Source organism: Oryctolagus cuniculus, chromosome 16 (assembly GCF_051225735.1).
Source record: "Oryctolagus cuniculus isolate XC-2025 breed Fujian yellow rabbit chromosome 16, ASM5122573v1, whole genome shotgun sequence".
Taxonomy (NCBI): domain Eukaryota; kingdom Metazoa; phylum Chordata; class Mammalia; order Lagomorpha; family Leporidae; genus Oryctolagus; species Oryctolagus cuniculus.
The window spans coordinates 20,858,464-20,928,632 of NC_142882.1; the positions used below are offsets into that span (position 1 = coordinate 20,858,464).

Below are 70,169 nucleotides of genomic sequence, written 5' to 3' on the forward strand. Positions count from 1 at the left end.
GGGTGGCAGCACCACAGGCGGAGGATTAGCCAAGAGAACCACGGCGCTGGCCTTTGTATATAAAATTTCAAAGCCCATGCATAGAGGTAATCTTCAAAAATTCATGAGAAAGGCCTATTATCGAAAAACTATGTATGAATTAAATTTTTTAAAACATTTTTATTTCTTTGCGAGGCAGAGAGAAAGAGAAAGCCCATTGCCTGGTTTAATCCCCAAATGCCTCCAACAACCAGGGTAGGGCTGAGACTGAAGCCAGGGGCCGGGAACTCCATCCGGGTCTCCCACGCGTGGACGGCGGGCACCTAGGCAGTTGAGTCCTCATTGCTGCCTCCCAGGCTGTGCACCAGCAGGGAGCCGGGGCCAGGGGCGGAGCCAGGGGTCAAAACCCCAGGCTCTTTGATTCCTCGGTTGCCTTAACCACCAGGCCAAACACCCATCCCTGAAAACATTTTTCAGCCCCAAAATAAACATCTTTCCATTCCATTGTCCCAGGGAACTTCCTGAGGTACCCTCCCCGTGGACAAGCCCTTCCCCCACTGCCCAGGAGGCGGGTGGTGCTCTCCCCACTTGCCAGCCGCTGCCAAGGTCAAGGTCAAGGCGCTCTCACCTCTCACTCTCATCCGCAGCCTTCTCCGCCTCTTCCAGTTTCTGCAGGGCGGTGGCCAGCCGCTCCTGAGCTCTGTCCAACTCCTCCTCCACGAGCTGGATGCGCCGATTTAGAGCTGCCACATCGCCCTCAGCCTGGGGGAGAGGACCCGGATGCAGTGTTAAGAAGGAAAATCCACCCCTCTACACCTCCTCAGCTAAGCCCGGCCCCTAAGGAATCCACTCTCTCGTCTGCAGAACAGGTGGCATACCCCACCCAGCAGAGGGTAAGAGACAAATTTGTTACAGTTAGTTTGTGTCAATTCAAAGAGTGATGCTAAAAAGAAGCAAGACAAGCCAAGTGTGCCCTTGGCTTCGAGACAACAGATCCGACCTCAGCATCGGATGGCATGTCCCGGGAAAATGGCAAGATAAGTCCAAGAACAGGCATGCTGGCCACAGGATGAGCTGGCTGGGCAGGGGCAGCCCAGCTGGGACATTTTGCGAGGTCTGGTTGAAGACGAGATGGGACAATGATAAGGTATCACGTGTGGGGCAGTGGGTTAAGCTGTCTGCGATCCCCGGCATCCTATTTGGGCACCAGTTCCAATCCTGGCTGCTCTGCTTCCAATCCAGCTCCCTGCTAATGTGCAAAGCAGCAGAAGATGACCCAAGTCCTTGGGCCCCTGCACCTGCGTGGGAGACCCAGATGGAGCTCCTGGCTCCCAGCCCCTCCCATCTCAGCCCTTTCGGGGGGACTGAACCAACCCTCAGAGTGGAAGATCTGTCACTCTGCCGTTTAAGTAAATGAAATCAATTTTCTCTACCATAATAACCAATAAGGTGTGAGGAAGGGAAGCAAACTTGCTGACAAAGAGTGCTCGGAGCTTTTTCCAGAGTGTTTTCCCCTATGAAGGAGGAAATCCAGGGCTGTGTGAAAAAGCAGGAAATCCAAAAGTCACAAAGTGCTGCGTCAGAATCCTGGCTTTGCCACTTTTGTGGCCACGTGACACTGATAGCCCACAGCCTGACTCCTCCCCCAAGGGCTGAGAGGGCTGCAAGGCATAGCTGGCCCCTGGCTGGGGGGAGAGAGGGGCAGTAAAGACCAGAGAAGGGCCGTTCTTGCTCTCAAAGTTTGACCTCATTTGAAACTTCATACCCATTTTATAGATGGGAACCCTCAAGGGCTCAGTGACTCACAGCTGGTGAGGAATGACTTCCTGAGCCCCAAGCCAGGTTCTTCCCTTATCTGCCCCTGTAGGGCCCTTAAGACCTAGTCAAATGGGACTGAATCCAGGGAGGCAGCAAAGGCACCAGGACAATAAAATAATCGGTGCAGCTGGTGGTGGCGTCGCTTGGGCCATCTGCACCCCATATTGGAGTCCTGGCTACTCCATACTTCTGATCCAGTTCCCTGCTAATGCGCCTGGGAAAGCAGCAGGTGATGACCCAAGTACTTGGGGCCCTGCCACCCACATGGGAGACCTGGATTGCATTCCGTTCCTAAGCGCCTGGCTTCTGCCTCACCCAGCTCCAGCTGTTGCAAGCATCTGCAGAATCAAGTAGCTGGTGGGAGCTCTCTCTCTCTGCCTCTCAAAAAATAAATTTATCTTGGCGCAAAAGAACTCTAAAAAAATTCACACCTAGAAGGGGATCTTCCAAACATTCATGGATGGATTTCCAATTTTTTTTCCCCTCCCAGAATACACTTAGATTTCGACCCCATTCTCCGCTAACTTTTGGAAGTGGCCGCGTCTGTGGCGGGCACACTGCACACCCAGATACTTGGTAGTCATCTGGGGACTCCACCCCTTCCTGCAATCAAAGCCTTCCACAGGCTACAAAGGATTTTCCTTATAAGGTAAAAGAGGCTTGCAGCATGCATGTGGCAAAGGAACAGGAAGATGTCGGTTAATCACACACAAAAATCTAACCGAAACCAGCTGTTGGGAGGCGGGCCCAGAACTCTGCCACCCGCCTGGCTTTCTCCACCAGACGGACACAGAGTGGATTTTTTTTTTTCCTTCTGGATTCTCCTGACCCACAGAGGGAAACAGGCTCTGTAGAAGAGCCCTTCACTTTCCCAAAAGATAAAATAAAATCGCTCGGCTCTCTTCCCCCTGCCTGTCCCAACTCCAGGAATCCTGGCTCCCCAAGGAGGGCCACTCTGAGGCCACAGTAATTGTCCCCCAGCGAGATGCCCCGATGAGCTCAGAGGGAGGGTCAGAACTACGAGAGCAGCCAGAGCAGCTACTGTTGGTGGCTCCCAGCCGGATTCTGCTGCGTCTTCCAGCCAAAGCGGCATTTATAGAATTAAACCCCGGCCACCCCGGCCACCCGGGCCAATGCTGAAGCGGCTCTGGCCAGGACACTGTGCAGACCTACACCCGGCCAGGGCCATGTGGCAGCTTCTCTCAACTCCCCGAGTCGCCCCCGACCCAGACTGCGACCCCAGGCGAGAGAAGGGGGGTCCCCCACAACTTTTCTTGCCTCTCTGTCTTTGCACCCAGGGTCTGTAGTCCCAGCCAAACTTCCTTTATCAGTCTGCTCTATCGGCCCCCTCTGGCCTCCTTTCCCATAGTGGAGGGCAGAGAGTAAGGCACAAAGTGAGCACCTACTGTATGCCGCACTGCACGCGGGGAGGCGCACTCCCCGAGGTTAAGCACCCGTAGGAGATGAGGTTAACACCCGCGGCTGTCCCAGCCCCCTCCCAGGAAGGGAGGGTCAGGGGATGGAGGTGGGGGGGGGGCTGGAGAGGTTCCCTCCTTTCAGACCTAGTTTTCCACGGCGCGCACCAGAGGTAAACAGTAGGCGCTCAAACGACCCCCGCACGAACCTCCCCGGAGAACGCTCTGCAGGAAGGTGGAGGTCCCGCGGGCCCCGTTCCCGCAGGGGCCAGCTGGAGGGAGTAGGGCCGGCTGGCAGGCGGCTGCGGGCAGGACTTCCGCGTTGCCGCCGCGCCCGGTGGAACCGGCTGGGTGGGCGAAGCCGGGAAGCCGAGAGAACGTGCGACGCCCCCGCCCCAAGTCGCCCCGGGCCGGGCCAACCCCAGACAATGGGAACCGCTCGCCGCGTCCAGCCTCGCTCCCCGCCTGCAGGTCCGGCGGCCGGGGCCTCCGCCATCCCCCAGGCCCGGGGTCCCCAGCCAAGCGCGCGCCCCGTGCGCCGCCTCCCCACACCCTTCCCGCCTCTCCACCCAGGGGGGATCGCGAACCCCCGGCGCCCCATCCCCCCCATTTCCCGCTCGGCCAGCCCCGCCCGACCCGGATGCGGCGCCCCCTCCCCCGTCCCAGGCCCCTGCGCGAGGATGGCGGCGCGGGAACGCAGGATCGGCCGTGGGTCTGGGGGATGGGGGGTGTGCAGATCTGCGATCCGGGACACTGCAGGGCGCCGGGGCGGGGGGAGGGGGCCACTACCAGGGGCGGGGGGTGCGGTGAGGTCGGCGGCAGCGGCGGGCGGGGAGCGCGCGCGCGCGCGGCGCCGGCACCGGGGGAAGAAAGGAGGGCGCGGGGCCGGGGCGCGCGGGGCCGGGAGGGGCTCTCACTTTCTCGCGCCGCTCGCGCTCGCCGTCCAGCTCCCGCTGTAGGCCCTGCGCGCGGTCCTCCGCCTCGTCCGCCTGCTGCTGCAGGGCCTGGATCTTGCGTTTCACCGCCTCCAGCGAGTTGAGGCCGGCCATGGCGCGGAGGCGCGGAGCGCACGCAGCGGGGCGCTCGGCTGGGCTGGGCTGGGCTCGGTCCGGCTCCGGCGAGAGCTGCAGCAGCCGCGCCCCGGCCCCGCGAGCCTTTGCCTGCGCCGCCGGGGCCGCCCCCGCCTCTCCCCGCCCCCCGGGCCGGGCCGCCGACTGGGGCGATGAGGTCACCGGGCCGGGCGGCCGACGTCAGCACCGCTGGGGGAGGGTCTGACGTGGGCACCGCTGGCCGCCGCCGCTGGAAAGGGCCCCTTTTCGGGACTTATTTGGAGAAAGCGCCGGGAGGCGCCGCCCCCCGCGCGCCGCTGCCTCCTCGCGTTCCCCACCCCGGGCGCTTCCCGCCTGGCCGGCCCTGCGGGCGCCGGGCTACCGCACACGCACGTCGGAGGCCTTCTTCTCGCTCAGGTCCAGTTTCTCCTGCGCGTCCCTGAGCTCCTCACAGTGCTTGTCCAGCTCGTCCTCCGCGCCTTTCAGCTTCTTCTGCAGATGCGCCAGCTCCTCTTCCACCTGGGGCACAGCGGGTGCGGGTGTGTGTGTGGGGGGTGCATCAGCCTAGTGACACCCCCCCCAACAGCCGCCCTTTCTCTCTCTGGGCCTCAGTTTCCCCGTCTGGATCACCGGGTCCTGAGGCTCCGGCTGTGTGGCCCTTCTTGGCGAATCTACGATCCCCCTTTTGCAGGAGACACACACAGCGGGGACGTCACCCCCACTCCCCAACTCCGCCCAGGTGGAGGGGGGTTCAGCGCAAAGACGGGGCTCATTTCTCGAGGCCTGGACACCCCAGCCTCTTCCCCATGCTCAGCCATTCTCGCTCATACAAGTGCCCAGGGACACTCTGCCCTCCCTCCTCCTACAACCTGCTGTGGCTCCCCATTGCGCGAGGCCAGGCCTCTCAGACTGGCCCACCAACTTCATACCTGCTGCCTCCCTCCTGCCCGACTTTTTTTTTTTTTTTTTGACAGGCAGAGTGGACAGTGAGAGAGAGAGACAGAGAGAAAGGTCTTCCTTTGCCTTTGGTTCACCCTCCAATGGCCGCCGCGGCCGGCGTGCTGGGGCCCACGCACCGCGCTGATCCGATGGCAGGAGCCAGGTACTTCTCCTGGTCTCCCATGGGGTGCAGGGCCCAAGCACTAGGGCCATCCTCCACTGCACTCCCTGGCCATAGCAGAGAGCTGGCCTGGAAGAGGGGCAACCGGGACAGAATCCGGCGCCCCTACCGGGACTAGAACCCGGTGTGCCTGCGCCGCTAGGTGGAGGATTAGCCTGTTGAGCCGCGGCGCTGGCCCCTGCCCGACTTCTAACAGAGACCTGGACTCCTCAGGGACTGCTTTCCTTGAAGACTGGGGGTACAGAGTTTCTGTACTTCTGGCTTGTGTGCAGCCCTGGTCTACGAAGCTCCTGTAACCTCTCCTTGGACCCCTCCTGCGGCCCCTGGCCCCCAGGCCCTGGGCTGGGGTGGTCTTGCTCTGGCCTGAGTTCTGGGTTGACCTCTGCTCCCTGGATGGGTAGGCAAAGCCCCCCTCCCCCCCCCCCCCAAGCACGGGACCCTGCCTTATTCTGCTTCCTCACAGCAGGCCGCCCAGAGAGGGACAGTGACTTGCCCCAGGTCACACAGGGCACTTAATCCCATTAGGGACTAAATGCTTGTAGCCAACACCCCCCACCCCCAATTGATGTGATGGGAATTGGAGTTGGGGTGGGACTTTGGGAGGTGGTTAGGGTTAGGCGAGGTCAGGGGGTGCAGCCCTCTGTCTTACAAGGAGAGGCAAGTCCAGCCCCCAGCTCCGGTTCCCAGTCCCCAGCTCCGCACTGCTGCACACCCTGGGAGGCAGCAGGTGCTGGCTCAAGTGCTTGGGCCCCCGCCACCCACGTGGGAGACCTGGGTGGAGCTCCTGGCTTCTGGCTTCAGCCTGGCCCAGCCCTGCCCCACCTGTCGTGGGCATTTGGGTGTTTGATTGTTCCTCTCTCTCTCTCTCTCTCTCTCTCTCTCCCTCCCTCTGTGTCATCTGACTTCTCTTTAGGGATTGCTGAACGTCCCATTGCTGAGTTGCAGGGTGGGGGCAGGGAGGGGCGCCACAGCTCATGCCAAGGTCAGGGTCTACAGGGGCTGACTGGGAAGCCTTGCCTCCCAGAGTCTGGGCTATGTGGTCCCAGTTCCTGTTCTGGCCTCAGCTTCTCTATCTGCAGAATGGAAGCCTGGAGGCGGCAGGGGTGAGCACCCTGGGGGCTGTGCTTCCGCCTTGACGGAGATAAATGAGTCTGTTTCTATAAAGATTTTTTGCAGGTCACCCTGACTCCCTTCCAGATCTGCAGAGTGCAGCATTTATGGAGCGCTGACTGTATCCCCTAGCTGGGGGCTCTCCTAACACAGAGTGGGAGCAAATCGGACTCTGTCGAGCTCATCGGGGCAGGGAGATGATTTGGAGTTTTGACAGCTTTGGGGGCAACGTTTGGACAAGAACAGGTGTGGACTGGAATAAGGCAGGGGGCTAGCAAATATGTAGGATGGGGGTGAGCATTTGGCTTAGCGGTTCTCTCCCTCTCTGTGTGTGTCTGCCTCTCCCTCTCTGTAACTCTACCTTTCAAATAAATAAATACATCTTTAAAAAAAATAACAATAGATGGTCCCAGGCATGCTCTAGACGTCCTCATTGAAGGTCCATGTCACAGAAGGGGAAACTGAGGCCCTTAAAGGGGAAGTGACTTTGCCAGGGTCACGCATCTGGGGAATTTGAATCCTTAAATCATACACGGATTGCAAAGCCAGTTGGTGTGGCCGCCGGCAGGTGGTACAACCTCCCACCCTCCCCCGACCTGCTGCGGGGAGGGGGCCAAGAGCCAGCGCCCACCCCCACTGCTGTGGGCCTGCCTCTGGTCCAGGCCCGGCCTCTGTCCCTCCTGTTGCTGCTTGCTCTGTTTCTGTCTCTCCTCTGGTCCAGGGCACTGCTGGGGCCCCCCAGGAAGCTGGGGTCAGCAGACGCCCCCGTGCTAACCCTTCTGGATGTTTGTGGAGTGAATCAAAAACCCCCTCCCAAATCCTGCAGAGGCGGGGAGGGGGGGAAGGGAGTTAAGTAAGACTGGCATAAATTGAGTTCTGGGCTGGTGAGTGAGCCACACAGTCCCGCTGGGGCCTCAGCCTCCCTGTGCCTACATTGGCCAGGCAGGGACAGGGCTGGGGCAGGATGTGGGATCAAAGGTCAACAGCAGCGGATGCTTCTGACCTGGGCGGGGAGTGGGCAGGAAGTGGCCAGGCTGGGCCTTGGTCCTGTTCCCACACGGCGCTGGTCATATGGGGACTTGGCTGCAGTATCTCCCAGGGTCAGGCTGGCCCCAGTCCCCACTATCTCCAGCCTCCTGTAGCACGAGGCACTTTAGGTAAGTTGAGTCCCAGACCACTGGAGAGAACAGAGCCCTATCAGTCACTCACCCTTTAGTGAGAATTAGAGCCGAAACTTTGCTTTCCACTGAATCTCTGGCTAAACGCCGTCAGGATGAGGGCACAGGGACGTGGGGAGGCTGGCAGGCCAGGGCCCCATCTGTGTTTGCCAGGGAAGGGAGGAGTTTGTGTGGGCAGTGCTGGGTGAGGCTGGCCGCTAGGGCAACCCTGGAACACTGGGGGATGGGCGGCCCCAGTCCAGTAGGGCGGGGCAGGAAGTCTTCCTCGATGACTCTGAGCTAGGCGCAGGGCCAAGGGCTCCACCTGCGCAGTCACCTGTCACACAGCTGCCACTTCCCCCAAGTCACACAGGCGGCCACCAAGAAGGCAGAGCGCCGAGGGCGTGGGTCCCAGGGTGCCTGGTGCCTGGGCTGGGCAGGGCAGGGGACTCCGTGTCGCGGTCCTGGGTGTCTCCCCGCGGTGGTGGGAGGGGGGCGCTTCCCGGAGCCCCTGTGGCTCCTAGGGCCTGGCGTTTGATCACTGACATCTGGCAGTGCCCCCAGCCTTGGCCCTGCTCAGCTCCAGACTCTGCTCACTGACCCTCTGGGGGCTCCTCCCTGTTCCCTCGAAGCCAGGGCCTCCTGGGTTAGCCCTGCCCTGCCGGGTGGCCCCCACCCACTGCCCCCTACCCCATCGGCAGAGGCACCCCAGACACGGGACCCATGAGATCTGAGGCTACCCCATAGCTTCCATCCCTGCCTCCAGACCTTGCCCCCCTCCCCAGCAGGCCCTGCAGGGGGTCCCAGCCGCCCCACCCTGCCCCCAGGTACAGCCACCCTCTCTGGGCAGTCGCTGGTGTGAGCTTGGTGGCGGCTCCTGTCACAGCTGGGGACGCCCTGTGCATGGGCACGCGGTCACCCCCCTGTCTACCCCGTGCACGTGCACACACACACACACACACACACAGGGTCCTGTGGGCTGTGTCCAGCCACCCCGCCCCGGCCTCCGGACGCCCTCTCAGGAAGCCAGCTGCCCCCTCATCTGGCTCGGCCACAGCCTCGGCCCCCTGCCCCCATGCCAGCCCTCACACTCCCAGATCTCTGTGACCTCACACCACCACCACCACCACCGCCGCCGCTTTCCCAGGCCAGGGAGAGCTAAACAGAGAGGGTGCCCGGCCTGCCTGGTGCAGCCCAGCACCGCCCAGCCGAGGCCACGGGCGCCTCACCTGCTTGCATCTGTCCTCGGCTGCCTTCCTGTCCGCCTCGGCCTGCTCGGCGCGGTCCACGGCGTTCTCCTTGTCCAGCTTCAACATCTGCATCTTCTTTCGGATGGCCTCCATGGCTGGGCGCTGCAGAGGCCGTGGCGCTGAGCGAGTGAGGCCGAGGGCAGGGGAGAGGCGCTTATAACCGGGCGGGCAGCTGGCGGTGCACCGCCCTCCTCCTGCCGCCGGGCCAGGCCGGGCGAGTCTCGGAGGAGGCGGCCCAAGCCCAGGCCACTGCCGGGCCAGCCGCCACTCGCTCCCGCGGGCCGACTCACTCACCGCCTCCCACAGCAGCCCTCGCCTTATTTGGGCCAGGGATTTTCTTCACGGCGTGGGTGGGGGCGGGGGAGGGAGAGGAGGCCTGTTACCTCTTCCATGTTTAAGCAGGTAACACACAGGTCCCTCGTGGGTGAGCGGCGGGGCCTGGGGTTGGGGTGGGGGGCTCAGTTTCCCCATTGTTGGGGGAGATAAGAAGGGCTGGTGTGGATCCTGCCTGTCAGTCAGGGTCAGGCCTTTGTCCCACCTCCTTCCCACCACCACCTCCAGGGAGCCTTCCTGGATTTCTCCCACCTTTTTCTAATGGGTCTCAGTCTCATCATGGTCTCCCCTCCGCCTTTCTTTCCCTGCCTGTCTGTGTCTCTCGGCAGCCTTCTTTGCCTCCGTCTGTCTCTGTCTCTGTCTGCCTTGCCTCCTGCGGCTTCACAACCAGCGGATCTGGGTTATCTTGCAGGAATTCTTGGGGTCCAGTGTCGTGGCTCAGCGGGTTAAGCCACCACCTGCAGCACCGGCATCCTCTTATGGACGCTGGTTCAAGTCCCGGCTGCTCCACTTCTCTTCCAGCTCCCTGCTAATGTGCCTGGGAGGCAGCAGAAGGTGGCCCAAGTGCTTGGGTCCCTGCACCCACATGGGAGACCTGGATGGAGCTCCTGGCTTCAGCCTGGCCAGCCTTGGCTGTTGCAGCCATCAGGGGAGTGAGCCAGCAGATGGAAGATCTCTCTCTCTCTCTCTCTCTCTCTCTCTCAGTAATTCTGCATTTCAAATAAATAACAAATAAATCTTAAAAATCTTAAAAAATAAAAGAATGAAATTCATGGAGCCCCAGGCAGTCCCAGGTTCCCTGCCTAGAACCTGCTGTGGCTCCCCAGTACCCACAAGAACAGGAAACAACCCAGGCTCCTGGACTCCCCCCTTGAGACTTCTGTTGCCCCAACTCTGCCCACACAGGGCCACCCCATCCCCATCCCAGGGCCTTTGCTTGTGCTGGCCCCCTGCCCCCCACAGTCTAAGGTGGGTTTCTCACAGCTGAGCCCTAGCATATCCCAAGGGATATGGGAGCTATTACTCTTTTTTTTTTTTTTTAAGATTTATTTATTTATCTGAGAGGTAGCGTTCCAGAGAGAAAGAGGTCTTCCATCCGCTGGTTCACTCCCCAGATGGCTGTAGCAGCTGATCCAAAGCCAGGAGCCAGGAGCTCAGTCCAGGTCTCCCACGCGGGTGCAGGGGCCCAAGCACTTGGGCCATAGCAGAGAAGAAGAGCAGCCGGGACTCGAACCAGCGCCCATATGGGAAGCTGACACTACAGGCAGGGGCATAGCCCACAACAACGCAGCGCTGGCCCTGGGAGCGATTACTCTTCTCATTATCATTTGCTCAGCGTTTTGGGATTGTCAGCTGCTTGGGGGTGGGGGCTGGGGGCTGGGCCTTGACCTTCTGAGTCCTTGTCCTCTGGAAATGGGAAAACCCTCCTTAAATAACCCCCTCCGTAACACACAGCTCTGCCTGTGAGGCTTCTACGCATCCTTCAAGGCTCACATCTGTGAACTCCTCCTGCAGGGAGCCTTCCTGGATTTCTAGACAGAGCCCTGGACCCCGCCCCCCCTGGGGCCAGCATCATGACTTGTCTGTGTGGGATGGGGATGGGGTGCTGCTAAGCGGCTTCATCTCCCTCTGCCCAGGGCTGCAGAGGGACGGGTGACCGGGGTGGGGGTGGGGTGGCGACCCGCCCTGGCCGGGAGTGTGGGGACCAAGCCGCGATCCGGAGTTCCCAGCTCCCCCCCCCCCCCCCCCGCCCCTGCCTGGCTACTTTGCTGTCTGTAAACCGGCTTTCTTCTTTCTGGCCATAGTAAGAACTCCACCTCCTGTTGGCACTGGGACTGCAAAGGTAGCAAATGGAATGTTCTAGACCCTTTTTTGCTCTCAGGACACTGGCTTCTCCCCTTGTTCCAAAGCAGCGCTCAGCCCCCTCCCCAACTCCCTCTGTCCCCCTCCCTCGCCTCAGCCCCTCCCCTTGTCCTGAGCGTGCAGGTTCTGGTTCCCTTGGTGCTGGAATCGCCCAATAATTGCGTTGTGCAGAGTACTCGGTAACAAGGACCCGTCAGCGTTGCTGAGCCCTGAGAGGCACGGGGGACTGTGTTATCCCCATTTCACAGAAGGGAAAGTCGAGGCCCTTCCTCAAAGTCACGCAGCTTGTCCCAGGCCCCCAGCGGGACAAGGTGGCTCACGCTGCGGTCCCTTTGTCTTGACAAAAAAACAAACAAAACCCAAGACATTGCTCCTGGATGCCTTCCAGTTCCCCGTTTCTCATTTGCTTTGCTGCCTGGGCCACAGTGGTCAGCTCCTTCCAACCCCTGTGGCCCCCGGGGACCCTGGGAACGGGTCCGCCCCCCACCCCCCAGGGGAGAATGTCCACCGTCTCCGTGGCCTTGGAGGGAGACCCTTGTCCCTGTCTCTTTCTCTGTCACTCTGCTCTTCCAATCAATCAATCAATCAATCTTCAATAAATAAACGGTGCGGTAGGAGACAGCGGCCGCCATGGGAAGAGTGCAGTCCCACCTTTCACCTCTGGGGGGCAGAAGAGAGCAAGCTCTTTGGCACTGTCTCAGATGCCGGAGAGGGAGCTGCGGTATTTAGCCACCAATTGCCAATGGTTGAATTTTTTTTTCTTTAAGATTTATTTATTTGAAAGACAGAGTTACAGAGAGAGGTAGAGACACAGAGAGAGGTCCTCTGGTTCATTCCCCAATTGGTCGCAATGGCCGGAGCTGCGCCGATCTGAAGCCAGGAGTCAGGAGCTCCATCCGGGTCTCCCACGTGGGTGCAGGGGCCCAAGCACGTGGGCCATCTTCTGCTGCCTCCCAGGTGCATCAGCAGGGAGCGGCATTGGAAGCGGAGGATGTTGGCTTTGCAGGCAGCTGCTTAACCTGCTGCGCCACATCAGCCCCCCCTGAAGTTTTTTATTTTTAAGAGTTAATTTGTTTGATGGGACCTGGAGCTGTGGCATAGCGGGTAAATTCACTGCCTGAAGTGCTGGCATCCCATATGGGTGCTGGTTCAAATTCAGGCTGCTCCACTTCTAATCTAGTTACCTGCTAATGACAGGGAAGGCAGTAGAAGAAGGCCCAAGTCCTTGGGCCCCTGCACCCACGTGGGAGACCTGGAAGAAGCTCCTGGCTCCTGGCTTTGGATTGATACAGCTCTGGCTGTTGCAGCCATCTGGGGAGTGAACCAGCAGATGGAAGACCTCTCTCTCTGTCTCTCTGTAGCTCTGCCTTTCAAATAAACAAATTTTTAAAAAGAGAGGTCGCTCTTCCATCTACTGGTTCACTCTCCAAATGGTCCCAATGGCTAGAGCTGCACAGATCTGAAGTCAGGAGCCAAGAGCTCCTTCCAGGTCCCCTATGTGGGTGCAGGGATCCAAGGACCAGGGCCATCTTCCACTGCTTTCCCAGGCCATAGCAGAGAGCTGGATGGGAAGTGGAGCAGCTGGGACTCAAACTGGCGTCCTTATGGGATGCCGGTGCTGCAGGTGGAGGCCTAGCTCACTACACCACAGCGCCGGCCCGGCGTGGAGTTTTTGAAATGCCCTGGTGTAGTCAGCAGCTGCTTAGTCTTGGGTGGAAGTGAGGGAAGGCTTCCCTGAGGAGGTGGCAAATGAGGGGAGCATTCAAAGGGGGTGGGGTTAGGGGCAGAACTTATGCAAATGAAGAGGAGGGTGTCCACTCAGTGCATACTGGAGGTGGGGCCGGGTGGGCGATGGAAGGGTCCCCTTGCCCCAACCCCACAAATGGGGTGACTCCTGGAGTTTGAGGCGTGCGTGGAGACCAAGGGTGCGAAGTGAGGGGACAGAGAACTGGTAGGAAAAGATGTGCTCGGCTCATGTCCTGGGGGCCTTGCTCACGGATGGTGATAAAAATGGTCATCCTAGGCCGGCGCCGCGGCTCACTAGGCTAATCCTCCGCCTTGCGGCGCCGGCACACCGGGTTCTAGTCCCGGTCGGGGCACCGGATTCTGTCCCGGTTGCCCCTCTTCCAGGCCAGCTCTCTGCTGTGGCCAGGGAGTGCAGTGGAGGATGGCCCAAGTGCTTGGGCCCTGCACCCCATGGGAGACCAGGATAAGTACCTGGCTCCTGCCATCGGATCAGCGCGGTGCGCCGGCCGCAGCGCTCTGGCCGCGGCGGCCATTGGAGGGTGAACCAACGGCAAAGGAAGACCTTTCTCTCTGTCTCTCTCTCTCTCACTGTCCACTCTGCCTGTCAAAAAAAAAAAAAAAATTGGTCATCCTGATTGAGAATTATTGACACCTTTGACCTTTGACCCATAGGGGGCTTCCAAGAGCTCACCAAAAGATGGAATTGAAACATGTGAATTTTCCTTCTTTTTTAAAAGTAATTATTTTTTCGAATTTGCTTGAATGGCAGAGTGACAGAGACAGAGACAGACAGACAGAGAGAACTTGTCCATTTACGTGTTCACTCTCCAAATGCCCACAGCAGCCAGAGTTGGGCCAGGCTGAAGCCAGGAGTCGGGATCGCCACCCGGGTCTCCCACATGGGTGACAGGGGCCCAAGCACTTGATCCCTCACCTGCTGCCTCCCAGGGTGTGCATGTGCAGGAAGCTGGACTGGGAGGACTCGAACCCACGACCTCTGATATGGGCGGTGGTTCCTTAACTATTGTGCCAAACCCGTGCCCCAGACATGTGAGTTCTCTGTGGAGTTTTGTAACATGGGCATACCCCAGCCACAAAAATTGCTCACCTGAGGTCACTCAGCTGGGGCGTGGCAAAGCCAGGATTTGAACCCGGGTCCATCTGATTCTTGGGGACCCTGGATCCACCATGGTGCCTGCCTTGCTGCCCTGGGTGTGGAGGATTCCCTGGGGAGGGAGCGAATCGGTGTAGAGCGCAGAGGAGAAAGCGCCCATGTCCCTCAAGTCTCTAAACCACACTTGGAGGGACCCGAGCCGGTTACACAGCTGCCCCCAGATGCCGAAAACCAGGCGGGACTGCCAGCCCAGTGTAAGAATTACAGTTCACACAGACGGGGCCTCAGTAGGACCATGCTGTCCTGGGTGCCCTGGGTGTGGCGACACCAACTCGCCTACCCTTCACCGCCTACCTGTGACATGGGTCTCACATCGGTGAGGTTCTCCATCTGGAAAACCCCAGGTATGGGCAGGTGGAAGCCACACAGCTGAGAAAGTGGCACAGCTGGGACTGGAACCCGGGCTCCATGGCCCCAGCCCCTGGGCTGCCCCTGCCACGTGCCCCCCAGCCTGAGTTACCCTCGTGGGCCACAGCCACCACCCCCAGTGGTGTGATTGGGATCTGGTGCTCCCCTGGGCTCCCTGTGTTTTCTGTGTTAAGGGGGTGTGGACACCTTTTGTTCACTATCTTTTCAAGGATGTTTGAATTGGGGAGATAGAGTTTTTTTCCTGGGCAGATTTGTTTGCTGTCCATAGAATCAAGATAACTGTCTCCCTCTGACCTAACAGAGGGACAGATTTGGTCACCGCCCACCGTTGGGAGCTGGGAGGAACCCACACAGCCCCGCAGTGCACGCTGCCTGCCAAGCCTCTGATAATAAAAGTCCTGTGGCTCTGACCCTGGAGTCCTGGGTCTTCCACCCGAATCTGTGAAGCTGCGACGGGTTGAGCCGGCAGCTGGCGAGTAGGGTAAGATCCCAGGCTGTATTTGTTCATGTTCATGTTATTATACTGAAGTAGCAGGGGCCGGCACGGTGACAAAGCGGGTAAAGCTGCCTGCCACCTGCAATGCCAGCATCCCACATGGACTCTGGTTCGAATCCCGGCTGCTCCACTTCCTATCCAGCTCTCTGCTGTGGCCTGGGAAAGCAGTGGAAGATGGCTCAAGTCCTTGAGCCCCTGCACCCACGTGGGAGACCTGGAAGAAGGTCCTGGCTCCTGGCTTCCGTCTGGACCCAGCCCTGGCTGTTGTGGCCATTTGGGGAGTGAATCAGCAGATGGAAGATTCTCTCTCTCTCTCTCTCTCTCTCTCTCTCTGTCACTGTGACTTTTTTTTTTGACAGGCAGAGTGGACAGTGAGAGAGAGAGACAGAGAGAAAGGTCTTCCTTTGCCATTGGTTCACTGGCCGCCGTGGCTGGTGCGCTGCGGCCGGCGCACCGCACTGATCCGATGGCAGGAGCCAGGTGCTTCTCCTGGTCTCCCATGGGGTGCAGGGCCCAAGCACTTGGGCCATCCTTCACTGCACTCCCTGGCCACAGCAGAGAGCTGGCCTGGAAGAGGGGCAACCGGGACAGAATCCGGCGCCCCGACTGGGACTAGAACCCGGTGTGCCGGCGCCACTAGGTGGAGGATTAGCCTATTGAGCTGCGGCGCTGGCCTGTCACTGTGACTTTTAAAGAAAGAAAGGAAGGAAGAGAGCAAGCAAGCCTGCACCTGCTGGAGGTTTTAGGCTGCGGGCTGGATGTCTCAGTGGGACAGGGAGGAGTCATAAGTGTCTCCTGCAGTGGGAAGAAGCTGTTTCCCCTGTATTTGGCGGCTAGAGAGCGCCACAGAAGTCCATCTCCTCCTCCTGTACTGGCAGAGCTGCAGCCAGGGCCACAGCTGTCCACCTGGGGTCACATCTTCAGGGGCTTCCTTTGCAAGTGAGCATGAGAAGGAGGCGGTGCTCCCTGAGAGCCAGCTTAGATCTGCTGTGTTCTTTGAGTATTGCTTTGAAATCAGAGTTCGCGGCCGGCACTGTAGTGGATAAAATTGCTGCCTGCAGTGCCGGCATCCCCTATGGGCGTCAGTTCGAGTCCCGGCTGTTCCACTTCCCATCCAACTCTCTGCTATGGCCTGGGACAGCAGTGGAAGATGGCCCAAGTCTTTGGGCCCCTGCACCTGCGTGGGAGACCTGGATGGAGCTCCTGGCTCTTGTATTCATATCGGTGCAGCTCCGGCTGTTGCAGCCAACTGGGAAGTGAACTAGCTGATGGAAGACCTCTCTCTCTCTCTCTCTCTCTCTCTCTCTCTCTGCCTCTCCTCTCTTTGTGTAACTCTTTCAATTAATTAAATGAATAAATCTTAAAAAATCAGAGTTCACAGCTTCAATATATCTTTAAAATTCTCGTTTATTATCTTCATGGTATAGTAAAGATAGAAAGAGAGGGAGAGGGGGAGAGGGAGAGGGGGAGGGGGAGAGGGGGAGAGGGGGAGAGGGGGAGAGGGGGAGGGAGAGGGAGAGGGAGAGGGGGAGGGGGAGAAGGAGAGGGAGGAGGAGTGGAACCAGGAGCTCAGAGCTCCATCCAGGTCTCCCATAGAGGTGGCATGGACCCCACTACTTGAGCCGTCACCTGTTACTTCCCAGGCTAAGACCCAAATTGAGGCACTCTGATATGGGATATGAGGTCTCAAGAGACATCTTATTTCTTTTTTTAAGATCTTAGTTTTTATTTGAGAGCTAGAGTTACAGACAGAGGGAGACACACACACACACACACACACACACACAGGTCTTCCATCTGCTGGTTCACTCCTCGAGTGTCCGCAGTGGCCAGAGCTGAGCTGATCCAAAGCCAGGAGCCAGGAGCTTCTTCCAGGTCTCCCATGCGGGGGCAGGGGCCAAAGCACTTGGGCCATCTTCCACTCCTTTCCCAGGCCATAGCAGGGAGCTAGATAAGAACTGGAGCAGCTGGGACTTGAACCGGTGCCCATAGGGGATGCTGGCGTTGCAGGTAGTGGCTGTACCCACTACGCCACAGAGCTGGCTCCCCCTTAACTGCTACACCAAATGCCTGCCTCCACGCCTTCAGTCTTATAGACCAGAATAACGTACTGAGAAATGGGTAGGAAGCAGCACATAGGAAACCTGGATCTCCAGTGTCTGAATCAGAGGGGCAGATCCACCCCGCAACCTTGGACTTGTACTATTACACAAGGTAGAAATTAATTTCTATTTGTTTGAGCTTCTACTCTGCTACAGTCTTTTGTACAAAAGATTTATTTATTGGAAAGGCGTTGCAGGGAGAGAGAGAGAGAGAGAGAGAGAGAGAATCTTCCATTCACTCTCTCATTCTTCCAATGCCCACAGTGGCCGGGGCTGGGTCACACCAAAGCCAGGAGCCTGGAGTTCCATCTGGGTCTCCTACGTGGGTTCAGGGGCCCAAGTCCTTCCGCTGCTTTCCCGGGTGCATTGGCAGGGAGCTGATTTAGAAGCAGAGCCACCAGAATGCAAAAACAGTGCCCGGAGATGAGACTGGCAGACTGCAAATGGCAGCTTAACCCTCTGCACCATGGGGCCAGCCCATGAGCCTGTGCGTATTTGACGCTTTCTGTTACAGCAGCTGAACTTGAACCTAAACTCAAAGCAGAACAGGAGTCCTGGTCTGGCTCCCAGAGGACTTTTTTGAACCCTTCTTTGTGCTTCAAGCTGGAGGGTAAGCCCTGTAAAGTCGAGAACTTTGCCTCCCCTTTATGTCCTCATCCTTAAAGGAGCGCCCAGAACACTACAGATGTGCCACTAACAGTTGTTGGAAGAATCTGGTGACAAACACAAGAACTGAAACAATACGAAAAAATATTTTTAAACGATTTATTTATTTATTTGAATGTCAGAGTTACACACAGAGAAGGAGGCAGAGAGAGAGAGAGAGAGAGAGAGAGAGAGAATCTTCCATCCGCTGGTTCACTCCCCAGTTGGCCACAACAGCCAGAGCTGCACCAATCCGAAGTCAGGAGCCAGGAGCTTCTTCTGGGTCTTCCATGCGGGTGCAGATGCCCAAGGACTTGGGCCATCTTACTGCTTTCCAAGGCCATAGCAAAGAACTGGATGGGAAATGGAGCAGCCAGGACTTGAACCAGTGCCCATATGGGATGCTGGTACTGCAGGTGGCGGCTTTACCCACTACGCCACAGTGCCAGCCCCGGAAAAAATATTTAAGGAGAGGGTGTTACAAGGACATTCAGGACAGGTGGATATTGTGTTTGGACACTCGGATCCCCGAACCCTGTGGTCACTGCATGAAAGCCGGCTTCCTGCTAACGAGAGCCCCCAGGGCGCCCTTCATGTCGCTGTTTCGAAGGCTGTAGATGAAGGGGTTCAGCATGGGGGTGACCACCGTGTACATCACTGCAGCAGCTGTGTCTCTCTGGGCCGTGTGAGAGGACGTGGGGCTGAAATAAACCCCAATGAGCGTCCCGTAGAACAGGGACACCACAGAGAGATGAGAACCGCAGGTGGAGAAGGCCTTCCACTTCCCTCCGGCGGACGGGATCTTCAGTACCGCAGCAAAGATGCGGGTATAGGAGACCAAGATGCCCAGGAATGGCGTGATGATGGGCAGGGCGCCCACAGTGTACACCAGCACATTGTTGAGGAAGACGTCCGAACAGGCCAGCTTCAGCAGAGGACTGAGATCACAGAAGAAGTGCGGGACTTGGTTGTGGGTGCAGAAAGAGAGGCGGGTCAGTAACACTGTGTGGGTCAGGGCATTGCCAAAGGCGGCCACCCAGGAGGCCACCACCAGGAGGCTGCAGAGATGCGGCGTCACGGACGTGGTGTAGTGCAGAGGGTGACAGATGGCTGCGTAGCGGTCGTAGGCCATGGCCGTCAGCAGGAAGCTGTCGATGCCTGCAAACCAGATGAAGAAGAACATCTGAGTCAGGCAGCCCGCGTAAGGGATCCCTTTGTGCCCTGACACGTGATTGGCCAGCATCTTGGGGATGGTGGTGGAGGTGAAGCAGATGTCCACAAAGGCCAAGTTGGCCAGGAAGAAGTACATGGGCGTGTGGAGCCGGGCGTCGGTGGCGATGGCCAGCATGATGAGCAGGTTGCCCAGCCCTGTGACCAGGTACATGGTCAAGAAGAGGAAAAACAGCAGCTGCTGGTGTTCAGGGTCCTCTGAGAGGCCTAGGAGCAGGAACTCGGAGATCCCTGTGAGATTTGTTTCTTCCATGGCCAACCTGGAGCAATCGGAATGGAGGCGGGGAGCTGTCCAAGGTGCTGGTCGAGGCACCTGTTGTACCCCTGAGCCCACCCCTCGTTTTTGCTTTATTTTTTTTGAGAGATAGATAGCTAGATGATAAACATTGATATATAGATGACATATATGATATATAGATAGGTGATAGATATATAGGTGATAGATATATAGATATAGATGATAGGTAGGTGGAGAGATATTGATAGATACAGATAGATCATATATATATATTTATTTATTTATTTATTTTTTTTGACAGGCAGAGTGGACAGTGAGAGAGAGACAGAGAGAAAGGTCTTCCTTTGCCGTTGGTTCACCCTCCAATGGCCGCCGCGGCCGGCGCGCTGCGGCCGGCGCACCGCGCTGATCTGATGGCAGGAGCCAGGAGCCAGATGCTTTTCCTGGTCTCCCATGGGGTGCAGGGCCCAAGCACCTGGGCCATCCTCCACTGCACTCCCTGGCCACAGCAGAGGGCTGGCCTGGAAGAGGGGCAACCGGGACAGAATCCGGCGCCCCAACCGGGACTAGAACCCGGTGTGCCGGCGCCGCTAGGCGGAGGATTAGCCTAGTGAGCCGCGGCGCCGGCCATATATATATATCTATAATATGTGGATAAATACGGACAGATGAGCTCCCATCTTCATATTCACTTCCCAAAACACCTGCCACAGCTGAGCAGAGCCACACTGAAGCCAGGACCCAGGAACACAGTCAAGGCCTCCCATGTGGGCGGAGGGGACCTGATCACTCGAGTCATCACCACTGCCTCCCAGGTGCCCATTAACAGGGAGCTGGACCTAGGGGTGGAGCCAGGACTCAAACCTGGGCACTCTCCTATTGGACACGGGCATCCCAGTCAATGGCTTAACTACTAAGCCAGATGGCTGCTCTTATACCCCCTTTCCATTTACGTTACTACTTGTTTTCAGTATTTACACATTTTTAATTGACAGAGAGAGGGCAAGCTTCCATTTGCTGGTTCACTCCACAAATGCCTGCAACAGGTACAGCTGGGGCAGGCCAGAGCCTGGAGCTAGGAACTCAATGCGTATCTCCCATGTGGGTGACAGAGATCCAACTACTTGAGTCACCACTGCTGTCTCTCAGGGTCTGCATTAGTAGGAAGGTGGAATCAGAGGTGAGAGACAGGTATCAAACCCAGCACTTGGGCCATCGCCCACTGCTTCCCAGGGTGCTGGATTGGAAGCGGAGTAGCTGGGTCTCAAACCAGCACTCTGATCTGGGACGTGGGTGTCCCAAGCAGTGGCTTAATCTGCTGCCCCACATTGCCCACCCCCCAAAAAAATTTGCAATGGTCAGTAAGAAAAATTAAACAAGAACCATTGCACAGTTTCACACTATACAGCACTTGAATAACAGAAAGCTATGAGAAGGAGCAGACAGCCTAGCGGTTAAGACTCCTGCATCCTATATCAGAGGGTCTGGGTTCTTTCCTTGACCCCAGCTCCCTGCTGATGCACGCCCCAGAGGCATCAGGATGGCTCCAATGGTTGGGTCCCTGACTCCCACGTGGGAGACCCGGGTTCCTGTCCAACTGTTGCAGGCATTTAGGAAGTGAACCAACAGATAGCAGATTCTCTCTATCTCTCTTTCTCTCTCTCTCCCCCCTCCCTCTTGCTCTCTCTCTTTCTCTCTCCCTCCCCCGCCTCTCTCTCCTCTCTCTCTATCTCTCTCACCCTCTCTCTTTAGAAAAATAAAATAAGAAATGACACATCAATGAAAAACATTCATGTGGAAAGCTTGGACTTCGTCTGGATGCGATGTATAGTCAGAGTTTCAGGCAATAGCCACAGAACTTTCTGGATGTTTTAGTTTGGTCTCACTCAAAGGCTCTTCAGTTAGTTTTGGCTAATTCCAGAAAGATGTTAGCTCACATGACTCATGCTAAAGTTTCTTGGGGGAAGCACCACGTGTGCCACCGTGCATGCAATAAACACACAGAAAACAAAGCAGAGGGGTCTGAAGAGCTGGGAGTTGAAATTATGCAACTTGGGACCTGGGTGCCAAGCCCAGGCGGCTCAACCTGCAGCAGGGGTTTGGAGCTCATACTGAGCCTTGCAAATTCTTCTCAGCAAAAATTCTGAGGAAGAAGTCAAGTAGTATGAAAATAAAGTGATTTTTTTTGAGATTTGGCTTTAATACATGCAATTCTATTAGGACTATCCATGTTTTATTTGGTCTTACAAGGAACAAATATTTCAGTTATTAAAGCAAGCAACAGGGGCCAGCGCTGTGGCTCAGTGGGTAAAGCTGCCGCCCGCGAATCTTGCATCCCATATGGGCAGTGGTTCGAGTCCTGCCTGCTCCACTTCTGATCCAGCTCTCTGCTAATGCACCTGGGAAAGCAGTGGAAGATGGCCTAAGTGCCTGGGCCCCTGCACATGCGTGGGAGACCTGGAAGAAGCTCCTGGCTCCTGGGTTAGAAACAGCCCCACCCTGGACATTGTGGCCATCTGGGGAGCAAGCCAGCAGATAGAAGACCTCTCTCTCTGTAATTCTGCCTTTCTTTTTTTTTTTTTTTTGACAGGCAGAGTGGACAGTGAGAGAGAGAGAGAGACAGAGAGAAAGGGCTTCCTTTTTGCCTTTGGTTCACCCTCCAATGGCCGCCATGGCTGGCGCGCTGCGGCCGGCGCACCGCGCTGATCCGATGGCAGGAGCCAGGTACTTCTCCTGGTCTCCCATGGGGTGCAGGGCCCAAGTACTTGGGCCATCCTCCACTGCACTCCTGGGCCACAGCAGAGAGCTGGCCTGGAAGAGGGGCAACCGGGACAGAATCCGGCGCCCCGACCGGGACTAGAACCCGGTGTGCCGGCGCCGCTAGGTGGAGGATTAGCCTAGTGAGCCACGGCGCCGGCCAATTCTGCCTTTCAAATAAATAAGTAAATCTTTAAAAAAGCAAGCAGCCATGTATAAAATAATACATTAAAAAGAGATAGGACATACAAAAGTAAGTCAAGAGCAAAGTGAAGCAGTAAGATATTGCAGAAATGAAGACATAGGAGAAGTCGCGTGAGAACCATCAGGTTAGGCACGGGCGGGGCGGTGCTGCCAGTTACGCTGTCATTTGCTGGTTCGAGTCCCGGCGGCTCCACTTTTGATCTAGCTCCCTTCTAACATAATGAGGGATTGGAGACAGGAGACCCGACGGCCCTCACCCTGAGCCCAGCTTTGCCGAAGCCAGCTCCGTCCTTCTGGGCACTCACACCCCAGATCTTGGAGTCACCCTCCTCTCAACTGTGCTTCTTCCACCCCTCCCCCCTGAGTCTGCCGCAAAGCCAGTGGCCTCCACCCTGAAAGTGCAGGCAGGACTTGGAACAGGTCTGGCCACCTTTCCTGCTCCTGTTCTGCTCCCAGGCACCGACTTCACCCCTGGGATCCTGGTGTTGTCGCCTGACTGGTTTGTCTGCTTCTACTCTGGCCCCTGAGCCTCATTTCCAACGCCCCCTGCTTGGGGACCTCTTTTGCCCACACAGATCCATCTCCATCTCCCTGCTGTTCAACAGAGCCAAGCCAGGGTCCTCCCCTTTGCCCACAACGTGGGTCCCTCCAGCCGCCCTCGGATCTCAGCTTCTACTCTGTCCCAGGTTCACTGTGACGTCTGTGGTGTTCCTTGACAGACAAGCCCCTGCCTCAGGGCCGTTCCACTTGGCTGCTTGAAATTCCTTTTCTCTTATGTCTCTGCTTCCTCTTCCCGTCCTCACATCTTCACCAGCATGAGGAGAAGCTTCAACAAAAACAAACTAGATCCTGTCCCTCCCCCCCTCCCCTCTGATGTTTAGAACAGAACTAAAAACCCAGTGAAATGTGTCCTCTGCTGGCGTCCCTGACCTCGGCTCCCAGCACTGACCCCGGCCACACAAGTCTCTCGGTCTAATTCTGATCCTACCCCAGGACTCTTGCATGTGTTGTCTTCTCTGCCTGGAATGCTTTTCCCTCCATTTTCTTTCTTTCTTTCTTTCTTTCTTTCTTTCTTTCTTTCTTTCTTTCTTTCTTTCTTTCTGACAGGCAGAGTGGACAGTGAGAGACAGAGACAGAGAGAAAGGTCTTCCTTTTTCCGTTGGTTCACCCTGCAATGGCCTCTGCGGCCGGCGCACCGCTCTGATCCGAAGCCAGGAGCCAGGTGCTTCTCCTGGTCTCCCATGGGGTGCAGGGCCCAAGCACTTGGGCCATCCTCCACTGCACTCCCGGGCCACAGCAGAGAGCTGGCCTGGAAGAGGGGCAACCGGGACAGAATCCGGCGCCCCGACCGGGACTAGAACCCGGTGTGCCGGCGCCGCAAGGCGGAGGATTAGCCTAGTGAGCCGCGGCGCCAGCCTTTTCCCTCCATTTTCAAGACTTCCCTGCTTTGCTTTTGTTGTCTCTGTCTCCCCTCCTTGCCCAGGAAGTCTGTACTCCTTGTCTTACTTCCTTGATAATTCATCAACTACTTAATGATTTTTTAAAAAAAATATTTATTTATTTATTTGAAAGGCAGAGTTACAGACAGAAGGTCACACACACACACACACACACACACATACACACTTTCTCTCTCTCTTCCATCCACTGCTTCACTCTCTACATGGTCCCAATATCCAGGGCTGGGTCAGGCTGAAGCCAGGAGCCAGGAGCTCCATCCGAGTCTCCCACATGGGTGCAGGGGCCCAAGCACTGGGGCCATCTTCTGCTGCTTTCCCAGGCCACAGCAGAGAGCTGGATCAGAAGTGGTGCAGCCAGGACTTGAACCGGTGCCCACATGGGATGCCGCATTTCAGGCAGTGGCTGAATCTGCTGTACCAAAACACCGGCCCCTACTTAATGGTCTTTGGTGAACTATTCCCCAACCTTTGGCTGGGAAATTCAGAGATGGTAACAAAGATAGGGTTCTGTCCCCCACCCCAGCAGCTGCTGATTCAGACGAAAACACCACTAACAGCCTTTCAATAAATCAAAACCTGAGGCGGCACTGTGCATAGTTGGTAAAGCCACTGCCTGCAGTGCCAGCATCCCATATGGGCACTGGTTTGAGTCCTGGCTGCTCCACTTCTGATCCAGCTCTCTGCTGTGGCCTGGGAAAGCAGTGGAAGATGGCCCAAGTCCTTGGGCCCCTGCAGCCACATGGGAGACCAAGAAGCTCCTGGCTCCTGGCTTCGGATCAGCTCAGCTCTGGCTGTTGCAGCCATCTGGGGAGTGAACCAATGGATGGATGACCTCTCTCTCTGTCTCTGTCTCTCTCTCTCTGTGTCTCTGCCTCTCTCTGTAACTCTTTCAAATAAATAAAATAAATCTTTTTAAAAAAATCAAAACCTGCTCAACTGCACCAAGCGACCAAGAACTGGACATCTCAACAGCCCACCAGAGCGGCCAGCATGAAAACATCCTACATCACCACGCCTTGGCTGGGTCATGGAGCCTCAGGCGTGCTCAGACCGATAGAGTTGGCCTGGTGATTAACCAAAGACTTCGGAGACCAATTGGGTAATAGCCAATAAAGCCGAAATCATGTGCGACCTATCACCCAGCAACACTAGGCACAGAGGAATTTGCTCAGGGAAAATTCAGGGATATCTGGAGGGGAGACGTGTCCGTCCACGTCCACGTCCATGTCCACCATAGGGCACATCCGCCAAAAGCCATGCTTCCCCTTGGTGGATGTCTGTGTAAGTCACAGAAATGGAGGAGGTGTGGGACACTTGCACACGCCTGGAGGAATCTCAACACCCGGATGCTGGGCAGAAGGAGCTTTGCAGAAGGAGGGGCCCATAGGGCATTGCTTATTTAAAGGAGAAAAATGTAGAGTGAGTCCTAGATGGTTCTTTGGCACATCCTATGTCGTAAGGCGAGAAAAATGTGCATGGGAACGAGAAGTGCAAAGTATGTCAGAGTGTTGGGAGCGTCAGAGAGAGGCAGAGATGGACTGATTACACACAGAGAGATGGCTGGATCAGAGATACGTGCATGGAACGCAGAGATGCACAGAGAAGATGATAGACAGACGGAAGGCTATGTGGCGATCCACAGAGATGATGGATGGCCGTTGGCTGGGAGGTACACGCACAAGGGTACTTCAGAAAGCTTGTGCAGAAAGTGGAGTTGAAAGTGTGACTTTATTTTGGTGTAAGAAATTTTGAAACACATGTCTAGTTTTGTTGTAATATCCATTTTTCATGAAGTTTTGGGAGATTCTTGGTATATAGAGATAGATAGGTGATAGATGAGAGAGAGGGAGGGAGAGAGAGAGAGGGGAGAGGGAGAGGGAGAGAGAAAGGGAGAAAGAGGGAGATGGAGAGAGGGAGAGAGGGATAGAGGGAGAGGGAGAGGGAGAGGGAGAGGGAGAGGGAGAGGGAGAGGGAGGGATGGAGAGAGGGAGAGGGAGACAGACAGACAGAAGTTGAGGGTGTGTGATCCTAACCCCCAGGTCCAGACACCCCCGGGGGTCCCTCCTGCCCTGGGTGGGCTTGCTCAGGACCCCAGGAGCTCAGCATCTACCCCCACTTCTGGTTTTTCTCCCTAGCCCAGCTTACCCGACTCGCTGGGTCACCTAGGCTGGTGACCTGGGCAGGGACCAGGCTTCCTGCTGCTCCACCACCACACCCTGATCTGATGGCTCCCGCCCCCCTCTTCTCCCCAGCCCCCTTCTTCTGCCCAGCCAGTGCGCCCCATTCTCAACCTCTCACAAGCTGCCCCCTTTGCTGGTCTCGCGGGCTCCCCTCGCACTGCTCGCCGCAATAATCCGCTCTCCACGGTGCTCAACACCACGGTGAAATGACCACCCTCTCTTTGGCTTTAAGGTCTTGTCCTGGCTCCCCATGGCCCTGCTGCCGAAGGGTAAGACGGATTCTGCACCGGACAGCACGTCGAGGAAGCCAAGACGCTTCTTCCTGCTGAACCCTGCAAGGCAGGGCTCTAACCTCTTCTCCCAAGATAATCACCCCTCCCGCAATCTTACCACCCCTCTGGATCCACAGGCTGGGCGCCCTTGGCACTGCGTCCCGCGTGGTGGTTACTTTCCTTATACAAGGTCACTGAGGTGCTCAGAGAGGCCCAACCGCTGTCCCCAGGATGCACAGCCGGAGACTTACCGGCCTCACTCACCTGCAGGCCAAGGAGGAGGTGGCCCAGGTCTTCCTGGGAGGGTCTCTGGGCACCGGGGTGGGCAAGGCAGAGGCGGGTTTGTGGCTGTGCGGGAGGTGGCACGAGGGCTCTGTAGTGCAGATTTACCCCTACCTGCTCCCCTGGGGGGCTCAGTCCCTTGTGTCTTATTAGGGCACCCGCTAATCGTCCGTTTCCCACTCTGTCCTTCTCTTAGGGGGATGGTGAAGGTTGCAGCTACCTCTGGGCTTGTCTCTGCCCTCCTGCTGAGCCAGGAGGCTTGGGGGAGTCTTTGGGGACCCTCGTGTGCCCGGTCTGCCCTGATACTGGGACAAGCCCCCGGCTCCATACTGCGGGAGCCACAACCTCTTAGAACACTTGTTTATCTTTTATTTCTTTTTGAAAGATTTATGTATTTATTTGAAAGTCAGAGTAGGGAGAGAGAGAAAGAGAGAGAGAGAGAGGTCTTCCTTCCACTGGTTCACTCCCCAGTTGGCCGCAATGGCCAGAGCTGAGCTGATCTGAAGCCAGGAGCCAGGAGCTTCTTCCGGGTCTCCCACATGGGTACAGGGGCCCAAGCACTTGGGTCATCTTCTACTGGTTTCCCAGGCCACAGCAGAGAGCTGGATTGGAAGTGGAGCAGCTGGGACTCGAACTGGCATCCATACGGGATGTTGACAGTTTTACCCCCTATACCACAGCGCTGGCCCCTTAACATGGACTTTTAAATTGAGATGTGAGTCGTGTAACACAAAATTAACCTTTTTTTTTTTTAAGTGAACAAGGCAGTAGTCTGATACATTCATGTTGTGAAACCATCAGCTCTATCTAGTTCCGGAACATTCTCAAGTCCCCCCCAAAAAGGAAACCCAGGCCCCATCGCCCCTCCCCCAGCCCCTGACAACCACGCGTCTGCTTCCGGCCTCTGTGGATGTGCCTGTCCTGGGTATTTCTAAAAATGGAGGGGACCCTAATGTAGCTTCTTTCTCTCCGCGGCATGATTTTGCAACATAGATCAGAACTTTATTTCTGTGTTTATTATTTTAACCTACTTGAAAGGCAGAGAGAGAGAGAGAGAGAGAGACAGACAGACAGACATCTTCCATTCACTGGTCTTCTCCCCAGACGCCCACAACAGCCAGGGCTGGGCCAGGCTGAAGCCAGGACCCTGGAGCTCCATCCGGGTCTCCCACGCAGGTGCAGGGCCCAAGTTCTTGCGCCTTCACAAGCAGAAAAGGGGCTTGAACTGGAACTGGAACCAGCACCCCATAGGGAATGCCAGAAGCGGTGGCACAGTGCTGCCCCCTAGCGGTCATTTTAGCTGTAACTCTGTCTAGCATTTTCTTTTCAGCATTGGGGCGGGTTAATATTTTTCTTTTTAAAGATTTATTTATTTATTTGAAAGGTGGAATTACAGAGAGGGAGAGGCAAAGGCAGAGAGAGAGAGAGAGAGAGAGAGAGAAAGAGGTCTTTCATCACCTGGTTCACTCCCCAAATGGCCACAACGACCAGGGTTGGACCAGGCAGAAGACAGGAGCCAGGAGCTCCATCCGGGTCCCCAACGTGGGTGCATGGACCCCGGGTACCTGAGCCGTCACTGCTGCCTCCCAGAGTGCGCATGCGCAGGGAGCTGGCCCCAGGAGCCGGAGCGGGGACTCGAACCCATGTACTCCAATGTGAGATGTGGGCCAAATGCTCGTTTCCCCTTCTTATTTTTAAAAACATTTTTATTTTGAAAGAATTTGGGGCCCACCGGGAAGTCACACGCAGCACGGAGAGCACCTGTTGTAGCCGTGCTGTGTTACCCAAAGTTGCACACTGTGGCTCAAGTCATTGCTTGGGAGCCCACATTCCATGGCTGGGTTGTGGGTCAAGTTCCAGCTCCCTGCTTCTGAGCTGGCTCTCTGCTAATGGCCTGGGAGGCAGCAGGGGCGGCTCAAGTACTTGGGTCCCTACTATCTGCCTGGGAGACCTGGATGGAGTTCCTGGCTCTTGGCTTTGACCTGGCCTAACCCTGGCTGTTGTGGGCATTTGAGGAATTGATCTAGTGAGTGGAAGATCTCTTTCTCTCTGTGTCTCTGTCTCTCTCTTTCCCCTGCCTTTCAAATATAATGAAAAAAGTTAATTCTTAAAAAACAGCTTGGCACACTGACATTAGCATAGTAGTATGAACGAAAGACCTTGTTCATAATTCACTAATTTTTATTATTATGGCAAAATACACACAGCATAAAATTCACCGTAGTAACCTTTTTTTCAGTTCTGGGGGAGTTAAAGAGTGACTCTGGACCTGGTGCTGAGGCGGAGCAGCTAAAGTTGCCACCTGTGACACCGGCATCCCATGTGGGTGCTGGTTCGAGTCCTGGCTGCTCCACTTTCGATCCAGCTCCCCGCTAATGCGCCTGGGAAAGCAGCAGCTGATGGCCCAAGTGCCTGGGCCCCTGCACCCACGTGGGAGCCCCGGAGGGAGCTCCTGGCTCCTGGCTTCGGCCTTGCCCAACCCTAGCTGTTGTGGGCATTTGGGGAGTGAACCAGTTGTTGGAAGACCTCTCTGTCTCTGTGTCTCTCTCTGTAACTGTGCCTCAGCTCCAGAATTCTTTTCATCTTGGAAACGTGAAACTCTTCATCCTCCGCCCTAGAGATCACCGACTTTTATCCGCGCTTACTTTGAATTGTTTTAGGAAAATTTCTGGCGGAGCTGGCGAGCTACCAGCGCCCCCCAGCGTCCAGATAGGGAAACGCACCCTGCCGGGAAAGGCCCAAAGTGGAATTTGAGAAAAACCAATCTGTGGCCCCAGCCCGTCTCTGTACTGTCTCTGCAGAACCCACACTCCGCCTAGGAGGAGGTGTCCTCATCCAAATCAACCTCTCCTTCCCACACCTCGGCCTCTGCCCCCTTCTGTTTTGTGCGTATTTCTAAACTAGCCTTATTTTTCAAAATATTTATTTACTTTTTATTCTTCTGGGAAAGCAGTGCGAGAGAGAGAGAGAGAGAGACAGAGAGAGAGAGAGAGAGAGAGAGAGAGAGAGAGAGAGATATGGGGCCGGCGCTGTGGTGTAGTGGGTAAAGCCACTGCCTGCAGTACCGGCATCCCATATGGGTGCTGGTTCAAGTCCCGGCTGCTCCACTTCTGACCCAGCTCTCTGCTATGGCCTGGGAAAGCAGTAAAAGATGGCCCAAGCCTTTGGGCCCCTGCACCCATGTGGGAGACCTGGAAAATTTCCTGGCTCCTGGCTTCAGATAAGCACAGCTCTGGCTGTTGTGGCCATTTGGGGAATGAACCAGCGGATGGAAGACCCTTCTCTCTCACTCTCTCTCTCCCCCTCCTTCTTTCTCTGTATAACTATTTCAAATAAATAAATCAATCTAAAAAAAGGGAAAAATGGCAAACATACCTCTGTTTCTGTCCCCAAATTTCACCCTTGACGAAGCATTTTTTTTCACATGCGTTTATTGCTCCGTGTTCTTATCTTTAAGCTATCCCTGTTTCTGAACTGCCTGAGGGGAGGTGGCAGACTTGGGGCTGGTAGGAGGGGGTCTCAGAAGGCTTGTGGAGGGAATGGGCCTGGGTTTGTCTTGCAGCCTGCTCCCGATTCCAGCTTCCCACAGTGCAGAGCTCACGAAGGGCGAGCAGAAAGGTGAGGACTGGGCTGTTCCCAACCTGGTGCAGACCGACACCAGGCAACGTGGTTCAGATGCACCTCAGGGAGGGGAAGAAAGTCAATTTCCTTTCTTTCTTTTTTTTTTTTTTAAGATTTATTTATTTATTTCAGAGGCAGAGAGAGAGAGAGAAAGAGAGAGAGAGAGAGAGAGAGGTCTTCCATTCACTGGTCCACCCCCCAGATGGCCGCAATGGCTGGAGCTGAGCCGATCTGAAGCCAGGAGCCTGGAACTCCATCTGGGTCTCCCACGTGGGTGCAGGGACCCAAGCACTTGGGCCATCCTCCACTGCTTTCCCAGGCCACAGCAGGGAGCTGGATCGGAAGAGAAGTAGCCAGTGACTTGAAACAGCACCCACAGGCCACAGCGCCAGCCTTGAATAGATTTTTTTTAATCTGATGCAAGATGCAGCTCAGGTTCAGGTCCGTCTAGTTGCGGAGCCTCGTTTGTGTCCCAAACCTTTTTTTTAAACTCTTTCCCTAGATCTCAGATATTTCCAGCCTCCCGAGGACATTCGGGGTGGGTGGGTGGGAGGAGGCGGCATTGCCTGGGTTTTGATGTTTGAGGAAAGAAATGATAGTGCCTAATGGGATCCTGAAGCCTTGGGAGAATTTTTGGAACGTTGCATTTGACTTTGAAATGCTAGCGCCCCCTAGTGATTGATTTTGAATGTGCTCCACAGAAGAGTCGAAAATCCTTCTCGCTGAGGTTGACACTGAGCAGTGCCAACAGTGGGACACTGAAGCAGCTCTCAGGGCGGGGACCCCCACCCTCCACCCCTGGCGTTCGTCTCAGGCCCTGCACTCTCACTCCCACCCCGTGTAGCTCCAAACACTCTGAGCCCGCTCCCCTGGACGTAGGATTGTGCTTTGTGTCTCCTTGTCTTTGCACCTGCCCTTCTCATTGTCTTTTCCTCTTTTAATTTACAGAAATTGTGGCATAGTTTATATTCTGGGAAATACACATATCTTTAAAAGTTATTGATTTATTTCAAAGTGGATAGAGAGAAAGAGATAGACAGGCGGAGCTCTTCTTCCCACTGGTTCATTCTCCAAATGCCAACAGCCCAGGCTGAAGGGCGAAGATGAAGCCAGGAGCCAGGAGCTTTTTCCAGGTCTCCCACACAGGTGCAGGGGCCCAAGCACTTGGATCATCTTCTACTGCTTTCCCAGGCCATAGCAGAGAGCTGGATTGGAAGAGGAGCAGCCGGGACCCGAACCAGCGCCCATATGGGATGCTGGCACTGCAGGCGGCAGCTTTACCCACTAGGCCAACTCTGGCCCCAACTCTGAGTCTTAATCCAAAGATACATTAAGACCAATATCCCTGCAAAGATAAATAATAACAGGGGTGCATTATTCCCCCTGAAATCCTTAACTGAGTAATTGTTAACTCTTGTGCCTATTGGTGACGACAACAAAAGCTTTATAACGGCAGCATCTTAGGTGGCCCCGAGGCCCTGAGGGTTGGTCTACAATGAGATCCACTCTCTCACATCTCAAATCTGTAATCTGAGACAACAAAAATAATCCACGGGTGGACTGAGTAGCTTGGGTCATCTTGAGTGATGGCCCTCTCCTTCCATAGCAAATATAAATGGTGACTGTAGGGGTGCCATTTGAGCATCGGGTGTAGCAGCCAAGCACTGCTTGTGACACCGGTACCCCATACTGCAGTGCTTAGGGTTCAGTCCTGATCCTGCTAATGCAGACCCCAAGAGGCAGCAGGTGATGGCAGCAGGTGATGGCTCAACACTTTGAAGACTTAGATTGAGTTCCTGACTCCAGGCTTTGAGCTGACCCAGCCCTGGCTGTTGGGGGCATTTGGGGAGAGAACCAGTGCATGGAATATCTGTCTCTATCTCACTGCCTGCCTTCCAAATAAATGCTGTCAACAAATAGGACCCAAACAAAGAGCCTTCCCAGAACCATCAAGGACTGCGACTTTCACAGCCTCACTGTTGGCACCAGCCTCTGGGTTCCTTTTTGTTGCTTGTGTTTCAAGAGTTGGATCCCAGATGCAGTCAGGAATGTGTAAGAATGAGATGCAAGGCAGGACACTGGTCAGTGGCTGTCTTGGTCTCTTTTCTGTTGCTAACAGCTCAATGCTACAATGCTTTCAAGCTATAAAGAAAAAGAGATTTATTCTGGTTTATGATTCTGGAGGTCCAAGGTCAAAGAGATGCACTGGTGAGGGTATTCTTTTTGGTAAGTTTCCAAGACAACACAAGGCAGCACACGGTGAGATACAGGGGCCACAGATATATGAGTTCTCTGGTCTCCATTTCCTTCCTCCCTTCCCTCCCTCCCTCCTTCCCTTCCTTCCTTCCTTCCTTTTAAAAAAAGATTTACTTTGAAAGTCAGAGTTACAGAGATAAAAGGGGAGAAAGAGCGGTCTCCCATCTGCTGGTTCACTCCCCAGATGGCTGCAATGGCTGGGGCCGGGCCATGCTGAAGCCAGGAGCTTCTTCCAGGTCTCCCACATGGATGGCAGGGCCCCAAGCACTTGGACCATCTTTGACTGCTCTCTCAAGTGCATTAGCAGGAGGCTGGATTGGAAGTGGAGCAGCCAGGATTCAAACTGGCACCCATACGGGATGCCAGTGTGGCCAGTGGTGGCTTTACTAACTATGCCACAGCACCAGCCCCTCAGTAAAGCCACAAGGATTCAATCACAGGTGCTCCATCTTGATAACCCTCACTTATATAACTCTAATTACCTGTCAAAGCCCCTGCCTCTAAACACCACAGTCAGGTTAGCTTTTCACAATGGAGGATTAAACAACAATGTACATTTTAGAATGGACAAACTATATTCAAACCATAGCAGTGGGCTGGTGCTGTGGCTCACTAGACTAATCCTCTGCCTTGTGGCGCCGGCACACCGGGTTATAGTCCCGGTCGGGGCACTGGATTCTGTCCCGGTTGCCCCTCTTCCAGGCAAGCTCTCTGCTGTGACCCGGGAGTGCAGTGGAGGATGGCCCAAGTGCTCCTGGTCTCCCATGGGCCCTGCACCCCATGGGAGACCAGAAGGAAGCACCTGGCTCCTGGCTTCAGATCAACACGGTGCGCTGGCCGTGGCGGCCATTGGAAGGTGAACCAACGGCAAAAAGGAAGACCTTTCTCTCTGTCTCTCTCTCTCACTGTCCACTCTGCCTGTCAAAAAAAACCAACCAAACAAACAAACCATAGCAGTGGCCAAAATATCCACAACCTGGGATTAATCTCTGTGATTGAGTTGGTATTCTTTTATATGGGGGGGGGGGAGAGAGAGAGAGAGAGCAAGCGAGTGAGAGAAAACGCGCGCATGTGCGAGAAAGAGAGAGAAAAAGAATTTCTCATCCTCTGGTTCATTCTCCAAGTGTTTGGGCCAGGGGCAAAGTTGAGAACCTGGAACTCAATCCAGCTCTCCTGCAAAAATGACAAGGACTTAACTACTCGGACCATCACCTGCTGCCTCCCAGGGCCTGCGTCAGTGGGAGGCTGGACTCAGGAGCAAGAACCAGGACTTGACCCCATGTGGATGCCCCAACTGCTAGGTCGAATGCTGGCTCTTGGATTGGCATTCATATAGTAAAAATCTTCATGTTCTGAGACTGAAAAAATCTTACTCGTTTTCTGAAAACCCACATGCCCCCCCCCCCCCACCAGTGAGACAGGAGGAAGGCAGCCAGACAGATTTGGTAAGTCTTGTACAGCATGGAATGACAATGAAAGGAAGGTGTCAGCTATAAGGAGGGGCCCTCGGGAATCATGAGGTCACCTCTTTGACCTGAGGTCCGCCCTGCCAAGGACTTTGACCAAAGCCATTTGTACTTCTCTGTTCCTCAAGCTGTAGATGAGGGGGTTGAGTGTGGGGGTGATGAGACTGTAGAAGAGAGAGACGACATTGTCCTGCTGCGGGGTGTGGTAGGCACCTGGCACCATGTACATGAACACAGCTGCCCCATAAAAGAGCCCCACCACAGTGATGTGTGAGGAGCACGTGGTGAAGGCCTTGTGTCGGGCCTCTGTTGAGTGCATTTGGAGAACGGCTCTCAGCACGAGGCCGTAGGAAGTGGCGATGAGAGAAATAGGCAGCAGCAAGATCAGCACCCCGGAGATGGACAGCGACAACTGGTAGTCAGAGATGTCGGCGCAAGAGAGTTTCAGCAGGGCTGGAAGCTCGCAGAAGAAGTGGTCCACGGTGCGTGAGGCACAATAGGGGAACTGCAGGGTGATGGCGGTCTGGATGGAGGCCACGAGCACGCCCGAGAACCACGAGGTGCCCACCATGAACAGGCACACCTGACGTCTCATGAGCACGGGATAACGCAGGGGGTGGCACACAGCGACGTAGCGATCGTAAGACATGAGGGACAGCAGGACACCTTCAGAGACACCCATCAGCATCAGGAAGAACATCTGAGCTGCGCAACCTCCGAAGGAGATGGAGCTGCGTCCTTGCAGGAAGTTGGCCGCCATCTTGGGGATGGTGACCAGTGGAAATCCAACATCCAACAAAGAAAGTTGGCTGAGCAGGAAATACATGGGCGTGTGAAGCCTGGAGTCTGTGCAGATCAGGAAGAGCAGAATGGTGTTACCCAGCAGCCCCATGGTGAACATGGCAGCCACAAGGGAGAACAGGATGAGGTGTGGCCCCGTGTGGCCGAAGAGTCCCACGAGACTAAAACCTGAGCTCACTGACTGATTTGATTCTCCCATCCTTCAAGAAGCACCATTCACCTGCAGGAAGAACAGGGAGTTTGGTAAGGGCTCTCAGTAGGGATGATTTTTATTTTTTTATTTATTTTTTGACAGGCAGAGTGGACAGTGAGAGAGAGAGAGAGACAGAGAGAAAGGTCTTCCTTTGCCGTTGGTTCACCCTCCAATGGCTGCCGCGGCTGGCGCACTGCGGCCAGCGCACCGCGCTGATCCGAAGGCAGGAGCCAGGTACTTATCCTGGTCTCCCATGGGGTTCAGGGCCCAAGGACTTGGGCCATCCTCCACTGCACTCCCGGGCCACAGCAGAGAGCTGGCCTGGAAGAGGGGCAACAGGGACAGAATCCAGTGCCCCGACCAGGACTATAACCCGGTGTGCTGGCGCCACAAGGCGGAGGATTAGCCTAGTGAGCCACGGCACTGGCCGATTTTTATTTTTTTAAAAAAGATTTATTTTATTTATTTGAGAGGCAGAGTTACAGAGAGAGAGAGAGAGAGAGAGAGCGAGTGAGCGAGAGAGCGCACTTCCATCTGCTTGTTCACTCCCCAAATGGCCACAATGGCTGGGGCTGGGCCAGGTTGAGACTAGGAGCCTGGAGCTTCTTTTGGGTCTCCCACATGGGTGCAGGGGACTAAGCACTTGGATCACTCTCCACTGTTTTCCTATGCACATTAGCGGGGAGCTGGATGAGAAGTGGAGTAGCCAGGAATCAAACCAGTGCCCATATGGGATGCTGGTGCTTCAGGTGGTGGATTAACCCACTAAGCCACAATGCTGGCCCCCAACATTTATATATTTAAGAAACAGAGAGAGAGACACATGCACACACAGAGATTTTCTATCTGCTGATTCACTGCCCCAAAGGCCTGCAACAGCTCGGGCTGAGCCTAGAACTCAGCCTGAGTCTCCTACGTGGGTAGCAAGGAAAGAACAACTCAAGCCCCCACCTGCTGCTTCTGCGTGCATTAGAAGGAAGCTGGAATTGGACGTGGAGCTGGGACTCAGACCCAGGCAGTCTGATATGGGATGTGGGTGTCCCAGGCAGCATCTTAACTGACACACAGAACAGGTGCTCCCATGATTGGTTATGATGTCCGTTCTGGTCAGGATACAGGGCAGCAACAAGATGCCCTGCTTCTGCCACTTCTGTATACAAGTCTTGCTTTCACCCTCCAGGGAAGCACAGGCTGCCAGCAAGCTTGGAAGGCACAAGCAAGCCCCAGCAGAATGCCAGAACACTCACCTGGGGCCAAAGCATAGGTGGGATCATAAGGACATTAAAATGCACAGTAGGAAGAACTTGCTCAACATGATAAGGGATGGTAAGATTGGATCAGGGGCTGGCGCTGTGGCATAGCGGGTAAAGCTGCTGCCCGCAGTGTCCGCATCCCATATGGACGCCGGTTCACGTCCCAGCTGCTCCACTTCTTTTTTTTTTATTTATTTTTTTGACAGGCAGAGTGGACAGTGAGAGAGAGAGAGACAGAGAGAAAGGTCTTCCTTTGCCGTTGGTTCACTCCCCAATGGCCGGCGCGGCCGGCACGCTGTGGCTGGTGCACCGCACTGATCTGATGGCAGGAGCCAGGTACTTATCCTGGTCTCCCATGGGGTGCAGGGCACAAGTACTCGGGCCATCCTCCACTGCACTCTCTGGCCACAGCAGATAGCTGGCCTGGAAGAGGGGCAACCGGGACAGAATCCGGCGCCCCAACCGGGACTAGAACCCGGTGTGCCGGCGCCACAGGTGGAGGATTAACCTAGTGAGCCGCAGTGCTGGCTGCTGCTCCACTTCCGATCCAGCTCTCTGTTATGGCCTGGGAAAGCCGTGGAAGATGGCCCAAGTGCTTGGGCCCCTGAACCCACTTGGGAGACTTGGATGGAGATCCTGGCTTCGCATTGATGTAGCTCTGGCCGTTGCGGTCATCTGGGGGAGTGAACCAGCGGATGGAAGACCTCTCTCTCTCTTGATATCTCTCTCTCTTGATCTCTCTGCCTCTCCCTCTCTCTCTGTGTAACTCAGACTTTCAAATACATAAATGACTCTTTAAAAAAGATTGGATTAAAAATTAAGTCCAGAACACAGGTAAACCGGCTTGGATCTCTTGGATTAGAGAAGGAAAGAAGCAAAATTTGGGAAGAATCAGAGATAGGATGATATTTAGGATATGGATCTAAGATGTCCACAGGTGAGGGACATATGGATGACAGAGGTTGGAACTGAATGTCCCGAGGGAGGGGGTTATTCAGAACACCAACCAGCTCTTGGAGGCTTGATTTTGTAGAGTGGATTTGAGGCCATTATGCTTAACACGTGTTAAATACTCAACAAGACTCTGTTGTGTGAATGCTGTGGATTTCCCCAACCCACTAAGCATCCTTGACCTTCTCAACCCTCGCGCTGTTCACACATGTCAACCCCAGCACTAGGAACACCTGTGTTCAAGGGGCAGTTGTAGCCATCACTAAGGAAACACAGAGTAGAATACAGAGACGGAGGAAGAAGTTGGCCTTTTAAGACCAGGAATGTTCAACCTTGGAGAGAGCCAGCAGAAATCTTCTTTTCCAGGTATCCAAAGGAGCTGGGTTACCTAGAGGCCAGGGAGGTTCATGGTTGAGGGGATTTCCACTAAGGACGCTCTGGTGTCCAAGTATGTGTTGATCTTTGCCCTGGATATCTTCGGGCACCTCTGACTTGGTTCCCTCTAATCATGAAACTTGTTTAAGATTTTTAGCCACGCCTGTCTACTTCCTCCCTCTCTCCATCTGTATCTGTATTGCTCACCTCAATGCCACACTGAAGTTGGAAATTAATACCTTCCTGGGGCCGGTGCTCTGACGCAGCAGGTTAAGCCACAGCCTACAGTGCTGAATCCCATATGAGCGCCGGTTCGAGTCCTGGCTGCCCCACTTCTGGTCCAGGTCCCTGTTAATGCACCTGGGAATGCAGCAGAAGATGGCCCAAATCCTTGGGCCCCTGAACCCATGTGGGAGACCAAGATGAAGCTCCTTGCTCCTGGTTTTGGCCTGGCCCAGCCTTGGTGGTTGCAGCCATTTTGGGGGTGAATCAGCAGATGGAAGATCCCTCTCTCTCCTTCTCTGTCTGTAATTCTACCTTTCAAATAAAAATAAGTAAATCTTTATTTTAAAAAAGATCTTAAATTACAGCTCAGCCTATTTCCTGTCCCATCAGGGCCTGTCATACTGTCCTCAGATATTGATTTGTTTATTAATTAATTTATTATTTCAATGAAAATTCATGAAGCCGTGTCTCAGTCACTGAAGGAGGCAGAAGCTATGTGAAAAAGATGGACAGTAATTTTTTTCATGAATCTCAAAGTCTCTTGGCGGGTAGACAGAGAGAGAGAGAGAGAGAGAGAGAGAGACAAGGGAACAAGCAAACTATCAGGTTTTTAAACAGAAATAAATGTAAAAAATCTACAGACTGGTCTTATATGAATATGCCAGGAAAATATATTTTGAATGAAGAGGTTGAAGGGAGACTTCTATGAGTAGATGAAAGGTTCTGTCAAAATGCAACAAACTGGGGGTGGTGCTGGGCATTTGGCTTACTATATAAGATGTTGCTTAAGATGCCCGTATCCCACATTGAATTACCTGGGTTCAAGTCTCAGCTCCTGCTTCTGGTTACAGGTTTCTGATAACGCAGATCCCGGAAGGCAGCAAGCAATGGCTCAAGGCAACCTACAGAATGGGAGAAAATATTTGCACTTTGTTTACCTGATAAGGGGTTAAAATCCAAAATATGTATTTAAAAAACTCATACAGGCCGGCGCCGTGGCTCACTAGGCTAATCCTCCGCCTTGCGGTGCCGGCACACCGGGTTCTAGTCCCGGTCAGGGTGCCCGATTCTGTCCCAGTTGCCCCTCTTCCAGGCCAGCTCTCTGCTGTGGCCAGGGAGTGCAGTGGAGGATGGCCCAAGTGCTTGGGCCCTGCACCCCATGGGAGACCAGGAGAAGTACCTGGCTCCTGCCTTCGGATCAGCGCGGTGCGTGGGCCGCAGTGTGCCGGCCGCGGTGGCCATTGGAGCATGAACCAACGGCAAAGGAAGACCTTTCTCTCTCTCTCTCTCTCTCTCTCACTGTCCACTCTGCCTGCCAAAAAAAAAAAAAAAAAAAAAAAAAAAAACACCTCATACAACTCAATAGCAGGAAAATAAATAATTAGATTTTTAAATGGGAAGAGGCATTGAATAGGTGCTTTTCCAAAGAAGACACTCAAATGGCCAACACATATATGAAAAAATGCTCACGATATTCATACAAATCAAAACCACAATGAGTTAGCGCCTCACATCTGCTGGGTTGCTGTTATAAGGACAAGAGTGAAGACGTATTGACAAGTGCATGGACAAAAGGGAATCATTGTTCACTGTAGGTGGGAATTAAAATTTGTACAGCCATTATGGAAAACAATGTGTAGGTTACCCCAAGTAACAATAATAGTAATAATAACCACAGGATTTAGCAATCCCACTTCTGGGTAGACATGCAAAGGAAATGAAAGGAGTGTATTGAAGAGATTTCTACATCTTCATACTCACTGAAGGATTAGTCACAACAGGCAAGATAGGAGAACAGGGCTGGCACTGTGGTGTAGCAGGTTAAGCCTCCACCTGGGGCGCTGACATCCCATATGGGTGCTGGTTTGAGCCCCAACTGCTCCACTTTCAATCCAGCTCCCTACCAATGGCCTGGGAGAGCAGTGGAAGATGGCCCAATTCCTTGGGTCCCTGCCACCCACATGGGAGACCTGGAGGAGACTCCTGGCTCCTGGCTTTGGATTGGCCCAGCTTCAGCTGTTGCAGTCATTTGGGGAGTGAACCAGCGGATGGAAGACCTCTCTCTCTCTGTCTCTCCCTCTCTCTCTGCCTTTCAAATAATAAATAAATCTTTTTTTTAAAAAAGATATGAGAACAACCTAAGTGTTCATCAACAGAGGAGTGGACAAAAAATGTGATATATATGTATGGTATGCATACACACATACACTATATATGATACAAATTATAAAATGGAATATTATTCCAGCACAAGAAAGGAAATACTGCCATTGGCAACAATATGCAGAAATGGGAAAATATTATACTGAGTGAAATAAGTCAAAGAGAAACACTGCATGACATCACTCATATGTAGAATATAAAACAAGCGGGGCCAGTGCTGTGGCGTAGCAGGTAAAGCCGCCACCTGCAGTGCTGGCATTGCATATGGCCGCTGGTTCGAGACCCGGCTGTTCCACTTCTGATCCGGCTCTTTGCTGCAGCCTGGGAAAGCAGCAGAAGATGGCCCAGGTTCTTGGGCCCCTGCACCCACATGAGAGACCCAAAGGAAGCTCCTGGCTCCTGGCTTCAGATCAGCGCAGCTCTGGCCGTTGTGGCCATTTGGGGCGTGAACCTACAGATAGAAGACTTTCTTTCTCTCTCTCTCCCTCCCTCCCTCTCCTTCTCTCTGTGTGTAACTGACTTTCAAGTAAAACAAATAAATCTTAAAAAAAAAAAAAGAATATAAAGCAATCAAACTCGTAGAAACAGAGTTGAACAGTGGTTGCCAGGGCCTGGGGGTGGGGGTTGAAAAAAAAAAAGAAATTATCAACTCCCAACTTGACTCTCACTGGGATTAAACATGACAATAGGTCTGATCTGATTTCATCATCATTTAAAAAAATCATCTATTATTTTTCACTTTATGTTTCTGTGTGGGAGCAAACTGTTGAAATCCTTACTTAATGTATACCAAGCTGATCTTCTGTATATTAAGATAATCGAAAATGAATCTTGATGTGAATGGAAGGGGAGAGGGAGTGGGAAAGGGGAGGGTAGTGGGTGGGAGGGACGGTATGTGGGGGAAGCCATTGTAATCCATAAATCGTACTTTGGAAATTTAAATTCATTAAATAAAAGTTAAAAAAAAAAAGAAAAGAGAGGGTGGATCAAAGAGTCCACATTTCCAGTTATGACATCTACCAGTTCTGGGAATCTAATGTACAGCATTCGTGGTGATGGATGTGTTAAATTGAGGGTGGGTCTGGCTTGGTGAAGCCAGCTCCCCATAGCAGAGTGCCAGTTTGAGTCCCAGCTGCTCTGCTTCCAATCCAGCTTCCAGCTAATGCACTGTGAAAGCAGTGGCTGATTGCCCAGTTCCTTGGGCCCCTTGCATTCCTGTGGGAGACTTGGAGAGAGAAAGAGTGAGATACATGGACAGAGATCTTCCAACAGCTGGTTCATTCCTCAAATGACAATAGCCAGGGTTGGGTCAGGCCAAAGCTGGGAGCTAGGAACTCCATCTGGGTCTCTCACGTGGGGTGGCAGAGGTCCAAAGACTTGGGGCATCATCATCCTCTGTCTTCCCAGGCGTATTAGCAGGAAGCTGGATCTGAAGAGGAGTAATGGGGACTTGAACTGGTGCTCCAATGCAGAATCCTGGCATCACAAGTGGTGGCTTGAACAGTTGACCAAAATGCCAGCCCTGCAGTTAGCTACATTCTAAAAGAAAAATGAAATCCACTCCAAAATGGAATGGAGAGCTTTATGCGGTAGTATCTATCTATGAAGTCAATGGAGATACATGGGCTGGAAACCCAAAGACCCCTCAACATTGTTCTCGGAGGGCTCTGAGTTTGAGGCTGATGTAAGGAGGAAGGCAGACTAGGACAGTAAGAAGAGGGAGTGCAATAAAGTTTGTCCCCAGAATTTCCAACTCTGCCTGGTGGGGATGCGACAGGGGCATCAGAAAGAGCACCACAGAGGGGGAGATAAATAGAAAGAAGCCACTCCACCCCAGAGTGTTTCTCCTCTGTGAGCTCACACCACAGATCCATTAACCACACACTGCAGGCAACCAACAGACCCCAGCTGGGTGGCCTCCAAGTCAACTGTGTTTTGACAATCTGTCTACCTGTAAGTAGTGTACAGTCCCACAGGTTGAGGGCTCAGTCCCACTAGACTTACCCCACTTGTGATACCAATCATAAGCCCCAGGTTGTTTCAAATGTATTCTGACTCAGTGGTTACAAACTGGGGTTCTGACAACTGCCGGAACCCACAGAACTAACATCTAGCATAAAGGCTGTTTTAAAGGGTTGAATTAAGTGGTTGGGGGAAAGAGATGTATTGGGTGAGGTCAGGGAGGGTCCTGGGAGCCCGTGCTTCTGTGCCCACCTGGGAGCAGGTGTTTCTGTTGAGGTGTGTCACCTTCCTGGCACATAGATGAGATCTTGTTCATTTTCCTCCAAGTCTCCATCTGTTCAGCTGACTAGAAGCTTCCAGAATCATGCTTTGCTAGTTTGTTTTGGTTTTATGAAGACTTCATTCATAACCATGACTAAAGCATAGAAACAGTGCTGAACTATGGTTGCACAAAAAGGGACTGATCTAACGCTAGTAGGCTGTTTGGGGAAACCCAGAAAGACCTGTCGATTCTCCTTGGCCTCTCTGCTGGATTTCTTCCTCCCAGTTGTGGGACAAGACCTCTTCTCCAGTGAGGGCCTGATGGTCTACTCTCAGAGAAAGTTGGTCAGACCATTTTCTTAGGGCCAGCTCCAAGACAGAAAGGAAGGGAAAGACAAACGTTTCCATAGCCTACCTTGGGGAAGAAGAATTCTAGTTTCTCTGGCATGTGCTGGGAAGAGAGTTATGAGCCAGGAATAGTGGATGAAAACAAAAACAAAAAAATAGATACCATAGAATCACAGGAGACCTTTGACTTGAGTGCTTAAAATCTAGTGCAATCATTTACTAGAGGTCACTCTAAGGAGAAGAAGCGTGAGGTGTGTGGATTGCTTGGAATACCATTAAGGGAGTGTGCTAGACAGTGCAAGATTCTGAGGTCAATTCATTTACAGTCTAGCCTTGTGACTTTGGCCAAGTTATTTAACTTTTCTTTGACTCAATTTTTCCCATCTATATGTAGGTATAATATCACCCTCCTCATAGCTGTTGAAGATGAAAAGAGGTAACAGGTTTGAGAGCTTAACACGCCAACCACCATATGGTAATTTCTTGATTCAAGCTCACAGCTATTATTCGTAAGTTAAATAAAATTCAAACATCAAGAAAGATGGAATGGGTGACTTCTAAATTTCTTCCTAGGGTAGGATAATGTAAGCCCGATGCTTAGCTTAGTGTATGGAATGTAGTAAGTAAGGCTATTCAATCATTTTAGTTCTTTCTTGATATTATTTATCATTATCGCTCTTGCTCATTTGCATGGCCAAATTTGATTATTTTTAGGTCATTTTAAATTACATTTTATTAAAATGACAGTTCTTCTGTTTTCACCCTAACTCAGTACTTTCAACTAGATGTAATTTTTGCCTTCTTTTACTCAGAAGAATAATACCTGGAGACATTTTGGGGTGTTATGACTAGGGTGTGCTTATGGATCATGACTGATGGAGACCAGGAATGCTGCTCAACATACTATAAAGCACAAGGAAGGCCCCAACACAAAAAATTTATGATCCAAAGGCCAATAGTGCCAACGTTAAGAACTAAATCCAGGTCCAGTGTGATGGAGCAATGAGTTAAGCTGCCACTTGCAACACAAGCATCCCATGTGAGCACCTGTTTGTGTCCCAGTTGCTCCACTTCCGATCCAGCTCCCTGCTATTGCGCATGGGAAAGCGGCAGAAGATGGCCCAAGTGCCACCCACAGGACAGACTTGGATGGAGTTCCAGGCTCCTGGTTTTAGCCTGGTCCAACTTCAGTCATTGTAGCCCTTTGGGTGAGTGAACCAGCAGATGGAAGATCTCTTTCTCTCTCTGTCTGCCTCCCTGTCTCTGTCTCTGGCTCTCTCTCTCTGTAACTCTGCTGTTCAAATAATCAAATAAATATATAATTTAAAAAGAACTGAAGTTCCTCAGTTCTTCCATGTCTTGGATAGAGCCTCAGGAAGGTGTTTTGAATCTATTGACTTGGTGTTTCAGTAGAGATTTGTATCATATCATAGGCAAGACTAGAAATTTCTCTGTTGTATTTTCAGGTACATTTTAAAGGAAATAGCAATAAAATTGCGTCACTGGAGAATTTCACTGTTTCTACATTTCTACCTAGAGAAGGGTTTCTTGTTTAATCCTCATCCTTTGGGGCCAACTTATACCCAAGCAGACTGTCTGGACCATGCCAAAGGATTTTCAAGCAGACTACGTACTTCCGTACTTGGTTCATTTCACATCCATCCCTCCTGAAAGGGAACAAAAGGGAGCAGATTGCTGTCGAACACTATTTACCAAGAACCATTTTAAGGTCATCAAGGGAAGATGGATTTCAGTTGAAGGGGTTTTCAACCTTGACTGTTGACATTTTGGGGTAGATATTCTATGCATTTTATCGGCATTTCCCCCCTATTCAGCCTGTAGATGTTATTAACTGCATTTCATGGTTGACTGAACAGAGATTCCAAGTACAGTAACTGATTGAACTTGGTTGAACACCCTCTCAAATTCATGTCTACTTGGCACTTCGATGTGACTTTATTTGTAAAGTGTCTTTGCAGAAGGAATTACAGTCTCAAGATGAAACCACTTTAGATTTAGGATGAATGTTAAATCCAATGACAGGTGTCCTTCCAAGAAGAAAAGAAGATAAACAGAGAGAAAGAAAAGATGGCAGACATTGGAACACTTGGAGCCACCAGAAGCTGAGACGGAAGCATGGGAAGGGTCCTCCCTCATAGCATCCAGAAAGAATCAACAGGACTCCTTCAGAGTCAGAAGTTTCTGTTGTTTTGGCCTACCCACCTTGTGCTATTTTATGATAGCCTCTCCACCAAAAAACTAAGACACCAGCCCATGATCATCCAGCTCATGAGCGGTAGAATCAATTTCTGAGCAAGAGCTGATGTAACTCCAAAGCTCCTGCTTTCCCTGCACGTCTTAGTTTCTGCCACTAGCACTGGAATGAATCATCTAGGAACTGATTCTCCATGTGAAGCCTTGGCTCTCCTGCCCCAGTCATGTCATGTTTAGCTCTTTATAAAGTGACTGTCTTTCTGCTGGTGCTGGGGCAGAGACTGCCCCTCCAGACCCAGGATCCATGGTGCTCCTGGGTCTTTTTGCCGTAGTGCTCTGTGCATCACTCACCTGGCTCTGGCATGGTGGTGGTCCTTTCCACTGTTGGCTGATCAACAGCCCCTCCCATCCTCATCTTGAGTTGATGTCATGCAGGTCAACTGGTTTACTTTCAAGAAGGGTTGGTTGGTCTGGAACACGATCTGAATTCAGTACAACTAGCCCAGGTATTTCAGGTCTCCCTGCCTTTGAAGACTGAGATCTTCTTGATGCTTTCCCAGCAAAAGACCAACTTCCTACCTTTAAACTCTCAACCTTGTGTTTTCACAACTTCACTTTTCCTTCCAGAGTTGGAAGGTGGTGGGCTATAAAGAAGACCTTGACCCCATTGGCTTTTGGAACCTTTGTGCAAGTAGCTTCTCCAGAAAGACCATAATCTTCTTAGGTATTGGTTTTCCTTGGGCGCTGGATACATTCTTCTTTCAGGACATCTTAGGAAAACAATGCTTCACTCCTCTAGAGTCTCGTTCCCTGGGCAGGGAGGCAAAGCTGGACAGAGACAGAGCTTGGTTCAGGATGAACCTGGGCGCATTATCTCTTTATTCTAAATCTGCTCCCTGGTGCCTTAGGGTGAAGAGTCCCCTGTAACAGGCTTTTATGGAGTTTATTTTAACAGCTCTTTCTTTTTGCATTTATTTCCTTGCTGCTTTAATTTATGATCTGATGCCATTTGCTGAAAATGAGGAAGAGAAGAGACATCAGGGTCAGTTGACTTCCTGTTGCCCACACAACCTTCTCAATATCTTCCTTCCACAATAGAACTCATTCTCAATCAGGCACAGGGGACCTAAAGCCCATGAAAATGTTTTTTTTTTTTTTTTCAGGCGGAGTGGACAGTGAGAGAGAGAGAGACAGAGAGAAAGGTCTTCCTTTCGCCGTTGGTTCACCCTCCAAAGGCCGCCGCGGCCGGCGCGCTGCGGCCGGTGCATCGTGCTGATCCTAAGCCTGGAGCCAGGTGCTTCTCCTGGTCTCCCATGGGGTGCAGGGCCCAAGTACTTGGGCCATCCTCCACTGCACTCCCGGGCCTTAGCAGAGAGCTGGCCTGGAAGAGGGGCAACCGGGAGAGAATCCGGCGCCCTGACCGGGACTAGAACCCGGTGTGCCGGCGCCGCAAGGCGGAGGATTAGCCTATTGAGCCATGGCGCCGGCTGAAAATGTTTTAATGTTTTATAATTCAGATAAAAAGACAACTCTATCCAACCCAGAGTATATATATTTTTAAATAAATAATTAGCTGTAAAATAGTTTTTTTTTTTTACTACTAAAAATAGCTTTTTTGGAGGAAGGGACTCATGGATGGGAAAATGTTCCCAACCTATGAACCTGCCTTTGTCTGAAGTAACTCAATGAATGAGTTACTTGAAAATTCAGTTCACAAAGAATCTCTCTCTCTCTCTCTCTCTCTCTCTCTCTCTCCTCTTACCTTTATTCCCAACCACAGAGCTCAGGCACACAGCAAGTACTTCATAAAGATCTGCTGAATGAGTAAAATCTACAAGGGAAATTCTTACTGTGGTGATATGTCTAAGGTGACAAAGGAATTGACTGGCAGATCTGGGAGCTGAACCTCTGAGTAATCCCAAATCATGTATTCTCTCTGCTCTTCCAGTTTTGGCTCTTGGTGCCTTAGCTCTGCAAGCTAACCTGTTTTGACCTGAAAAATTCTTCAGGGTGTGTTTGCCTTTTTTTAAAAATTTATTTGACAGATAGAGTTATAGACAGTGAGAGAGAGAGAGACAGAGAGAGACAGAGAGAAAGCTCTTCCTTCCGTTGGTTCACTCCCCAAATGGCTGCCATGGCCGGCGCTGCACTGATCTGAAGCCAGGAGCCAGGTGCCTCCTCCTGGTCTCCCATGCAGGTGCAGGGGCCCAAGCACTTGAGCCATCCTCCACTGCCCTCTCGGGCCACAGCAGAGAGCTTGACTGGAAGAGGAGCAACTGGAACAAGAACCAGTGCCCCCATGGGATGCTGGTGCCGTGGGTGGAGGATTAACCAAGTGAGCCATGGCCTGGCCCCTGCCTTGTTTTTTATTTAAATTTTTAAAATTTATGTGTGTGTATGTGTGTGTGAGTGTGTGTGTGTGTGTGAGAGAGAGAAAGAGAGAGCGAGAGGAGGGAGAGAAAGGGAGGGGTGGATTACTCTCATCTAGTTCACTGCCCAAGTGCCTGCAATGGCTAGTTCTGGGCCAGGTTGAAGTTCTGAAGCTAGGAGTCAGGAACTCAATCCAGGTCTTACACCTTAGTGGCAAGAATCCAATTGCTCGGAACATTGTCGCTGCCTCACAGCTCTTAGCAGGAAGCTGCAGTCAGGACCAGGAGCTGGGCACCAAACCCAGGTGCTCTGATGTGGGACATGGGCATCTTAACTACTAGCCTAAATGCCTGCTCCAAGTGCCTTTTATTTAGACTGTCCCTCAGATGGGGGGCTGGGTAGAAGGTCTCTCCCAGCTTTGCCAGGAAGCATGTCCCAGGTGTAACCTCCCAGCAATTACCAAGAGCTGCAGGTCTTCCCTACTCAACAGCTTCTGTGTAAGTTCAAAAGGACCTTCCCTAAGGAAAGTATTGATTGCTGGAGAATAAACAAATGATCAGATGCTCACTTGCATGCCAAGGAAGATCAAGATGCAGAAACATCCACTTTCCTTCCAAATACCTGCATATACGAAGGCACTTCAAAAGAATTAATGGACGAGTAGGTGTTTAGCTAGAGGTTAAGATGCCTGTGTCCCACATTAGAGTGCCTGGCTTTGAATCCTGGCTCCAGCTCATGACTCCAGTTTTCTGATAATGCACAACCTTTGAAGACAGTGGTGCTGGCTCAAGTAATTGGGTTCCTACCCCCACGTGGGAGACCTGATGGGATTCCCAGGTCCCAGCTTCAGCCCAGCTCAACTCTGGCCATCGTAGGCATTTGGGGAGTGAACCAGCACATGGGAATTCTGTCTTTTTTAACTGCCTCTCAAAAAAAGTTAGCATGAAATGCAATTAAAAGATAAGTATTTTTTTTTTTTGGACAGGCAGAGTGGACAGTGAGAGAGAGACAGAGAGAAAGGTCTTCCTTTGCCATTGGTTCACCCTCCAATGGCCACCGCGGCCAGCGCACCAAGCCGATCTGAAGTCAGGAGCCAGGTGCTTCTCCTGGTCTCCCATGAGGTGCAGGGCCCGAGCACTTGTGCCATCCTCCACTGCTCAGAGCTGGCCTGGAAGAGGGGCAACCGGGACAGAATCTGGAGCCCCGACCGGGACTAGAACCCGGTGTGCCGGCGCTGCAGGTTGAGGATTAGCCTATTGAGCCGCAGTGCCAGCCTAAAAGATAAGTATTTTGATGGAAATTTAAAAATCCATGCACATGAAGTAGTTTTCAAAAAGTTCATGAAAAATAAAATTTTGCATGCATGGATATAAAATTTTTTTACACTAAAATAAATTCATCTCTTAATTATATTTGCTAAGAATGTTTGAAATACCTTGGTAATCAAGCCCATCAAGCATGATCATAAAAATGAATGTAAAATGATAGCTCCTTAGGTTCTTTGTTGCTCCCCGATATCTTCTCTCTAATCATGCTTAGATCTGAGACTCCCACAAGCAGTGGAGCTCCTGGCTCTCACCCCACTTTCCAGGGTCTGAGAGCTTCCCCAGCACCCCTGCTCTTTTCCTTGATAAAAAAAACCTTGGAAACCAGCACCTTTTGCAAATGAGTATTTCCTTGGTCCAGGGCATCAGTGGCAAGGTTCTCTAAGGATAGATGCCTTTGGGAGAATGATGTCCCATTGGCCATCTTCTTTTTATCTTTCTTCCTTTGTCAGAGAAAAATTAGCAGCCATGGGAGATGGAGCTTTTGAGACTGGAAGTATTCCCAGGGGAGAAGGGAAAGAGTTTTTCCACTATTAGTTCCAGGAAGATGGGAAGCAACGTGGTGGATAACTGAACTTTCCAGAGGATGGAAATCCAAGTGATGTGGCAGATATAAAAGTCTCCCCTTGATCACAGATCCTAAAGTCTGCAAAGGGTGGGGAGTGGGGAAGAGGGCAGGCAGAGGTTGAATAACACACACTGAAGCACAGATAGAAGGGATAATGTCTAGTGTCTCACAGCACAATGGGTGGGACCACAGTTTACAGCAACACATTTTAGATTTCACAAAGAGATAGCGTGGAGCAGTTGGAAGGCTCTAAACATGAAGCCCTGTTAAAGCAATGGAAATCCTGGGGCTGGGGTTGTGGTTCAGCTGCTGACTGCAATGCCAGCATCCCACACCGGAGCACCAGTTGAGTCCTGGCTGCTCGGCTTCCAATCCAGCTCCCCACTAATGCTCCTGGGACAGCAGCGAAGGATGGCCCAAGTACTGCCACCCATGTGGGGGACTCGGATGGAACTCTGGGGTCCCGGATTTGGATTGGGCTAGTCCCAGCCATTGCAGCCATTGGGGAGTGAACCAGGAATTGTATGTTAATGAAAAGAATAAAAAGGTCTTTGTTTTTCCAGGAAAAAAAGGGATGTGAAAATCTCATTTAGGCTTGGACACACATGTGCAAATAATATTTCTGACTTCCAGGTGTCTCTTGACATGAGCTGCCAAGGCTATGGAAGCCTTTTGAGTCCACAATCTTTGTCAGTATTTAGACAAGGCCATAAACAAAGTGGAAGTTATCTCCTGCCTTCAGAGAAAAGTACATCCTTCTTTGATGGCCCCTTTCCACTGGGTCTCACTTACAGAGATCCTTCATGTAGGACATTTATTTTTTTTGCCACAGTGTCTTGGCTTTCCATGCCTGCAACTAGCTCCACTCTTGACTGCACTTCCTGATGACTCAAATCTTTGGAGACAGCAAAAATGCCTCTAGTAGTTTGGTCTCTGCCACCACATAGGAGACCTGGATGGAGTTCCTGGCTCCTGGTTTCTACCTGACCCAGTCCTAGTGATTGTAGGCATTTGGGGAGTGAACCAGTGGGAGAGAGAACTCTCCCTCAAATAAATGAAAGAAAAAAACCTTTAAACTGTATACAAAAGGTAATACATAACAGTGCAGGTGGTTCTTGGTAAAGACTGTTAAAACAGTGGGAGGAATGAGACCTATGAGTGAATGGTTGGGTCAACAGGGAGAACCAGCTAAGTGACATTTTATTATAACCATCCCACTGAAGTACCCAGGAGCAGTTAAAGCCCATCATGGTAGTTACTCAGAAAATACCTGTTGAATGGGAATAAAAAAAGAGTTAGACATGATTGTTCCGTGACCCTGGCCCCCAGGTTCACTTGTTTATAAGAATGTCACTCACGGCTGGAGAGTCACAGCCCAAGATCAGGTTCTGTGGGAACAATGCTTCCCCACAAAATGTCGCTGTAAATCAGGTCCAATAGGAATCCGATTTGGTCATTGTTCTCGCTGCTCTCAAACTTAGTATCTGCCTGACATTGTATGGGGGGCAGGGGCTGACGTGGAATCCTCTATCCCAGCTGTAGAACAAAGAGATTATATATGATTCTCTTCCAGGGTCACGGGACCAAGCCGTCAGAAACTAGGAGTGGCCTCTAGCTCTTTGTCCAACAACTTGAGCTTCAGGCCAGTGTTATAGGTGGGATGCGTGTGTCTGCCCAATCCCCAGTTCCTACGTTAAAGCCCTAATCTCTGAGACAGGTGTCATGTCACAGCGTATGAAGCCACCAATTGCAATGACCACATCCCATATCAGGGCACCAGTCTGAGTCCTGGCTTCGCTTCCAGTGCAGCTTCCTGCAAATGCATCCTGGGAGGCTGTGGATGATGGCCTAAGTACCTGGGCCCTTGCCACCCATGTGGGAGACCCAGATGGGCCAATGGGTGGAGTATGTCTCTCTCTCACCTGGATGGCAGGTGAAGCGATGAGTTGGTGCAATCAACTGCGTCCAAACCTTCAGGACTCAACACACTGACAACATAATTTTCTCTAGTGTTTGCTAAGTGCCTGTAAGTTTACATGCATCATACTGTGGGGCCTGTGCTGGTGCTGTTAGCTGTCCCATCTGCAGCCAGAGACTCAGACAGGGCAATTCACTTCCTCAGCATCATACAGTTAGAAAGTGCCTGGGCCAGGATTTGAACTCGGGTCTGTCTGATGTCAATCAGTGCCCTGAAGCATGAAGTTATGCTATTATACTTATCTCCCTGTGTCTTTCATCTGTGTTTTAAAACCCAAAAGAGAAATCAATAATGCACAATGCCAGTGGGTCCACACAAGCTCTCCGGGAATTCAGTTGATGCGATAATGTGTACACCAGGTAATTAGCAGAGTTCATCTGAACTCATCACCACCAGCTCCTCCCCGAAGCTCTCGGTGCCCGTATTACCATGGCCCCTGGGCATGCTTCCTGGAAGACACAGCAGTAATGGCCAAGTTACGGTCTTGACTGGCACTAATGAGACCAATGGGATTCCTGCCTGTACGAACCGCTGAACTGTGCCGCTGTAGCAATCCCAAGGAAACCAATTGCAAGTTTCAATAATGAAGAAGCTCCTGGGTTTTCAATGACACCTGAGGACTCATTAAAAGTTGACACACAATTACCACCTCCACTTCACCTGTGCAAGTTGGAGAGTCCCTAAGGATCACTCACGTAGCTTCAGGCAGAAAAGTTTGACCCAGAGCTCGGGGCCAATGTGGGAGCAGAGTCACAGGTGCGCCCCACCTCAGAGGAATGGTCTCCAAGTAGTCTTCCTGCTCAGCCCTCATGCCCAGAGTCAGGTGTCTGATTAGCAAGAGATGGAAGTGGAAATTGGAGGTGGCCTGTTGTGGGCCCAGGCACCAGATTCCCAGAGCTCTAATTGGCTGGACACCTTCACCTGCACCCTGGAACCAACGCAGCAAAGCACTTGGTGCCAAGGGCAGCCCCATGTGGACATTCCTCCCAGACTGCACCGTGGAAGGTGAATGTAAGATTTCTCCTCCTCCATCTGGACACTCACCAGCCTCTGTCATGTAAATTACTAATTACTTGTTCAACACCCACCCTCTTTCCCCACTCAACTTTCCCCCTGAGAGTCTAGGGTCACTCTGCAATTGCTAATCATTGTGTTTCCAGCACCCGGCACCTCATAGTTGCTCAATAAACACAGCTAAAACAAGCACAGGTCTCTGTCCTTGCAATGCTATGGAGAGCCTGTGGGTTGTCAAATGCTTCTGAAGTGTGGCTAGTTATCATCTAATTTACCTGAAATCCACTTTTCAGGTGTTGCAGCCACTGTGGGAGCCTGCCTGCCCTTAGGTGAGTATCACAGTCAGTGTCCCCAGTGTAGATGGGTGTCATCTTTGGGCCACTGGGACTATGGGGGAAGGTCCTTTGTATTGGAATCCCCAAAGACTTTTTTTCATGATAAAATCATATTTTATTTTTTAAAATTATATTTAAATTCCTGGGGTGTTTTTTAAAGTCATGTTTATGGTAGGTGGAATTGTTGAATTGAAGGCTCCATCCATTTTTTCTTTAATAATGTAATAATCCCTCAAAATATTATTTTTAGCAATAACAGATTTATAGATTTGCAAGTTCAATCAAATATTTTACCCTAACCATCTGAGAGTAATTTTTTATATTGTATCATATCATCCCTAAACACATTGGTACGCCTTTGAGTACTTAAGACTTTCTCCTGTCTAACCACAATACAAAGTACCAATGTAAGGAAATGAATAATGGGGCATTATTATCAAGTAAATCTCACACCTCATCAAAGTTTTGCCAGATTCTCCAACAAATTCCTTTGCAAAAAAACGGTCCAGTTCACAGCCAGGAGGTATTGCCTTTACTCCCATGTGTCTTCAAGTTTTCCTTCTCTCTTCCACAGTTAATCAGTATTGTGATGATTCTTGTGACTTTGACATTTGGAAAGATTATAGGCCCATTCTTTTATAGAATGCCAATTCATTTAGGCTCATGTGATATTTCTCATAATTAAGATCAGGCCATGCATCCTTGGCTGGAATATCATCGAAAGGATGTTGTGTGCTTATTGTATACAATCAGATCGCTCATGGTTCTGGCTTGTTTCACTACTGATGGTGTCTGGTTGGATCATTGGGTCCTGCCTGACTTTTTAGACTTCTTGAGGCACTTCCAAGTCCTTTTTGCCCATGCTCCCTGTAATATTGGTCTTTTTCGTATTCCTCAAATGGACAATCATTTTCCTTCCTCAGGTCCTTTGCACATTCCTCCCACCTCCCTCCACCAGATGCTGCCTGGTACACCCTTACCTTTCCATCTGGCCCTGGAGCAGAATGCTTCAGCTGAAATGACACTCTTCCTGTGAACCCGTCCCCCACCAGTGTGGGGAGCAACCCGGACTAGACTAAGTTACTGGAATTAGGACTTATTCTATGCATCTGCTCTCCCACAATATGGCGCTGAGAAGGGAGTAAGAACTTCTATACAGCTGCCTCCAGTTCAACCAATAAACAGCAGGACCTGCTCCTGATTGGAGGAGAGCAGCGTACTCGGCGTGTGGGTAGCAGAGTTGGGATTGGCGGAAGAGGACTATAAAGGAGGAGAGAGACAGAATGCATGAGGAACATCTAAGGGGGACATCTGAGAACACCCGTGCAGCCCCCGAGAGAGCCGGCCGGCGGTGTGCCGCTCCCCCGCGGAAGTGGGGAATGTGGCAGGGGGAACCGCCCTTCCACGGAGGTGGAAGGGATGGTAGCCAACACGGGAAGAACCAGCAGCAAACCCGGGAAGGGCCGAGCAGACGAAAGAACAGCGCAGGGTCCTGTGTCGTTCCTCCACGAAGACGGGGAGCGACATAATGGTGCCGTGACTCGGATAGGAAGCCTAGGCAGGGCTTAGTGTCGTTCCTCCACGAAGAGGGGGAGCGACACACCAGATTTTCTGAACCTCTCTGGTTTGGGTGGTCGGGCACTTACAGGCAATGCCTCCCCTTCCTTATTGGTTCTATAAGGTTTTGGGTGGCATCTTGAGAGTTTTCTATCTAAAACATCATGTCATCTGTAAACAGGCAATTTTACTTCTTCCTTACTGATGTGGATGCCTTTTGTTTCTTTCTCTTGTCAAATTGATCTAGCTAGGATTCCAGTACTATGTTGAATAGAAGTGCTGGGAGTGGGTGAGCATTTGGTACAGCAGTTAAGACCCTGTTTGGGATGACCATATTTCAAATTGGAGTGCTTAGGCTTGAGTCTCAGCTCCACTCCCAATTCCAGCTTCCTGCTACTGTGTGCACCCTGGGAGGCAGCAGTTGGTAGCTCAAGTAGTTGGGTCCCTGCCACCCATGTGGGAGATCCAGACTGAGTTCCAGGCTCCTGACTTTGGCCTGACCCCGTCCCAGATGTGGTGGGCATTTAGCAAATGGATCAGCAGATGTGAGTTCTCTTTCTGGTTAAAATTCCAGCCTCATATTTTTTTTAAATGACTCACTCTTATGGGTTACATACTTCTTGGAATTTGGTTATTGAATTTGTTGGTATATGAATGTTTATGGTAGTCTGTTACAATCTCTTGTATTTCACTGGTATCAATTTTAACATCTCCTCTTTCTTTCCAACTTTATTTAAGTCTTTTCTTACCTGGTCCAGAGAATTGGTTGTCAACTTTGTTTAGTTTTTCAAAGGAACCAACACTTAGTTTCTAGAGTGGTGGGAGAGGGTTCCATGTAGAGGGGACACCCAGTGCAAAGGTCTATTTATTTTTTTTATTTTTTATCAGTGCAAAGGTCTAGCATGACAGAGGAATGATGCATTAAGGGACTATGGTATACAAAGACATTCTTCTCAGATCTAGAAAAAATGATGCTGAAATTCATATGGAGGCATGAGACCTCGAATAGCTAAAGCAATCTTTTACAACAAAAACGAAGCCGGAGGCATCACAATACCAGATTTCAGGACATACTACAGGGCAGTTGTAATCAAAACAGCATGGTACTGGTACAGAAACAGATGGATAGACCAATGGAACAGAATTGAAACACCAGAAATCAACCCAAACATCTACAGCCAACCTATATTTGATCAAGGATCTAAAACCAATTCCTGGAGCAAGGACAGTCTATTCAATAAATGGTGCTGGGAAAACTGGATTTCCACGTGCAGAAACATGAAGCAAGACCCCTACCTTACACCTTACACAAAAATCCACTCAACGTGGATTAAAGACCTAAATCTATGACCTGACACCATCAAGTTATTAGAGAACATTGGAGAAACCCTTCAAGATATTGGCACAGGCAAAGAGTTTCTGGAAAAGACCCGGGAGGCACAGGCAGTCAAAGCCAAAATCAACTATTGGGATTGCCTCAAATTGAGAAGTTTCTGTACTGCAAAAGAAACAGTCAGGAGAGTGAAGAGACAACCAACAGAATGGGAAAAAATATTTGCAAACTATGCAACAGATAAAGGGTTAATAACCAGAATCTACAAAGAGATCAAGAAACTCCACAACAACAAAACAAACAACCCACTTAAGAGATGGGCCAAGGACCTCAATAGACATTTTTCAAAAGAGGAAATCCAAATGGCCAACAGGCACATGAAAAAATGTTCAAGATCACTAGCAATCAGGGAAATGCAAATCAAAACCACAATGAGGTTTCACCTCACCCCGGTTACAATGGCTCACATTCAGAAATCTACCAACAACAGATGCTGGCGAGGATGTGGGGAAAAAGGGACACTAACCCACTGTTGGTGGGAATGCAAACTGGTCAAGCCACTATGGAAGTCAGTCTGGAGATTCCTCAGAAACCTGAAGATAACCCTACCGTTCGACCCAGCCATCCCACTCCTTGGAATTTACCCAAAGGAATTTAAATTGGCAAACAAAAAAGCGGTCTGCACCTTAATGTTTATTGCAGCTCAATTCACAATAGCCAAGACCTGGAACCAACCTAAATGCCATCAACGGTAGACTGGATAAAGAAATTATGGGATATGTACTCTTTAGAATACTATACCGCAGTAAAAATCAATGAAATCCAGTCATTTGCAACAAAATGGAGGAATCTGGAACACATCATGCTGAGTGAAATAAGCCAGTCCCAAAGGGACAAATATCATACGTTCTCACTGATCGGTGACAACTGACTGAATACCAAAAAGGAAACCTGTTGAAGTGAAATGGACACTATGAGAAACTGTGACTTGATCAGCATAGCCCTGACTGTTAATGAACAACTTAATACATTATCCCTCTTAGTAGTTTTTTTGTCTGTTCTACTTAATATGACTGGTTTAATTCTGTAATTAATACATAGTTATTCTTAAGTGTTAAAATTTAACTGAAATGTGATCCCTGTTAAACATAAGAGTGGGAATAAGAGAGGGAAGAGATGTATAATTTGGGACATGCTCAAGCTGACTTGCCCCAAATGGTAGAGTTAGAAACATACCAGGGGATTCCAGTTCTCAGGACATCAGACCCTCCTCCTGTCCCAGTGGCCTGGCCTGGCCACTCCTGCTTCTCTGAGGTCATAGGTTGTCTCCATCGTGCACAGAGTCTGGAACGCCTGAGCTCACTTGTGACGTCATTTCCAGTAGGAACAAGCAGGAAGGGCCCACTGAGGACAGAAAGAAGTGAGTGCCCACTCTGGAAGGCCAGGGGCCAATTATCTTAAATGCAGTAGTCGCCCAGATTGGGCCAGCCCTGGACACAGAGTAAGCCCTGCCTACTCAGGGCCCGGCTAGAATCACTTCGGCTGCACCCAGCCACGCGGGAGCCGTTTCTCCAGTCGGTCAGGCCTAATAGGTGGGTCTTTGTTGCCAATCAGGGTCTTGGGGGCGTGGCTTTAACAAACTGCCCAATCAGGTGTGCAACCAGCAGGAAGGGGCGGTGCTTCATTACCGCGTGCGATTTTTTCTTCCTGGCGCCGCCATATTTGGGGTCTGTTGACAGAAGCTCAAGGAAACTCAGCTGTTGGAGTGACCGCTGCTGAGCCAGTAAATCTAGGGGGAGACACAGGGCCATCACCGAAGCTGTGAAACCGTGAGTGTGTGGGGCCCCGGGGAGAAGGGGCAGCTGGGACCGGCGGGAGCCGGCTGTGGCTGTGGGACCTGGGACGCTTCCGGTCAGCTCTGAAGTCCTAGGACTTGAGTCGGCCCGCTGGCACCTCCCGGCCCTCCGGCCCCTCTGGCCCACGGAGTTTGGGGCCGGGAGCCCGCTCTCTGGGGGCGGGGATGGCGGGCGGGCCTTGGGAATCCGGACTGCACCGCGTGGGCGGGTCACACGATGAGGAGTCCCAGTTCCCTCCTGTTCTCCCCAGGGATGACCTGATTTCCCTGAGCTTAGGGGAAGTCGGGTCTCCAGACTGGACCCTTCTTAGGTCCAGGTTCTTCTGCCACGGTCTGGGTGAATTATAAAGGAAACGGGTTGCTCTTGGCTGAGGGTTCTGATTCAAGGTTGGGGGGAGGCACCCAGTGACGCCCTCGATGACACAAGACATAAGGTGGCCACAGGGAGTGCCAGAGACCTAGCCAAAGTGGCTTTTATAGCAGGCTATAATCACGTAATTCACTAATAAATCCATTAATCACGTATGCACATTATTCCTGTTGGCAGAGCCCTCGTCATCTCTTCGATGTCCCACTTGATTCTTCCCTGTTAATAGTAGCTTGTGATGGCGACTTTTAAATTTACACGTGAGTGTCCATGGGGGACAAACCATATTCAAACCATAGCGCTAGAGCTGGCAAGAGATAATTACATTTCCCGCGTGCACCACATTGTTAGACACCAGCTTTCCTTCTGATACTCACATTATCCACTTTTCTTTCCGTGTACATTTCATTTGGATTCAGTATTTTTAAAAAAATCTTCCCCCAAACCGACAGCTAGCTGTTTTTAAAGGTTTGATTTTGGGGCCAGCGCTGTGGCAGGGGGGTGAAGCCACCACCTGCGGCACCAGCATCCCATATGGGTGCTGGTTCGAGTACTGGCTGCTCCACTTCCCATCTAGCTCCCTGCTATGGCCTGGGAAAGAAGTGGAAGATGGCCCAAGTCCTTGGGCCCCTGCATCCACCTGGGAGACCCGGAAGAAGCTCCTGGCTCCTGGCTTCAGATCAGCTCAGCTCTGGTCATTGTGACCACTTGGGAAATGAACCAGCAGATGGAAGACCTGTCTCTCTGCTCTGCCTCTCTGTAACTCTGCTTTTCAAATAAATAAAAATAATCTTTAAAAAAGAAATTTTGAGTAACAGTGGTGAGAGTAAGCATCCTGTCTAGTCATGGATCTTAGTGGAAATGCTTCTAACTTTTCCCTATTCTTTTTTTTTTTTTTTGACAGGCAGAGTGGACAGTGAGAGAGAGAGACAGAGAGAAAGGTCTTCCTTTGCTGTTGGTTCATGCTCCAATGGCCGCCACGGCTGGCACGCTGCGGCCGGCGCACTGCACTGATCCGATGGCAGGAGCCAGGTACTTATCCTGGTCTCCCATGGGGTGCAGGGCCCAAGTACTTGGGCCATCCTCCACTGCACTCCCTGGCCACAGCAGAGAGCTGGCCTGGAAGAGGGGCAACTGGGACAGAATCTGGTGCCCTGACCGGGACTAGAACCCGGTGTGCCGGTGCCGCAAGGTGGAGGATTAGCCTAGTGAGCTGCGGCGCCGGCCTCCCTATTCAATATGATGTTGGTTATGGATTTGTCTTATGTTGCCTTGATTGTGTTGAGGTTCATCCCTTCTTTTTTATTTTTATAGATTTATTTATTTTTTGAAAGTCAGAGTTACACAGAGAGAGGAGAGGCAGAGAGAGAGAGAGACAGAGAGAGAGACAGAGAGGGAGGTCTTCCATCTGATGGTTCACTCCCCAATTGGCCGCAATGGCAGCTGTGCCGATCCGAAGCCAGGAGCCAGCAACCTCTTCCGGGTCTCCCACGTGGGTGCAGGGGCCCAAGGACTTGGGCCATCTTCTACTACTTTCCCAGGCCATAGCAGAGAGCTGGAGCAGCCGGGACTAGAACCGGTGCCCATATGGGATGCCGGCGCTTCAGGCTAGGGCATTATCCTGCTGCGCCACAGTGCTGGCCCCAAGGTTTGCCCCTTCTATATCCAAAAAAATTAAGGTTTTTTTAAAACAGAAAATGATGTATTTTATCAAATTATTTCTCTGTATTTATTGAGATAATCGTATGGTTTTTGTCCTTCATTTTGAAAATAGGATGTGTCATGTTTACTGATTTGCATATGTGAACCGTCCCTGCATCCCTGGGATAAATCCCACTTAGAATGGATAATCTTTTTGATCTGTTGTTGGGTTATGTTTGCTACTGTTTTCTTGAGGATTTTTGTATCTGTTCATCAGGTATATTGGTCTGTTGTTCACTTTTTTATTGTCAGGTTTTGGAATTAAGACAGTACTGGTCTCATTAAATGAATTTGGAAGTGGCAATACAGAAAAAACATACAAAAATTTAGTTTAATGCATAAATGTACACACATATTTTATATATATATTTATATAAAACACACACACACACACACAAAATTACTTCCTTGAAGATGTCAGGCAAGCTCCTGGCCAGAAAAGCCACATGGGAATTCATCAGAATCCTTTAGGCAGAGATGATGCATCTAGCCTCTGAGCGTGTATCTGCCTGAGTAAATAGTAAATTCTAGAGTCTGTAAGATTTCCAAAATGGCTGAAGGAGGAGATGGCAATCACAGTTTCTGCTGATGCCAACCATTGCCTTATCATTCTCCCTAGATGGCCAAATCGACAGTGATAGTATTGGTGAGACACCACCATCATCCCAACCACAATGTGATTCTTCACATGATGTAAGTGAATGAATTGGGATGAGCAGTGATGGGTAAGGGACCATCCTGGGTGATGGAGATAAACAGGATGTACCTGAGAGTCTGGTCCTTGGCTTTGGCTATGGGAGTTTGCTGATGCTTCACAAAGACCCCAAGGACCGTCACAGAGAGATCTTGGAAGCACAGAGTGAAGAGTGTTTGCAAGCCAGGAAGGCCACCACGTTTTGAAAAGAGTGATAATGCTTCCTGTTGGAGTCCCCTGCTTAGTCAATGGCATATGGGAGTCTACATGTGATTAGAAAAGCAAAGCCGCGATTTCTGAGTTTATGAGAAAAGTTACTTTGCAACCTAGGGCTCACTGTTCAATTTGGAACTACCTTCAAACTCAGAGGTACACATAGAGAATTTCACAGAGGCTTTCAGGGTTATGCTGTGTTTAATGCCAAGAGAAATAACATTTGCACATGTGCAGATTTCACATGGGAGTCTTAACCTCTTACAGTTGTGTGCATTAGTGAAATGCTAATATCACTGTCAGAGATAAGCTGTGAGCCTGTTTAGGTTATGTGTGAACGTCAGATTTTGAGTTAAGAAAACTGCCCCGAATTTTAGAGAGGCATATTTACTTTTTGTAGTTTTTAAAGTCATTCAAAGTCAAAATAGGAGGAGAAATACTGTCTAGAATAAGTGAACTTAAGTTGAAGCTAATTTTTTTCTCTAGAAATAACTTAATTCTGGTGCCACCAAAATAAAGCCCAGTTCATTTACAGTAGCACAACATTTTATTACATAGGACTCAGTTGTTTCCAATGTTTACATAAGTTATTCTGTCCTCTTGTCTCATGTACCATCTCTCTGAGATTCTGTGGTCCTTCTGAATCTTTTATATACTATACAGGTAAGATCACAGTTCCAAAGTCATACAACAAAAATATATACAAAAATCTCTGGCCGGCACCGCGGCTTACTAGGCTAATCCTCTGCCTGCGGCACTGGCACACGGGTTCTAGTCCCGGTTGGGGCGCCGAATTCTGTCCCAATTGCTCCTCTTCCAGTCTAGCTCTCTGCTGTGGCCCGGAAGTGCAGTGGAGGATGGCCCAAGTAATTGGGCCCTGCACCTGCATGGGAGACCAGGAGGAAGCACCTGGCTCCTGGCTTCAGATTGGCACAGCGCGCCGGCCGTAGTGGCCATCTGGGGGGTGAACCAGCGGAAGGAAGACCTTTCTCTCTGTTTCTCTCTCTCACTGTCTAACTCTGCCTGTCAAAAAAAAATCTCCTTGTCATGTTACAGTTTGGGTGTCCACTAAAGGCCCAATGTATTGGAAGGTTGGGCCCAAAAGTTATGTTGGTGGCTAATAGATTAATGTTGGTGATTGATGGATTCAGGGTGGAGTTTCATCCATTTATGGAGGGGATCTTGGGAAGTGATTAGATTGGGCTAGGTTGTTGGGGTAGCATCAAATCATGGTAGCATTGAAACTGAGCATTCCCCCTGTCTCTGCCTCCTGGTTTGCTGCATAAGCCTTCCTCTGCATGTGTTCTGCCACCTTCCTCATCACACCAGACCAGTGAGGGCACCTGATCTTGGACAGTGAACCTCCACAATGATGAGCTGACATAAACCTTCATCAGTGGCTTAAGTATTCAATTGTGGTTATGAAAAACTGAGTAAGATCACTATGTAACCTATCACTATGTTGTTTTCCTTTGGGTGCTTTCAACAATTTCATCACTGGGATTCAGTAATTTGAGGATGTGCCTTGGTCTAAATTTGTTTGTATATCTTATATTATGATTTATGGAGCTTCTTTGATTCCCAGGTTTATTGTTTTCGTGTCATCTGTAGTATTTGAGGCCATTATTCAAAATTTTCTCCACCCTTCCATGATCCTTGTGTGTGTTTGCCCCCAGAGCTCCTTGATGTCCTGTTTTTTTTTTTCAATCATTTTCTTCTTACTGTTGCAGCTTCTATAGTTTTTATTGTTAAGGTTTATACTTCATTGGAAACGGCTGACCTGTTATTTCATCTAGTGTTATTTTTCATCTCACTATGGTGGTTTTCATCTCGTAGTTTGTTTGTGTGTCCTCTTTTCTTATTTTTTAATTTTCCTGTGGTACCATATGCATATTTTAACTATGTTAAATGTATAATTGAATAAACATTCACAATGCCATGTAATCATTGCTGCTATTTCCAGACCCTCTTCATCACTGAAAACAGAAATTCTGTATTCTGTCCCCTGTTCCCCTAGCTTAACAAGGATAATTTCTATTCTACTTTCTGTTTCTGAACCCCCACCCCAGGCACTTCATATAAGTGGAAACATACTATATTTGTCCCCCGGATGTGGCTTATTTTATTTATCATACTGTTTTCAAGGTTCATCCATGTTGTATTCTGTTGATAGTATCATAATGCATCATCAGATGATTTTCTTAAGATGTTGCTGTAGTGTTTCTGAGTGTACATAGGTAAACCTAGGCAGATAGCCTACTGCATACCTAGGCTCTATGGTATGACCTATTGCTTCTACACTAGAATCAGTAAGGAGGTTACTGTATTAAATATGAGAGGCGGCCGGCGCCGCGGCTCACTAGGCTAATCCTCCGCCTAGCGGCGCCGGCACACCGGGTTCTAGTCCCGGTCGGGGCGCCGGATTCTGTCCCGGTTGCCCCTCTTCCAGGCCAGCTCTCTGCTGTGGCCAGGGAGTGCAGTGGAGGATGGCCCAGGTGCTTGGACCCTGCACCCCATGGGAGACCAGGAAAAGCACCTGGCTCCTGGCTCCTGCCATCGGATCAGCGCGGTGCGCCGGCCGCAGCGCGCCGGCTGCGGCGGCCATTGGAGGGTGAACCAACGGCAAAGGAAGACCTTTCTCTCTGTCTCTCTCTCTCACTGTCCACTCTGCCTGTCAAAAAAAAAAAATATGAGAGGCAATGGTAACTCAGTGGTAAGTATTTGTGTATTTAAGCCCAATTCACCATGTTTTTTTCCACCAGCATCATCATAAACAAGCGAGGAATACATGATACTACCATGTTAGGAGGACTATGTTGTCACTAGGCCATAAGAATTTTTCAACTCCATTGTAAATGGGACATCTGTCCTATGTAAGGTTCATTGTTGCTGAAAACATGATGTGTTGCCTAAATGTACTTCGTTTTTTCTTTGGCAGAGTAATATTCCATTATGTAGATATATCACATTTTATTTATCCATTCCTATGTTGATGGCCACTTGAGTTGTTTCTACAACAATCTTCGAACATTTGTGAATAATGCTACTATGAGTAGTGGTATTTGTGTATCTGTTTTGAGTCCCTGCTTCTAATTCTCTTGGATGTACACCTATGAGTAGAGTTGCCTGGTCAAAGGATAATTCTCTGTTCAACTTCTTTGGAAACCACCAGGCTGTTTTCCATAGATGCTACATGTTTTATATTCTCATCAGCAATGCAGAAGGGTTCAAATTTCTGTATATTTTTATAAACACTGGTTATATGCAGTATTTATTAGAATATTGTAATGGGTGTGAGTGGACATCTCCTGTGTTTATCATTTGCATTTCCCTAATGAACAATTAAGTAAGCATTGTTTCCTGTGGTTCTTGCATCACTTGTGTATCAGGTATGGACAGTGCCCAGCCACATCGTTTGCCCTTCTTCACTTAGGTTGTTTTTTTTTTAAAGATTTATTTATTTATATGAAAGTCAGAGTTACACAGAGAAAGAAGGAGAGGCAGAGAGAGAAAGAGGTCTTCCATCCACTGGTTCACTCCCCAGTTGGCCACAATGACCGGAGCTGTGCCAATCCAAAGCCAGGAGCCAGGAGCCAGGAGCTTCTTCTAGGTCTCCCACGTGGGTGCAGGGGCCCAAGGACTTGGGCCATCTTCTACTGCTTTCCCAGGTCACAGCAGAGAGCTGGATTGGAAGTGGAGCAGCCGGCAGTTGAACTGGCACCTACATGGGATGCTGGCACTGCAGGCAGCAGCTTTACCTGCTATGTCACAGTGCTGGCACCAGTTTGGTTTTTGTTGTTGTTGCTAAGTTGTAGGATTTCTTCCCATGTTCTGACTGTTGCTGCTTTATCAGATGTATGGTTTATAAATCTTTTATTCTGTATATTGGCTTGCCTTTACATTGTCTTGAAAATGTCCTTTGGTATAAGAGTTTTAAGTTTGGTGTAATTATGTTACATATATTCCCCTCTGTGACCTGTCATTCTGGTGTAATATTGAAAAACATTGTTATTAAATCTGGTTTCATAAAATTTCCATCCACATTTTAATTTTAGCTGTTAAATTAAGATCATTGGTCCATTTTGAGTTCATTTTTGTATATGATGTGAGGTAATGGTCCTGACTTACTCCTTGGTAAGTGGATATCCTTTTTTTCAACACTGTTTGTTAAAGGACTGCTTTCTGGGGGCCAGCCCAGTGGCACAGCAGGTTAAGCCACTGTGTGTGGTTCTGGAATCCTGTATAGACACTGGTTTGGGTCCTGGCTGCTCCTTTTTTTTAGTTTAATTCTTTTTTTAAAGAAACCTTTAATGTAATGAGTACAAATTTCATAAGTATAATTTTAGGAATATGGAGATTCTTACCACCATGATTCTTCCCACCATATCTGCCCTACCACTCCCACTTCCTCCTCCCTCTCCCATTCCCAGACCCATTCTATACTAAGATTTGTTTTCAGTTAACTTTATATACAGAAGACCAACTCTATACTAAGTAAAGATTTCAATGATTTGCACACACACACACAAACACACGATACAAAAAACTGAGAACAAGGTTTACAGTTAATTCTTATAGTATAACTCATTGAGGACAGAGGTCTTGCATGGGGAGTAAGTGCAAAGTGACTCTTGATGTTAATTTAACAATTAACACTCTTACATATGACGTTAGTGACCACCCAAGGCTCTTGACATGTGCTGCAAGGCTGTGGAAGCCTTTTGAGTCCACAGTCTCCATCAGCATTTAGGCAAGGCCATAAGCAAAGTAGAAGTTCTCTCCCTTCAGAGAAAAGTAGATACTTCTTTGATGGCCCCTTCTTTCCACTGAGGTGTCACAGAAGTCCTTCCTGTAGGACATTTTTTTTTTTTGCTATAGGATCTTGGTTTTTCCTGCCTGAAATGCTCTCATAGGCTTTTCAGCCAGACCAGAATGCCTTAAGGGCTGATTCTGAGGTCAGAGTGTTATTTAGAGCAATTGTCATTCTATGAGTCTGCTGTGTGGACTGCTCCCCATGTTGGAAATTCTCTCCTTTTTAATTCCATCTATTGTTATTACCAGACACTTGATGTTATTTATTTGATCCCTTTAACACTTAATCCTACCTATATGATCAATTCAAACTTAAAAAAATTTTTTTTGATAGAGTGGACAGTGAGAGAGAGAGAGACAGAGAGAAAGGTCTTTCTTTTACCGTTGGTTCACCCTCCAATGGCATCTGTGGCTGGCGTGCTGCAGCCGGCGCACTGCGCTGATCCGAAGCCAGGAGCCAGTGCTTCTCCTGGTCTCCCATGTGGGTGCAGGGCCCAAGGACTTGGGCCATCCTCCACTACACTCCTGGGCCACAGCAGATAGCTGGCCTGGAAGAGGGGCAACCGGGACAGAATCCGGCGCCCCGAGTAGGACTAGAATCCAGTGTGCCGGCGCCACAGGCGGAGGGTTAGCCTAGTGAGCTGCAGCACCGGCCACTTTTTTTAAATTAAAAAAATTTTTTAAAACTTTTATTTAGTAAATATAAATTTCCAAAGTACATTTTATCGATTACAATGACTCCCCCCCCCATAACTTCCCTCCCACCTGCAACCCTCCCATCTCCTGCTCCCTCTCCTATTCCACTAAAATTTTTTTTTGACAGGCAGAGTTAGACAGAGAGAGAGAGACAGAGAGACAGAGAGACAGAGAGAAAGGTCTTCCTTTTCTGTTGGTTTACCCCCCAAATGGCTGCTATGGCCGGCGCACTGTGCTGATCCGAAGCCAGGAGCCAGGTGCTTCTCCTGGTCTCTCACGCGCATGCAGGGCACAAGCACTTGGGCCACAGCAGAGAGCTGGACTGGAAGAGGAGCAACCAGGACAGAATCTGGTGCCCCAACTGGGTTGGGACTAGAACCCGGGGTGCTGGCACCACAGGCGGAGGATTAGCCAAGTAAACTGCGGGGCCGGCCCAATTTAACACTTAATACGATCACTTTAACACTTAAGATGGAATTATTACCACCCAGCTAAATGGTATTGGGTATTGGAGTCCCATGGCAAGCTTTTTCTTAGCTGTACTCTTAGAAGTCAGTTAGGAATGTATGCAGAGCTATACAGCTCTTCTCTTATCCCCACTCTTTTTTTTTTTTTTTACTGGAATCTATTTTCTATTGACTTTATACACATATGATTAATTCTATGTTAGGCAAAGAGTTCAACCAATGGTTTTAAGAAAAAAAAGAAAAAGAAAAGTGCTTTTCAACAGTCAAGACTAGGGCTATTCAAGTCATTGCTTTTCAAAGTATCAATTTCACTTCTACGGGTTACCTTTTAGGTGCTCTGTTACTTCTCACAGATCAGGCAGAACACATGGTATTTGTCCATTTGGGACTGGCTTATTTCACTAAGTATGATGTTTCCTAGGTTCATCCATTTTGTTGCACTGGATTTCATTTTTTACCGCTGTGTAGTATTCCATGGAGTACATATCCCATAATTTCATTATCCAGTCTTCAGTTGATGGGCATTTAGGTTGACTCCATGTCTTAGCTATTGTGAATTGAGCTGCAGTAAACTTGTGGGTGCAGGTAACTCTCTTATTTGCTGATTTAATTTCTCTTGAGTAAATTCCAAGTAGTGGGATGGCTGGGTCATATGGTAGGACTATATTCAGATTTCTGAGGAAATTTAAAAATTTTTTGACAGGCAGAGTTAGAGAGAGAGAGAGAGAGACAAAGAGAAAGGTCTTCCTTTTCTGTTGATTCACCACCCAAATGGCTGCTATGGCTGGCGCACTGCGCTGATCCGAAGCCAGGAGCCAGGTGCTTCCCCTGGTCTCCCATGCGGGTGCAGGGACCCAAGCACTTGGGCCATCCTCCGCTGCCTTCCGGGGCCACAGCAGAGAGCTGGACTGGAAGAGGAGCAACCGGGACAGAATCCGGCGCCCTGACCAGGACTAGAACCCGGTGTGCTTGCGCTGCAGGCAGAGGATTAGCCTATTGAACCATGGCACTGGCCTGTGTATTGATTTTTATATCCTGCTACTTTACCAAACTCTTCTATGAGTTCCAATGGTCTCTTGGTGGAGTCTTTTGGATCCACTATATATATAGAATCATGTCATCTGCAAATGGGGTTAGTTTGACTTCCTCTTTCTCAATCTGAATCCCTTTGATTTCTTTTTCTTGCCTAATGGCTCTGGCTAGAATTTCCAGGACCATATTGAATAGCAGTGGTGAGAGTGGGCATCCTTGTCTGGTTCTGGATCTCAGTGGGAATGCTTCCAACTTTCCCCAGTTCAGTAAGGCACTGGCCATGGGTTTGTCATAAATTGCCTTGATCATGTTGAGGAATGTTTCTTTTAAACCCAATTTGCTTAGAGTTTTCTTCATGAAAGGGTGTTGTATTTTATCAAATGCTTTCTCTGCATCTATTGAGATAATCATATGGTTTTTGTTTTTCAATTTGTTAATGTAATATATCTTATATATCTTTTTTTTTTTTTTTTTTTTTTTTTTTTTTTTGACAGGCAGAGTGGACAGTGAGAGAGAGAGACAGAGAGAAAGGTCTTCCTTTGCCGTTGGTTCACCCTCCAATGGCCGCCGCGGCCGGCGCGCTGCGGCCGGCGCACCGCGCTGATCCGATGGCAGGAGCCAGGAGCCAGGTGCTTTTCCTGGTCTCCCATGGGGTGCAGGGCCCAAGCACCTGGGCCATCCTCCACTGCACTCCCTGGCCACAGCAGAGGGCTGGCCTGGAAGAGGGGCCACCGGGACAGAATCCGGCGCCCCGACCGGGACTAGAACCCGGTGTGCCGGCGCCGCTAGGCGGAGGATTAGCCTAGTGAGCCGCGGCGCCGGCCTTGTTAATGTAATATATCACGTTAATTTGCAAATGTTGAACCAACTCTGGATACCAGGGATAAATCCCACTCAGTCCGGGTGGATGATCTGTCTGGGTGGATGATCTTTCTGATATGTTGTTGGATTCGATTGGCCAGAATTTTTTTTGAGGATTTTTATGTCTATATTCATCAGGGAAATTCATCTGTAGTTTTTTTCTCTGTTGTGTCTTTTCCAGGTTTAGGAATTAAGGTGATGTTGGCTTTGTAGAAAGAATTTGGTAGGATTATCTCGCTTTCAATTGTTTTCAATAACTTGAGAAGAATTAGAGTTAGTTCTTTAAATGTTGGGTATAATTCAATGGTGAAATCATCTGGTCCTGTGCTTTTCTTTGTTGGGAGTTCTGGTGGAATGAGAAGGCCATGCCAAGATGGCCACTGGCAATGGAAACTGCCTGGCAACAGGCTGTGATTGGATGGCTTCAGAAACCACATGATGATGGAGCCTGACTGGCAACAGGCTGTGATTGGATGGCATCGGATACTCTCTGGCAACAGGCTGTGATTGGTTATGGCATAAACCGCCCCTTGACTGGATTGGCTGCCTTGGCTATTTAAGCTACTGTACCAACTGAAATAAACGAGTCTGTGGGCTGCTTGCCTCTGGCCTGCTTTCACCCAACTCCCGGGGTCTGTGTGGTGACTCCATGCCTCTTGCCCCCACCACGCTTCTTCTCTCAGAAAGAATCCACAGTAACATCTGGCACCCAACATGGCTGAGAGAGACAGCGTGTTGGACTCAGCAAGGTCCGCCCTTGATTTCGGCAAGTAGGCCCCTTGGTGTTTTGTGTGCTGTTCGGTTCTGTGAGGGTGAGCACAGAACCCCCTCCTACACCCCTTTCCTTGTCCTTGTTCTTGGTCTAAGTGACCCCAGGTTAGGCACACACTTCCTAGAAGTGTAATGCCGCTTCTCGGCTCCTCCTTTTACTTTTGGTTCACCCAGCAAATTCACATAAGGGACTGATCATCTCAGAATTAGGAACCAAGTCATCTACCCTCACTTGAGGGGTGGTGCTCCAGAGACACCGTGGGGGCATATGGTCTTGACCTAACGAATCAAGGAAGTCCCCCACTAAGCACAGGACATACTTATGATCTGATACACCACTGTCTGTTCGTCTAAGGTAGGGAACCCCCTGCATAATGCCATCAGCCACTGAGGTGCTAGGAATTTGTTTTGTTATGGCAGCGGTGTTGTGCATGCCTTTCCTTTGGCTAGAGTTAGCATGGTGTGCTGCTCTTAAACACTCAAACATGGGAAAGATACCCCCCTCTCAGAAGCACACACATATTACCAAACACAATGAATCTGTGAGTGATAAGAGCCTGTCACTCCAGACCTCTGCCTCACAGACAGCAGTTGATGACTTAGGGAGAGAGAGCTCCTACAGTGAAAATAACATGCCAGCAGACAACACAACAATGCCTAGTCAGCCACCCCCCCCCCAATATCCATGGGATGAACTTAGATGACCTTAGGCGATAACCCATGTGAGGTCATCCCATCTGCACCCAGTGAGGATCCCAATGTTTGTGGCAGTCTTTGGGCACCTCAGGCTCTCAGGGCAGCCGCTAGACCCCATCCCACCCACATGTTTGCTGTAAATGTAGGAGTGGATGCAAAATTCAGGCCCTGGATTCCAACGTCTGTAAAAAGGCTTCTGATAACCAAGGGCCGAGGATATGCTTGTGTCTTTCCAGAGAATGCAGGACAGCCCATTTGGGTACCAGCCAGAAACATCAAGCCTACAACTGACAGTCAACCAGCTGAACAAGACTGAGAGGTTGCCTTGTTTGCCCATGCACCTACCCTATCATCCTACCCTGAGGAACTGCCCATAGCCACATCTGCTATTGTTTTATACCCCATTAGCTCTGGTCAGCCACTCAAACGTCCCACAGCCTGTGTGCAGTCATGCCATTCCTGATTACCATTGTTTCTCATTCCTACCCCCATCTGAGCAAGCACTCCTGTGGTCTCCCGTTTTGAGCTCTGGTTAGTCAATAATGGGTAAAATCCCCTGGGGGACAACCTAAGACAGGCAGAGCCACATGTGGAGACCATATGGAAATGGGATCAACAATGGTATGGCCAAGGATCATGCCTCTCATTGCTTAAAAATAAGTTAAAAAGGGGAAATGTGGTGAAATGAGAAGGCCATGTCAAGATGGCTGCTGGCAAGTAAGCGTCAGTTACTCAGGAATGGTTTTGAAACCCACCTGGCAATGGAGCCTGCCTCGCAACAGGCTGTGATTGGTTAGGGCAAAAACCGTTCCTTGACCAGATTGGCTGCCTTGGCTATTTAAGCTTCTGTACCAACTGAAATAAATGAGTCTGCAAGCTGCTCGCCTCTGGCCGGCTTTCACCCAACTCGCGGTGGCTGTGTGGTGACTCTGTGCCTCTTGCCCCCACTGTGATCCACCTCTCAGAAAGAATCCACAGCAAGAGACATCTGTTAGATCCATTTGGTCTATGTTGTCAATTAAATCTGCTGTTTCCTTGTTGATTTTCTGTCTCAGTGATCTGTCCATTGCTGAAAGTGGAGTAGTGAAGTCCCCCAATACTGTTGTATCAGAGTCCAAGTATCCCTTTAAGTTCCTTAACATATCTTTTAAATAGCTTGGTGCCCTGTAATTAGGTGTATATATGT

At 50.8% G+C, this 70,169-nt stretch overlaps 3 protein-coding genes and 1 long non-coding RNA gene across 5 annotated transcripts in view; 1 reads left to right on the forward strand and 3 right to left on the reverse strand.

The window, feature by feature from the left end:
- TPM4 (tropomyosin 4) overlaps positions 1-9,136 on the reverse strand; it is a 20,343-nt gene extending 11,207 nt beyond the window's left edge. The window contains exons 1-3 of one of the 2 annotated variants that reach the window (XM_002722089.6): positions 8,878-9,136; positions 4,655-4,780; positions 608-741 (exon numbers count right to left, since the gene is read on the reverse strand). In XM_002722089.6, the coding sequence (XP_002722135.1) occupies positions 608-741; positions 4,655-4,780; positions 8,878-8,991 (374 nt within the window). In that variant the 5' untranslated portion in view covers positions 8,992-9,136. Of the gene's footprint in view, positions 1-607; positions 742-4,129; positions 4,375-4,654; positions 4,781-8,877 lie in introns of those variants that run through there. The other variant, XM_051835789.3, reaches the window with a different exon arrangement.
- An 8,650-nt stretch (positions 9,137-17,786) lies between these two features.
- Positions 17,787-19,109, reverse strand: LOC100351705 (olfactory receptor 1f45-like). The gene has a single exon (XM_008249340.5). The coding sequence runs from the start codon at positions 19,107-19,109 to the stop codon at positions 18,168-18,170; it is 942 nt and encodes a 313-aa protein (XP_008247562.2). The 3' UTR covers positions 17,787-18,167.
- Positions 19,110-33,647: 14,538 nt separating this feature from the next.
- On the reverse strand, positions 33,648-53,046 carry LOC100342923 (olfactory receptor 2Z1). Its single transcript, XM_089316488.1, has 4 exons — positions 52,909-53,046; positions 44,690-45,350; positions 38,206-38,292; positions 33,648-34,613 (listed from the first exon to the last, which is right to left on the reverse strand). Exon 4 carries the CDS (start codon positions 34,590-34,592, stop codon positions 33,648-33,650), a length of 945 nt encoding a protein of 314 aa, XP_089172614.1. The 5' UTR covers positions 34,593-34,613; positions 38,206-38,292; positions 44,690-45,350; positions 52,909-53,046.
- Positions 53,047-56,470: 3,424 nt separating this feature from the next.
- Positions 56,471-60,308, forward strand: LOC149121576 (uncharacterized). The gene is made up of 3 exons (XR_016223384.1): positions 56,471-56,647; positions 57,221-57,300; positions 59,361-60,308. It is a non-coding gene; the product is annotated as an uncharacterized LOC149121576 (long non-coding RNA).
- The last annotated feature ends 9,861 nt before the right edge of the window (positions 60,309-70,169 follow it).

Coding starts and splice junctions, on each gene's coding strand:
- LOC100351705 (XM_008249340.5), bottom strand. CDS start 19,109: ATGGAAGAAACAAATCTCACAGGGATCTCCGAGTTCCTGCTCCTAGGC.
- LOC100342923 (XM_089316488.1), bottom strand. CDS start 34,592: ATGGGAGAATCAAATCAGTCAGTGAGCTCAGGTTTTAGTCTCGTGGGA.